The 72,089-nt window shown below is 39.9% G+C and overlaps 1 long non-coding RNA gene across 1 annotated transcript; it reads right to left on the bottom strand.

Annotated features, from left to right (window-relative positions):
* Positions 1–12,982: 12,982 nt before the first annotated feature.
* LOC139677420 (uncharacterized) lies at positions 12,983–41,190 on the bottom strand. Its single transcript, XR_011698862.1, has 4 exons — positions 41,091–41,190; positions 25,834–25,906; positions 22,654–22,751; positions 12,983–13,005 (listed from the first exon to the last, which is right to left on the bottom strand). It is a non-coding gene; the product is annotated as an uncharacterized lncRNA (long non-coding RNA).
* Between the last annotated feature and the right edge of the window lie 30,899 nt (positions 41,191–72,089).

Genomic DNA, 72,089 nt, shown 5'->3' with positions numbered 1-72,089 from the left:
AGCAAGGAAACTGGCCTGAGCCTAACTGTCCTTAACCAGGCCATGGAGGAAGGATGATGAGACTGGCACAACTGATACAGAATAAGTCAGATGAGGGAAGCAATAAGTGTGTCACAAGCTCCAAATACCATCTTGGGTTGGGGAGTCAGAAGGATGTCCCATGCATCGCTTGTTCCAGCTCTCATTGCATGCACAGAGCAAAGTTGATCCTTCATAAAGAAAAGGGAAACTGCTCCTTTGAATAAAAAAACACCAACACAAAACAAGTTATCTAGCAGATACTGATTTATACACACACACACGTTTATATATATACTTTATTGGCAAATAAAGAAAGATCATATCTTTAATCAAATCAGGATGGGGTTTGGAGGTGAACTTGAGCTGAACTCCCCAGATTTTCATGGAACTTCAATTAAAAGGGTTTCAGAGGAGTTGCTGAAAGCCAAGCATTTGCCATTGAAAGCCTAATTTAAAATGAGAAGCATTTTTACACCACATTTCTCAGTGAAACTCCGTCCCTGATCCTCATTATATATTTTTTCTAGAACAATAATTTTGTTTTCTTTTTCAGATAAGCCATGTAACAGCATACATAAATTTTATCCCAGGGTGTTATGACCAGTGCACACATACTGGCTACAGTAACAGAAGAGACCATCATTATTGTGCAGAAAATTACTCTACCCTCTCCACTCTAAAACTAGTAGTGAAATTTCAGTCAGTTCTTCTTATCATGTACAACATATAAGTATTTAGATATCTGATAAATGCTGGAACTTGCAAAAAATGTGGTTTCAGGCAAAGGAGTGAAATTTAGCTTCAGAAAACAGAACAAAATAGTTAAAAATAAAGATGGTTGTTTAATTTCTGCTTACTAGCCTACTCTCCTTCAACCCCAGGAATACAAGGTTAATACAAAGCCTCACTGTCAGACTCTTTTGAATACCAGGGGAGTCATGCAACTCAATCTTTGAGCTTTGCTTTCAAAATGTATCCCTTGCTTAATCAGATGCCTGACAATTCACTCTGAATGTCAGCCTCCGGGTGAGGAAAGGGGGCACTAACAGTGTTTGAAGACTGAGTGGGGCTGGACAGTGGATTCAAGAGTATCAGTGGCCTGAGAGCATTAAGGGAAATGATCGTGTTTTAACCAGGTACCAGGAAATATATTACTTTGAAAACCATTTAAATAAATAATACTTTACTGTATAATGAAACATGATGGAATAGAAATTATTGTGAAACAGTTTTAAGTAATGATGGGGGGAGGTGTGCCTGAAATAACAAAATCCAGCACAGTGTCAGAGACTCAGTTACCAAGACAAACTTTATTTCCTGTGGGGTGGAACCTTTCTGCCCAAGATCTCTGCAGTGCAATTGAATAATAATAGATCTGCAAACCGTAGCTGAGCTCTTGGAACTGACATGTAAGGAGCAAGCAGTGTAGTTTCATGGTCTTACATGCAAATGGCAACAATAAATAGACTGAAAGGCCTTGTTCCAATTAAAACATTAATTTCACATATTTGTTTCATTTTTCATTTTAGTCTGATCATTTCTGCTGTCTTCGCTGTAGGCCAAAGACTTTTGACTCACTTAAGAAAAGGCAAAACCAAATTATCCTCAAAAGCTCTCCAGTATCCTTCCCTTTCCAGAGGCTTTGTGAGGAGGCTCAAGAGTAGGTCTTCCTTCTTTCACTCTTCTGGGATATCAGCTTTGCCCTAGTAGCTTTTTTGTCCTCATAGCATTCAGAGCTGTGGAGTAAATTCAAAAACTGCATTTTTGCTGTCCAGAAGATGAACTGAAAGTTCAAATTGCCAAACATGGATGCTAGGAAAGTTAGAGTGTTAAATTGTCTCTTATGGGATTGAAACATGATCTTAAAATTGTGCAAATACTTAGACTATTCAATTTTGTCATTGTTCATCTCCCATAAGAGCCTCTTCCTTTATTCCCTAGAGGAAGATCCTGCCCTGTGAGAGCAACGTGAGAGCACTGGGAGGTAGCCAGCCTTTTCCAGGTCAGTATTGTGTGACTTGGCTGGTCATTAATGTATAGTGCCTATCAAAGCCTAGGACTGAAAGACTTCCTGTTAATGTTCATAGCCATCTGAGCATGGCCAGATATCCAGCAGGACAAGGCCCTGGAGAGGGGTATGGCTGCAGCTTTGTTACCAATGCACTCAGTTCATGCCGGATGTCTACTGATGGAACAGTATTTGGGTAGCTGTGGCATGGACAGGTGGCATCTGATCCCACGTACAGACTGCCTAACAGCAGTGTTTACACCTGCAGAGTGGTTGCACACCAAACCTAGCAGATACTGATTTACGTACACACACATATATGTATGTAATTATATAGTATATATCATTGTATTATATATTATGTATTATATATTATATAATCAGATTAAATATTTTATAATATTTTAAATCAAGGTGTTTGGGGTTGATACCAGAGGCCACCACTGGGACTGACACACCACTGGACCATGCACTTAGACAAGCATTTAATACAGAAACAGATAACCTGGTACGAGTTAGAGGAATCAGCATGTGAGCCAGTGCCTCCCCCTCGACCTGCTATGCAGAACAGAGCTAATGTCACCTAAAGTAGGCTGCTCCCAGGATGTCCAGGATTTCACAGATATCAAGAACCTTCCAACTGACATTTTCAACCTCCTATGATACAGCAGGGAGAAAATCAAAGCAGATTTTTCTCTCTGCTCGTGCCTTCCATTCACAGTTTCCTATTTTACGCAGAGACTAATGCTATTTAAAATGCCAGATCCATTATAAATCTTTTTTTCCTCTCTCTAAATAGGGAAGAAAATGGTTGCTAGCAGTTTTATGGGAAGCCCCCAATCCTTCTGTACAGAAGAAAATAAACATTGCTGTGTATGTAAAGCAGAGCAGAAAGGCTGCAGTCATGGCCAAAGCACTGCTGTCTTTAGCAGTAGCAGATTAAAGACAAATGTAGTCCACTGAAAGTGACATAAATAAGTGGATTTCCCATCTGAAACATTGTTTTTAGCAAGAGAAGCTTTTAATCCCCTTAAGTTCATTTCTAATCTGTCTTGGAAGTGCTTGTCTAAAGAATATTACATTGATATAAGGGATTTAATTTATTAAAACTAAACAGCAGCCAGCACACTACTAAAGAGTATCTTGTATGCAGTACTCTCCCAAATGAATAAAGCTGCTACAGGTAGAAAAAAAAGTGCACAAACACTTGGCACAGCATTCATTAAAAATTCACACATTATGTTCCTGTGCTCTCCTGCTCACTGCGCTTTCCCAATAAAGCAAACACTTTGGAATTCATAATACCTCTTTATCCCATGTGCACAAATGACCTCCTCTCCTTTATGCACCTAGCAAATGAACAAGTACAAAAGGGAATAGAGTAAGCAGAAAACCAAACATGCCCTCTCCTAGCCAGGAGCATAAAGAGAGGGCAAGCAGAGGTTCTCTGAAGGGTTTAGAGCTGCCTCAACCAAGATGCCAGTGCTCCCATCAGTTTTGACCAGTTCATGCTACATACACAGCATCAATTATAAAGTTTGCCAGTCAATCAATTAATTTTAAGGTATTTTTCTTAAAATAGCAGGTAAAGAAAAGCTGCCTTCAAACTACATTTAAATCACTCATTAACCACAAATTTGAAAGACTGTTTAATACACAGCAGGAAGTCAAGAATCAAATGACTAAATGGCCTTCTTGCCTCTTCCTCAGGGTATGAAAATTTCTCTGTTTCTGTCAGCCCACCTTGAAACACCATGAGTACTTTCAGTATGGAAGGTGGTCCAAATACAATAGTTTCAAACAAGACCCCAGAGATCTTTTAATCCTACACTCTAATCATGGAAAAAATTTGCTGAAATTTAGTGAAAATGAGTAACCAACTGTTGTAAGGGAAATTTTAGTCCGTAAGGAACAGTCTACACTTTCAAAAATGTACTGTTCTGTATAAGGCCTCTTTTCTGAACCACGCAGTTCAATATAGTATAGATCTTGAGGCTTTTTTTAACATGTCTTGCCAAAAGAGATATTATTTATGGAGAAAATTCTGCTCTGCTATGGCACATTGTATGTGTTGTGACTCACATTACACCCTTCTGAAGGCACAACGGAAGCATACAGTTACCAGTGAGATCAGTATTTGGTCATATATTGTTATCACACTGGATCTTAGATGAAATTACACATGACATAGTTTCTGTTCATTTCAGTCACGGCCAGCAGCCATACTGCCTCCAGACTGAGTCCACAAAGCTTCAGTCAAATAGGGTCAAGATTGGTCAACGCTGGAAGGTCTCCAAAGAAAACCATGAGGCAGGCAGAGGTATTATTCAGGGATCAAAATTTTAAACCTGCAGAGAAATATGTTCATGAAGAGTCAGTCTATTAGTGGGCGCTTTTTGCAAGGCAGTCTTGGGTTGATGCTGATGCTGACTAAACACACCCCATGCCAGTCTGGGAGAAAAAAAGTCAGCAAGCCATGCTGGCTTTTGTCCTACTACACAGTACCAAAGTAAAGAAATTCTCATACTATTACCTCCACACAGCCAGTTCTAGCAGCATCGGCACACGGTGGTGTGAGCAGGACTGGTTTTCCTGAGCTCTTACAAAATAAAGTGTCCATGAAACTCGAGGGCAATTGTTTTTCATTGGATGTTATATATGAGCGTATTTTAATGCCATAGCAAGGGTGACGACAAAAATGCTTGTCTAAAAGGAAAAAATTAATTAGCACAGAAAGTCTTCTGCTTAATAGGAATTCCTTTTTCTTCCCTGCATTCTTCCCAGTATTTTAGATGGTGCTGTAGCACAGTCAAGTGGTATCTACTGATAATTTTATTTTGGGTAAAAGCCCATGAAAATATTAAAGCATGAACAAGTCATCAAGTCAGTTTATGAATCAATATACAGATTTCCTCCATGCCCATAGCTGATTTCCATAACCATGAGCATGCTGAAATCCTGTCTAGATGCCAAATCAATTTTTCTTATATATGAACATCACAGCTACTTGAGAAAGAGAATCTGTGCCAAAAACCTCACACTCTTAACTAATTATTTCTGTGACTCCCTCCTTGCAAAGCACAATGACTGCCACATAAATACACACAACATTTATTAGGAACAGGCACACTTCCCACAGGTTCAGCCTGAGTGCAGCAGCAGCCCTGACAAGCTCATCTTCCCAAAAGGTGCAGCCAGCCTTTATCGCAAGAAATAGTTCTGCTTTTCCCAGGACTTGTTCTGCTGTGAAGTACTTGAGCCCTTGTCGTCTCAGATAGGGCAGCAAGGAGGGCATGGAAATGCCCAGATCTCCGTGGATGCATCCTGCAGAGACAACTGTTGTCTGGCATTTGCCTTCACTGGTCATTGCTCCCAGTCTTGCCTAGTGTCACTGTGCCATTCCATGTGCCCCCTCTGTTGAACATCCAGAGAGATATATTCTCTCAAAGATGAAAAATCTGTCACATCTCCTGGACTAAATGTATTGGTAACATCAATTTGCACTAATTTTGTCTTCAAAACTTTAGCCTCTCACTTGCCTGGATTACAGAAAATAAGTGATAGTACTGCTTAGAAGCTCTGCCACAATTCCTTTGCCACTCAGCTCTCCCCTTGGGCAGGGGTATCCTGCTGTTGGACATCCTGCTGTTCCCAGCAACTATGTCACTCCATGAATTCATCCCTGTGGCTGGCACTCCCTATTACCCAGTCCAGAGCAGAGCTGCTGTCTGTGGCAGCAAGACGAGAAAAATACTTCATGTAAATAATTTTCAAGTGAAGGAACTTGTCATTAATGCAGACAGTTCTGAAAGTAAAAGCAAATGGCATTTGGCAGTGAGAACTATTAATGAGAGTGTCATTAGGGAATTCATTCTACAAACCACACTGTGATCTGCAGGACATTTCCTTGCAAGGTACCTCGGAGCAGGTGTTGCACAACTGTCACTGATGCAGAGCAGAGGAAAAGGGGAATCAAGGTTCCAAACCAGCGCAGATGACCAGATAGAGGGAAGGCAAGAGGTTGTTAGGACAGCGGGGCTGAAGAGATGTGGGCTGGTATTGATGGGCTAAAAGCATGCTGATGTAATGAACTACCATTGCACAATGGGGACAGCACCGCAGCAGGTGACGGTTGGGTCTCGACTTCTGTGGGGGTGTGCAAGTGTATGTGTGTGTGTGTGTGTAAGCATGAGACTAACCCTTCCAGGCTACTCTTGAGTCAACAAGCCTTGTTAAAAGAGCATGAGATCAGTGATGGCCTAATGACTCCTATGGGATGGCCTAGATATTTGTTTCTTGGTATTTCTTCATAATTTGGGTTTCCACCCATATGAAAAAAAGCAAAATCAAAATTATAAATGCAAAATAATATACAATAGATAATATAATGAATTAAATTATACAATAATTTAGTGGCTATATTAATTTACATAATTATATAAACATAAATAGATAACATAATAAATAAATCTTACATTAGTCAAGTTATAAATAATGTTATATAAAAACCTGCCCTAAAACAAAGGAGGAAAGGAGGGCAGAAGCTCTTTGTTCCTCTGAGAGGGTGGGAGCAGAACTCACTCAGCCCACTCTCCCTCCCCAGCAGACCCTGTAGAATCACACAAAACAGCCAGCTAAACTGGCTCAATGGCAACATTAAGGTTTCGAAGGGGAAAGGGAGTCTGTTCAAAAAATACTACTTTTGTCTTTCATAGGTGTCTTCTGTCATTGAAAAATAAATTGGATGCAGAAGAGGAAGAAAATCCCATCTGTGTGTTCCACATTAATATATATTTTTGTTGAACAAACTTCTGGCCTCTGCCATTCCATCACCCACAGCCTGAGCTCTTGGCTACCATTCCCCTTGTACTCCCCATGAGGAAGAATGAGATTTCATCATTTTAAGCACTAGCAGTAACAAGAAAAGGAAATGTCCTACTCAAATGTCTTCCAAATACGTAAGTTACAAATTAAATATATTATGTAAAAATCTGAATCACTCATATAAAGCAAAAGAACCGAGTCCATTCTGGGCTGCCTGGTCATGTGTTGGGTATCTGAAGAAGATTTGAGGGAAAACTGCTTTCCTCATTAATAAGGTCTGGGGAATATTGTGCAGTGTCCTTCAACAATGTATTTACAGGAGAGGATGCCACCCAATGGAAGGTTTGACACTGGGTGGTGTATTCACTGCTTGAGTCAGGACTGGAGTCCAAGGCTCTGGGCATTGAAGCACTATTTCTGTCATACCTTCTGGTGCTTGACGGCCTTGGACCACCACCCATGTTGGTACCCTGAGCATTGGTTGATCTACGAGGATTTGTCCAAATATGTGTCGAGGCACTCTCATGCTCTCTCCTAATTTATATTACATTTCAATTCACTGGTGACAAATCTCTGTCCCCTACACTGATCCTCACATGTCACTTCACTGATGACAAAGCTCTGTTCCCTGTGCTGATCCTTCAGCAGGCGCAGGATGTGTCCAGCCAGGTGCTGCACACTGGAAATTTACACTCTCTCTCTGCCCTGACCAAGCTAAGCTGTGGCACAGGAAATGCCACAGCCATCACACACCACAAAGCCAAGCTTCTCCTGTGGGGGAGAGAACAGGAAAAGTGAGTTTTGAGCCAGTGCTCTCTGCTACAATGAGGCTGAGCCCTTCTCTGAGATCCCATGGAAACTGTCCGTGTTAGCTGGCAGGGCAAACGGTCCACGACAACTCTAGGTTACAAAAAACAGAAAAGTGCTCCCTAAAAGTCTTTGCAAGCACTGCAAAAACTGTTAAACTCAAGGACTACAATGCTGCAAGCAGGCTGTATCTTACCTAGCAGAGACATTTTTAAACCCTTTGTTTCAGATCAAACACATATGATCCCAAGCTCTATTGCATCAACTCATGGCACCTTTGAGAAAGAAATAATCCAGTCATTGCTTCCAATACATGGGCAGTGCTTTCAATACATGTCAGTAACATCATCTTGCCATTAGCAAATACAAGCTAAATACCTAAGTAGAAACACAAGCTATAGACAGGACAAGGCATACCTATGTAACAAATCCTTTGCTTTTCTGGGTACTTGGCACATCAATATCCTGATCAGTATCCTAATTCTATTACATTCTAATGGCCAGTTCTCAATCTAATGACATTACAGCTGCAGAACTAAAATGCTTACTATGACTCAGAACATACTAAATTCTACCTCTGTCCCATAGCTTATATAAGGAGACCATAAACTCCGCTGGCACCATAAATAACCATGCCTTTGCAGCAGCAGAGCCAGGCCCAATGGACAAAATCCTCAAAATTGCTAACCAAATAAGCAAAAGGAGTTATTAAAGAGCACTTAAGCTTCCACATGTTTATTTTCAATGATTTCCACTGTAAGCAGTGCCTTGGCTTTCCCAAAGAGCCAGGACACTGATTGTGCTCTCATTAAACAATGCTCTGTCATCAAGCTGAGACGCTGGATGAAATGCATGATTATTAATCCCTTCAACGTAATTACAGATGACAAGAAATAAAGAGGGGAGACTGCACCAGAGAAATGACTTCGCTCACAAGACGAGGGAACAAACAAGTATGTTTGCAGATGTTATAAATGGTTCTAATTCAACTAAGCTGTAATTCTTTGTTTTTCCAAGTCGCATCCATTGGGTTTCACCAACAGCTATGAACAAACTCTTTGCTCAGTAAGACTGGAATTCTAGTAAGTATAGAAGGAGGCAGGGCTTTTACTAAAAAAAAAAATTAATTAGCCTTTACTTCATCAGCAAAATTAGTTTTTGTTTTGACAACATGACAAACCTTGAGTCAGAGCTTAGCTGATAATCTGGTGACCCAGCTCCAATATATGGTTTCTGTGCACATTTTGTGAAGCCGTGGTGATGGTTTTGGCTCTTTCATTACTGGTTGTGAGTGGAGGAGCCAGGCGCAGACATGGCAGTTGGTGTGTAGGTAGGAAAAGAGTTTTCAGCCAAAAAGAGAAGGAAGTAGCTTTATAAGAAACAATGTTCTCTGTCCTCTTTTCAAGAGGCTGTGGAGACCTCACATGTGAAGGGAGGCTAAACTATGGCCTTCTCAAAGGAGGAGGAGTGATGCATTGACAACCCCTGGTTTCTTATGCTGTCTACAGCAGGCAGGGAGAGGTTCAGAGATCATTTACAAAGCTTGTGTGCCTTACTGGACTGCTGAGTCCACAATGAAGTGACACAATTGTCTGGGAAAAGATATTCCTGAGTTACAAGAAGGGGTGTCAGATGGGCAGGGGAATGGGCAGAGGAGCAGGGCTACAGCAGAACTGTGATAAATGATTACAAGACAGGAGCAGGAGATGCAGGAACATGTGAGAGTTTGCAGCTATGGAGCCTTCACTCCACAAGAATTGATACCAGATGACTCAGCTTTACAAATCTGATACAGATCGCACTATGGGCATGTGACTGCTTCTACCAAATTAGATACAGCACATGATGGGAGCCTGTGCCAGTTTCACTCAGGCTGTTGGGAGACAGACAACAAGGATGAAGAGTCATAAAGACAGGGTAGAGCAGTCAACTACCACCTATTTAAATGGGGATCTTCTCCCCAGACTCCAAAACGGTGAACAAGCTTAAACCTATGGTGTTGGGATGTACTGGAGCAATGCTCTGCATTGGAGTACCATGACATTTTCCATTCAGTAGCTGGAAAAACAAAGCCAGATGAGACATGTCACCAACAGCAGTGAGTGCCACACCACACACAGGGGGAGGCAGACATGCCCATGGCAGAGGGGCTCTGTTCCAGCCACTGGGAATAGAAGGAAAGTGGGATAATTTCTACCTGAGACTGAAAATAGCAGATGGTGTTTAAAAGTTTGACTTTCTCATAGAACTGCTGGAGAAAGTATGTTTAAAACAGACTATACCACTTGCAGCATCCTGAGAACTCTGATTTGCAAAACTGTGAAGAAAACCAAAACAACAGAGACTAAACAACTCCTAAACTTGCAATTCAGATGCCAAATCCAAGCCTTCTGGCTAGTTCATTCAAGGCCATTTTTCATTCTGCTTATCACTGCCACCAACATTTTGCTTAGTCTTGAAGAAAACGTCATCATTCCACAGTCAGATGTTTTTACATATACATCCATCATTGCCTGATATATCCTGACCTTACTTAAAACTTATGTTTTCTAAATTGTACTTTTATGCTGAGTAAGCCCTTAGGCTACACCATTAAAAGTTTACATTGAAAAATCATTCATAATTAGTTTGTTTGAGTTTGCCTGCTTTGCCTGCTGCAAAGTCACCAGAAAGGGCAGTATTAATTAGTGATGGCTTACATGTAGTCTAGACAATAAAACAGTAAATGATTATACCTTTTCTTAAAAGCTATAAGTATCTTGCCAGTTCTAACAAATGAATCTGATATAAATTACATTTAAGGAAAAACAATTGCAGTATAATTTACAATGAAGCTCCTCCGCTTGAATAATTTTTTTTTCTTGAAATATTTTCATGATATACACACATTGCTCAAATAAAAATATGTTTATTGGGAAATTGAGACAGTCAACAAAAAATTTTAATTAATTCCATTTGCTATGCAATAGCTTGGTTGGAGGATGAAACAATAAATTTCAGTTTATTGCATAACATCCTAAGTTTCACTATAACAGATTTGTTTTCATTTTGGGTACATAATGATGACAATTGCACAGAATTTTTAAATAGTACACACAACGAAAAACTTTCCAGAGCTCTAGCAAACCCTTCGCTGCACATACTGTTTCAGCAAAATTAAGGAGGCAGTTCATCTGGGTTAGACACTGAGGGATTGAGCCTTTAGTTCCAAACATCCTCTCACAGTGTCTGACATAACTTTGCAAAGCCTTATTAAACATGTATTAATGAATCATTGGAGTTGATTTTATTTATTCACAATGTCACTGAGAAGAGACATGGGAGTTTTGGATCACAGCACTTTGCAGTAGATGGTGTTATTTGGTTCATAATTGGTGGTGACAAAGCCACAAAACAGTTAGAGCATTTGGTTAATGCCAAGAAAAATATAATAGCAGGCACAGAATTTATCTTACATCTACCTTCATTTGGAAACAGATTGTTTTGTCATCCTTGAGGAGATTGACAACAGATCACAATTTCTGTATCAGTTTGGATCATAACTCACTGCCTGCCCAGACCACATGTGTTGCAGTTTATCCTGCTGTCACCTGATACCCCGGAGGTCAGCGTGGCGGGGGGTGTGGAGGAAGAACTGACAATACAAAAATGACTGCGAGCTAAAGGCATTCTTTGGGGCTGATTCTGATCTCAGAGCAACCAAAGATCAGCATGTATTTAAACAGATAGGGTTACTTTAAATAAATGTACAGTAGCAAAAATTCCAGGAAACCCTAAGGCAAACTGGAAAAAATAATCTGCTCTGTTTCCTTGTAGTTCTTTTCTATTTTGTATTAAAAAAAAAAAAAAGAAAAAAAAAGAGAAAAGTGAGGGTTTTTTCCCAACACACAGAACAGCTGAAATGAGGAAAGGAGGGAGGACTAACATGCTTCTATCGCAGGGCTTCGCTCAGCCTGAAGACAACCTCTAACTCAAGAGACATTCCCTTCTTTCATCTCTCCCATTTTTCACTGACAAAGGCAACTGTAGGCAAACAAAGACAAGAAATGTAAAGCTCGATCCTTGAGCTGTTTCTTGATCCCTTCCCTATTTTTACCTCCCATCTTCTGTTTTCTCTTACAGACCCATCCTTTCCCAACAGCTCTAGGCACACATTTTTGCAGTAAATGAAGCTGATTGAGATCTTGCTGACCTAGGTTAAACACAGACTTGTGTCATGAAAGCCAGAGGAGCTGTATCAATATCAAACCAGTGTGAACAAAAGTAGAATCAGGCAAGTGGTATAAAGGTATGGAAACTTATATGTCCCAGTTGCCTTTTATTCACATCAGTTTAATGTTAATGAGGTGCCACTGGTTTCAGAGAAATGGCTCCTGACTTACAGAAGTAGAAGTAATTGGAGATGCCAACAGTGCATGTGTTGTTTGGCACTGCTCTCCTTATGTAGCACAGGAGGACAAGTGTCAGGAATGTCTTTCCCTTCCTGACCCTGCCTGAGCCCTCTGCCCTGCTCCCAACCGACATTATTCTTGCCCACCTGCTCTGGCAAAAAGCTCCTGCACACATGCTTGACATCAAGCACAGTGATGAGGTTCTCCCCATCCTTTGGCACCCCATCCCGATACGTGGCACCACATTTCAGGGTACAGTGACTAGCTCCAAGGCACAGCCCCTGTTTCCACACACAGCATATTTCCCAGTGAGTCAGTCTCAAGTGCCTATTTGTACCTAGTCTTGCTGCCAGGTTAAAGAGCAGTTACCCCAGGCAGAGGGAAAGAAATTTTTTACAGGTTTGTAATTCATTAAAGCACTGGACCTGTTCCAATATGAGTCTACTGTCAGGTAGAAGAGAAAGGAGACATGTTCAGACTGTGGTCTACAACAACACACCTGTAGTATTTGGAAACATATCTAGTGATTGAAACTATTTTCTGGGTGTTCTGCCTGTGCCAAGAGACTCAAGCACACACATTCAAGGTATGGTTCTTTTATTTCCATGATTCATGCTTGTGTCATTGCAAGTTTTAATGACAGATTTAAGAGGGTCACTTCAACCATGCACTATTAGACAAACACTCCTGAAACAAAAATATTCCAGCAAAGCACACAAAAAAAATATCACCTTAAATCTCTCGGGTGTGGTTCTTTGGTGCCTTATACTTAAGTGACTTCTGTGCATGGGAAGGAAAACATTTCAAGGATCCTTTTACTCGTACTGTAGTCACACATTTACCTGGTTGGAGAAAAGAGATCTTGTCTTTCCTCTTTTAGAAAACTTGTAAAACAGAATTGACAAGACTTCAGAGATTTTGGCCATGATCCAGAAATCAGTACATGGAAGATTCCTATTAATCAGAAATAAAAATTTTACATAGAAGACAGTAAAACTGTGTCCTCTGACAAAACTGACAACCATCTAGTAGGAGTTCACAGCATTGGCCTTCAAATGTCAACCTCAGTCGGCTGTTACTTTCCATAACAGCACTAAACAAGGTATTTCACAATAGAAATAAAATTTTTTTTGTTTATAAAATTCACAGAAAACTTTAAATTCCTCCTCTGTTTTCAAGAGGTGGCAGCATATGTGTGACACCAGAAGAAAATAAAGAAAAAAAAAAGTATGTGCAAAGTAAAGTTCACAAAATGCATGCAGATTGAAAATTATTGCATGTTTTGATTTTTCTTCTAATTCTTTATGTGCTACTGTGAAAATATCTCTCCAGTCCATCCAGTGTAAATTTGTACACACTTATTCAGAGTGATCTGTACAACGTATGACCAGTAACTATACTTGTAATATGTTCTTCAGAATAGTAGACAAAATAGTATCCTACAAGGCAGAAAGGTTGAAGCTAAAGTAAGGGGAAAGAAAAACCTTAAAATGAAAAATAGATTCTCTTGCTTCACCCAGGTTGTAGCTAAATGTACAGAGAGTAGAAGTCAGTCTCCCAGGAGTGTATCAAGTCAAGCAACATAAATGCAGCCTGAATGCACAGAGTGTCAGCAGCAATGCTGCCAATGTCCTATAATTACAAATCAGAAATGATGCCTTAGAAAACCAGTAGATGTTTAAGTTCAATTAATGTAAATGTTCTAGTATTTGTGAAGCTTGGATTTGAAATTCACACTCAGAACTTTTTTCCTACCCCTATGAAGCCTGAAAACATTTAGTAATAGCTAAGCTTCTCATATGACTCTACAAGCTAGAGAGTTTATAGAAAACATCAAACATAGAAAGCCTGAATGGGCAAAATGAGCAATTCCAAGACAAAAATTAAACAGGACGTGAAAGCCATTCTACCATGGCTGGAAAGACCCTGTGGACCTGACAAGAAATGATCCAATGGGATCAAGAGCCAGTCTGGGGCCAGCCATGCAAAATCACACAGTCGTGGGATGGCTGGTGTTCATCAGTCCTGGCCTTGGGTTGATGCATCTATTTCTGGTTCAGAAAATTTGGGCAAGTTTCTTGTGAGTAAATATAGGCCAGCTTGGAAGGAGGGCATTTCTGGATAAACATGCCCCATTTATAACTTCACCTGAGGTTAATTCTGTGTTGCTTCCTTACCAATGCAACCAGCACCACAAAAATAAAAGAAATACACTGGCAGCCCGAACATAAAGATTAGCACCCTTGGTCTCTCTGCCTTTCATTGAAAAACATAAATGCTATTTTTTTCTTTAATACACATCAGTCAATATATTTCCTTCAAATAAATTTCAGGAACCAGTGCTGTTATTACAGTCCATCTCCTAAAGAGAGACAGGAAACAACAGAAACTTGCTTCAGAAAACTAGCATGGTCAGCCCCCAGCCTTCACAGAGACATGTGTTGGACATTTTAAAATCATTTCAACAAACTTTTTTCTACACTGATCCAACACCACTGATTTCATGGGATTCCAGCACTGCAATGAATAAATCTTTCCCCAGTTACAAAATCACAACTGCTATTATTTGCCTGTAGTAGTTTACTCAAACTTCTTAAAAGTTCTTGGTATCTCAAAGAACTTTATTAACAATTTAATGGAAGAGAAAAATGAAGTCACTCTCTTTCTGAGGATGATGATCATGAAGTCAGCATTTACATGAAGAAATCATTCTCCCTGTCTCCATTCCCTCCCAGGTGCCCCCTCTCTCTGTAACACATGACAGCCTCCAGGTTGCTGCCCTGCTCATGGTTTCCATGCTCCAGCTCAGCTCCCACGCTCCCACACCCACATCAGGATACACCATTCAGTGATGAAATCTGCCATCACCAAACGCCATGGCAAAAACCCAGGCAGAAGCAAGGCAGGATTTCATTCCCATTATAGGTAGGAGGCTCTTTATGTTCCCCTTAGAATGCATTTGAACCTGCAGTCTCGATTGAAGCCTGTATCAGTGAGGCTCCTTGGTAAGATAATGCCCTAAATTTTCAGCCTACACCACAGGCAATGCACACAGTGTTGAGTTTCTCATATTACGGTCAGGTGGAAGCTCCCTGCACCCTCCCATTGCAATGCCCTGGAACAAAAGAGCTGAGAGTGGCTAATGACAGTCAGTCTTTCCTATCATCAGATTTGTAAGGTACACAGCAGGTCACTCAGCAGCTCCCAGCAGCACATTGTCAGTAAATAAATATATATATAGAACTATAAAGAATAAACCAAATTTTAATTTCTACTTTAGGAGCCAGAGCAAATGGCTCACTAACCAGGAGAGTTATGCAACAGTCGACATCTTTTTAAGTTGCAAATTACAAGACAGCACAACCACAACCATAAATATGTTCCTATCGTACTGAAAATAAGCTTTGCTTTCAATTAACTAGTTGTTAAAAGTACGTCTGTTTTTAAAGAACTGCCTTATGATTTGGGATATTTCTTCCTTGGCATTTTTAGCACATAAGAGTTTAAATTTAGGTTACAAAACAGCCAGCCTGATCTTTTCCCAGAGTTTTAAATCCTAGACAATTTCCACAGGACTCAGATGTTGCTCAGTGCTTTTGAAAACTGGACCACTTTGAATTTTAGGAACCTAACTCCCAGGTTCCAGTCCTGACAATCCTGAACTAGTAAGTTTCATAAAATAGTAGTTTTTCTTAAATACAAACAAGTATAGAAAAATCTTTCTGGAGTCAGATATATAGCCAAAAGTTTGAAATGCTTTGTGTCAGTAGTGCTTCAACGAACTCTACAGGCAAGTAGCACCAGCTATCAGAAAGAGTTTCAAAAAACACAAATCATCTGTTTTTCCATCTCTCCAAATGGAATTCTGAAATGTCATCAGTTTAAAGTTTCAGATGAGAAGATATTTTTATCCATTTAAGAAAAAAAATCCATTTCCCATGCATTAGATTCATGTGAAACTCTAATGTTAGAGGCTATGTCCATTCTGCTCACTGATATAAATTGTACCCTGACAATCCCAATGATGGGACTGGAAGTGTGTTGAAGCACCACAGCAACTCATAAGACAGCTCCTCAGTGCTATTCCTGCAGATAAGATATAATTTGTGCTCCCCTCAGGCACCAAAGGCAATGTACCAGTGCAGTAATCTTCTGAGTATCCCAACATTACAAATAATTGTAAAGACCTGCTAATATGGTTTAGTTCAGCAACTCTTCACAGTGCTGAGTGCTGACAGAAATGACAACTAAGAGAGTATTAAACAGCCTTTGGGATGTCTTGAAGGAGAAGGCTTGTGAAGCAGTTATTCCAAGGAACAAGTAGTAAGAAGCATATTGAACATTTCATAAACGTGGCCTCGCCAGCCCCATGTCCTGTTCATAGACCGTGCAAAAAATTGTGTTTTGAGTTTTTGTAAAACTCCCTAACAAATGGTTTAAGAAATACAATGGTGGAGTTACAGCACAGTCATAAATATGTTGTTTCTTTACTCCTGTTCCAATTTTGTTATTAAGCTGATATGTAGGTTGGAAAATGGAAGATTCAGTGAAATTGTGTATGCGTCTGAACAGTGACTTTTCATATTTTCTCAACCACTCATTCATGCCATCTGAACACTTTTACAGATACAACTCTGACCGAAAAAATTGCCATACTTGCCTGAAATAAGGTATTAATAACAAAGAAATATGTTACCCTTCTGCCATATTTACCTCTGTTCTTCCCATCCTCCGTAACTTACACATATTTCCCCTTGTAGCCACAAATTTAGTTGAACTAACTCTCATGAGATTAAACAATTCAACACACAGGTATGTTTTAAATGTGCTTAATCATAGAGATAGAGAAAAAAAATCACAGCAAAATTTCATCAGCATTAATAAAAACAGACTTTCTGATGCACTGTGTGAGAAGCTACAAGCTACGTGGCCTCATGGCTGTCTGGTCCTAACTGCTGGCTCTCAGCAGTTGCATGCAAAGCAGGTGGTAGCAACTTCCTTTAATAGGTTTTGTTTTAAGTCTCAAGGAGTTAAAGACTCTTGTGGGACAAACTAAGGAATTTGATAGAAGAACTAGAATAGCAGTTGATAGAAGTATTTAGAATAGCAACTAGTGCAGGGAAGACTGTTTATGCCAAGGAACAAGTGATGCTGAAGTCAGAACTGACAGAAAAACAGAAAAAAAAAACACACAGAAAAACTGACTCAGATGTCCCCTGTGTTAATTGCACTGAAATTGATGATGCAAAGTAATCAAGGGGAAAAAGCGCTTTATATTAGTTGAGGTGATATTTCATCCCTTCTCCCTCAGATCAGAGCCAGGGTGTGCTGTGCCTCCTGATTCCTCCAGCAGAGCCCTTTTGCCATGCTGAACTTTACAGTGGGGGAGTTATTTGGTACCAATTTCTGCCAGTGAAATGCACAGGAAAGCATTCCAGCATTCCAGCACTGGTACCCAGATTCACCACGAAGGCCTGGAGGATCCTGCCAGCCTTCAAGAGGTATTGAAGGCTAAATTCTCTGTGGAATGGTGACCACCTGTGGCAACACTTCCAAGATGCCTCAGCAGGGAAGCAGTTGCAATTTTTGTACTAAGGAAGCACATTTAAAGCTTCCGTTCATTTTACTTTTGAAGTTGGATAGGAGGAGTTAGGGACGAAAATAATTATTAACTTTCTGGTTTGCTACAGTTTTCTTTTAGCTTGTTCTGCCTCTGCCTCAACTATCCCATCTATTAGATGATGTTACCATCAATTTCATCCTTCCCATGAGCATCTTAAAAGTAAATCTGTACAAACTGTTAAACACTTAAACCACAATAAAGAGATATTTAAATATCAGAGAGAGGTGGGAAGCTTGTATATCACTTAAAAGAAACAACAAAAAAGAGAAATCAAAAGCTATGATTTTCAAGGGGTTTTCTAATTATCAATGTGAATACATTCATCTTTCATAAAGGTGTCACTTTATCCTTACATTAAATTTATGAGACTTTTTCATATAATGTAAATTTCTGAAAAAAAAATGCACACAGCCAGCAACAAGTGTGAGTTACCTATGAGACAGTTACCCATATTTTATCATCTGGAAGTGGAAAATCTAAGCACATAAATCAAAGTGACCCTAAAGCAGTGACCAGCATGCCCCAAGCAGATCAACAGTGGTTTCATTGACCTCCAGACTCATAGAGGGTCATATTTTCACACAGATGAACTGGTCTTGAACTGCTTTGCCATTGCATTGTGCACAAAGAGACCCCAGCCACAAAGTGTCTCTGTTTTCTGTTAGGGTAACCTGGATCACTTCCCAAAACAAAAAAATCAAAGCCACATTCCATTTTAGAAAGCGTTTCTCTGTCCTTCCTGGATCCCTTTCTTCTAGTCTTGATTTTCATAAATATTTGCATGAATTTACTGCTGATATTCATATTATAAAAAAAACAAAGACAAACAAATAAATAAAAAAACCAAACACAAAAACTAACCTCAGAATTTCTTAATACAGCTTTTTCTTTGTTTCTGAAGAATTTTTCCAGGGCACTTCTTCACATTTGTGAGACTGACGATTTAGTTAGTGTATAAAATCTGGACAGCTCATTTGAAAGCTGTAGGCTTTCCTTCTAATAAACATGCATTTGAGCATCCCTTACATTACAGCAGTATTTCATGAATGTTAATGTGAAAAATCTTGCAGTTTTCTGCCTTGGCGGAAGGGAGCACTGAGGCACTGACTACAAACAAAAGGTTCAGCCCTCTCCCTGAAGGACACCACAAAGCTTCATGCCATTATAGTTTTCAGAATATACTTGTATAATGCTCAGCCAGTGTTGGTAAGCCTTGCTTGTCTCCCAGTACCAGGCAGCATCCAAGCCTCTATCTGGCTCTTGGCATAGGGATGAATTTTGTCAAAAACAGAGCATGCCATGGCGAGCTATACAGAACATCTGTGGCATGGGCAGGGGCTGAATCCAAACCAGCTAACTCCCAGTTTAATGCTTTAATCACAAACGCAGCCTCGTTGTTATCCTGTAGCATCCCTCTACACAATTTTGGGAGTGCTCCCAGAGCAAGATGGAGAAGCAGCAAGTGAGGGCAGGAACAGACAGAAATGGGAGGCTGAGCATGCTAGGTCACCTCCTGGAGAGGTGGATTCTCATCCTTACCCTAGGAGATTTTAATGGATTTTATAGAAGGATTTTGACAGTTTGGGGAGTGACTTCTGTGGCAGAACTGTGAAAAATAAAGGCAAAATTTTGCCTGTTTCACAAACCCACATTTTGTTTCTAATTTCAGTGCCATCATTGATATTAATGACAAATGCATAATGTTTTTGTTGCCTTTTTTTTTCCAATGGAAGTGATTTCTGTCTGTCAAAATCAATCATCATATCACTTCTAATCAGATAAAGCTTTTGGCTTCTACTATCTAAATTGCCCTTCTCACAGTCCCTAAGACAAGCATCAGTGTTCCATCACAAAATAAATGTGTTGATATTTGATAGCTCATTTGAACATGATGGTATTTACATCTTAGTTGGTTAGATTTTCATTTAACACAAGTTATGGGTTCACATTGAAAATAAAAACAATACTTCTCTGTTCCTCTTGCCATTCATGTCTACTTTTGTTTCAGCCTAAAATAACACATTGCTGGAGGGTATTTTCTTAACACTGCCAAGCCTGAATGCAAGCCCTGTGGAAAATGTTTGTGTTGGGCTTGCCATGGTCCAGGCTAATAACAACGTGATGATGTATAGGTGAATTCCTGCTCCTCAAGTCCTCTGTGACATACGGATTAGGCCTGCCCTTATCTTCTAAGACATCTGGATGAGTGTCTGGGTTTTAATTTCACAACGAAATCACTGGGGACTAGAGTTATGTTATGTGCTTATGAACAAAGTGGAATATCCCTGGTAAGGGCAAGAGTGGATTACCTTAGATAACTCTACTTAAACCAGGGAACATTTGAGAATGTTGAAGAAAGGAAAGAGGTTCCACCAATAAAAACAAACACAGGCTTAAATTTGTGTTCTGTGTACTAAACATTTTAAAGCTCCTGGAGGTTGAAATATGACCACATGTAAATGGACTGATAAAGCTAAGGCAACTCTTGAAAGACCAGATCAGGCTTCCCAGGACAACTACCAGCACTAAACCCTAATGGCATGCATAAATCATTTGAAGACACATTTATTCAGAAGATGCCACTTTAAAGTCAAATACTCTGCTTTAATCACCAGAAATAGCATGTGCATGCTAACATTTGCAGAAAATGCTCTAGGGCAACATGAAATTAGTATCTTAAAATTCCTAAATATATGCTTTTCCTAAGATGATTTTTATCTACTTATGCACATAAAACTGTCAAAAAAGACCTGTGAGAGCATAAAAGGGTCAGTCCTGCTGACAGAAACCCAGCCATGGACAACATTAAAAACATCAAAGTTCATGTGATGTTCATGGTTGGGTTCTGAGTGTTGCAGAGCTGAATAATCAGCTTGCAAGACCCCAATCCTGTAATCCGGGACTATTGCAGCTTTCCAGCTTCACTGTAGCCCTGAGACTTTGCTCCTTTTTGCAGCCTTTATAGACATTTCCTTCACACTCTCAGCCCCTTGTCAGGCTATAATCCCGAGGGTCCAAGCCTACCTTGCTGACTTGTTCTCATGTTAATGTCTGTTTGAGTCTGCAAGACAACCCAGGCTTCACAACCTGGAGATGGGCTCTTCCTTTGCCCATATTCAGCAATACACAGGAGAAGCAGGAGGGGATCAGACCGAAAATCTAAAGGACCCAGGCTTATATCCCAGTATTGGCTGCAAATTCTTCCATATCTGCTTGTGCATTCAAGTTGCGGAAGTGCTGAGCACTTGCAATGAGGAAAAAATGAAGATACAAATAAAGGCATTGAGAGGAAAACAAGCAAAATCCCATTTTGCTTAGCATATTAGCTACATCTTCTAATCTGTCTATTAAGTTAAAAGCAACCTAGACATATTGGAAGCTTTTAGTAAACGACAGAGATTATTACATACTTAGGAAGGCTTCAGTTAAGACGGTATTAGTTAATAAATGTGCAACTAGATATTGCATTTTAAATAAGTAACAATATAACCTGCAAAAGTTGTTATGGTTCTTTTTCCTTAAATATCAATAGAAAATACGTTAAGTTTCACTGAAAACCATGGACAAAACTTTTATTGACTTCAGTGGGGCCAAGATTTCACCCAATAATTTTTCAAGTTTCGTAACTGCAATCAAATGAAACATTTCCTTCCTCCTTATTTATATACTCACAGTTTCTCTGCCTAGATAGGAGAATATTTTTAAAATTAAGTGTCTATGCTGTTCCCGTATAGACAAGTTGTTCTATTTAGGCTAATCTAGTCTTGAAAAGAGCTAAATGAGGTGTCGAGCTTTCTTTTTGATCTTCGGTTTAACAAGAATTTTAATCAGTAATACATCTAACATACATAGGATGCTCTGCAAGCAACACAAGAAAAGTGTATCAGTTTCTTTTCTGAGCACTTCACCTGCTTACTTTGCTTAACAAGAAATCAAAACACAGATCCTGTCGCTATTGTTCACGTGTTAGATACAAAGGGGGAAGCTCCAAGCAACTAAACTTTCTCTAAATGTGTGTGACTGCAGCCTACAGACTGCAATATTTCCAGGGGAAAACGCTGACTCTGCCCTCTGTGAGTTACCAACCCTGGAAAAATGAATGTAGGACACAAGATATTATTATCTGTCTTTTTTATGCGTTATTCACAGCTGTTTCTTAACAAAGTAAAATGTCTAATATCCCACTAAAGAGCCTCAGGCCATCCTTGTAAGCATAGATGTCCTGCTTGGCTGGAAAGCTGGTGGGGTCCTTTAGTATATGAAATTATCTATCGTTCTGATTCATTTGAAAGACACTAAAGAGATGGTTGAGATTTATTGTTCTTTTCATTTTGCATAGAGAGCCAACAGCTCTGGGCAAGGCAGACAACAGCCACTGAGAGCTGTAGTCAATCTCATTGAAGTTGTTGCCACCACCAGGTGCCTGCTGCATTCTTCCAACAGCAATATTACACCTTTGTACTGTGGGGTGGAAGGGGATGCTCTCAACATCTCAACTTTACAAACAAACATATTAGCTTAAACCACTAGTAAAATGTTGGATTAGTCTTTCCAGTCGTGCCATAAGGGCAAACAGCAGGGTGGAAGCTGCATCTCTGCATTGTGCATTTATCACTGGCAGCCGTTGTCAAATAGAAACTGAGTCAGAGCACTAAGATCAGATCAGAGGTTTTACTGTGTGGACAGGAAGCAGATCAAGTGGCTAAAGAGTCTAGACTTAACCTCACCCCTTCCATAAGACAGTAAATTGGTGAGACAGAGTTTCCTCATCTTTGACAAGCTAATAGGTATGCTTGAGGATGGAGGCAAAGCTCCAGTTTGCCAGAGGAAAGCAGGAAACCGTCCATGACCAAACTGATCTGTCTCCCATCTCCAGTGACTGTGGGTAGGCTGAGCTAATTTGTTTTCCGTGTTCACAGGAAGGCTCTGGTGTTGAGAACAGCAGCAGTACCTCACCCACAGCACAGATTCAGTCTCACCTTTCCTCTGCAAGCGTGTGTGGGCCCACCTCAGCTGCACGTCTCTCCTGCTGCTCTGCGGTCACCAGGCGTGTTCAGTCTTGCCAATGCATGTACACCTAGAAGGGCCAATCTTGCAATCGTTTGCTCAGGCAGATGGGTTGCACATAAGTAATGAGCTGCTAGCATCCCAGCATGTTAGACAATATGCTGACAATGTCATAACATTATTTCATCCTTCTTAAAAGATAAGACCCTGCCTGTTCTAACCTGCTCAGGTTATTATCTTGTTACCACAGGATCCCCTGTCACTAACCAGTTTAGAGTATGTAAAGCTATAATTTGCACTAAAATGAATTATGTATTGTTTACAGTTTACCATTAAATTACAATGAACAAAAACAAGCATCTAGGATGCCTCTTTCAAAGTCTTCCAGATGAGTTTAAATGTACACAGAAACAAGTCTTGATACAACAGCATTAGGAATAAGCTAGAGCATGGTTGGCTAATTTTCACACTAACTTACTTAAAAGCAAGAAAACAGTGAAGATCTTTATACAGGCCCATCAAAAAGCCTGACTGCAAGTGGTTCCAATTTGCTTTAGTAATTAAATCGAAAGGAGTTTAAGGGGTTTTCACCCAGGTCATTTACCACTTTGGAATTTTACTGCTTGCTTTGCAAAGAAAACAAACTGCAATGAGTCACTGGTGAGTATAAAGAGTGGATGAACACTGCTAAACAAACCAAACAGTGAGCTCAAGTGGATATAGAAAACACAAGCCAGAATTCTAAATATGGATCTGAGAATAGTGTAAAAGGATTAGACGTCTTTGTCACATGAAGAGCAAACCCGCATGCCAGCATGCCTTTCCAGTGCAAGCAGCCACTGATCAAAGTAACATCTACCAGTTTGTAAATATGCTAATCTTCATGTTTACACAAAAGTGTCAGCACTTGCTTTACATCACAAAGAGCCTCATACAGTTGAAGATTAATTACTTCCAACACTGAGATAGTGTGTAAATACTGGTTTCACCAGAACCCTACCTTTTGCTGTATTTGCACAGCTCAGCAGAGGTGTATGTTCCTAAGACAGATAATTCGGGGACTCTTAAAAAGTGTCAAATACCTCCAGACAGACACTTTTGACAGGTATTTTGCTGATTACATGGAGCTAGGATTAGGCAGGTCGAGGCTCTATATTCCAAGTGCTGGATGGAAAAATATTTATGCCTTTTTCTATGAATTTTAGCTGTGAATAGTACTATCTACCTTAAACCTGATTTGTGGCTTAAAGTTTTACAGAAACATTTGTGATTACAAAACATTTTAAACTATTTTTTCACTCACTGTGTTAGTGTTAATATCACTTTCTTGCAATTGTAATGGCTTAGATCCACCTCACAGTCCACTGAGCTCTGGTCTGCACCTGTACTTGCTTGCTAAATGCTCTGTTCTAACTTGTTTAGAGAGGGTAAGAGCTACACTAGGGACACACAAATAGTGAAATTCAGAAACTTACCACTCTACTATAAAACAGGGAGAATATTGTGAATCATGCTGTAACTGAGAGATCAGTACCTACTGCTGTGTTGTTGCAACAGGGAATGATGATAAAGAGATGAAGCCAAGGTAAGACTGGATTCCCAAGCTTCAGGTGCTTAAGTCATGGCTTGCAATATCTCTTTAAAAAGTATTTTACATTTTCATTTCCATTATCATGTACTCTCTACAAAAAACCATGGTGGCAGTTCTAACACTAAAGGGCCACCAACAATAATTTAAAAAAGGGATTACTTTCAAGTGGGAATTCTTAATTATCTTCACCTCTCCCTCACTGTTAGTGCTCAGCACAATGATTGCCACAAGAACGTCATCACTTGCCAATAAATACTATCACATTTGTTTCCTATTCTAAGCTAAGAAAAAAACCAGAGATGTTGGCAAATGCTTGCATTACAAGATTGCCAGAGTAAACAAGAGTGAATGAATGAGGATAATTTAGGGATTTAAAGAGAAGAGAGTCAAAGGCAATGTTTAGAAAGTGAGAAATGGCCTCCATGTGAAACACCACGCTGGAGTGGAAATACTTCCCTATTAAACATTCAACGATGCATTTCACAGGAGTACTTGCTGCTCAAGTCAGACAATCTTGCATTTTCTCTTTGCTGTGCATGTGACAAGGTGACAATGGCACCCCAAGGTGCTATCAAAGCACCTCGGGTACTGACAACAGCCAAGCAAGATTGACGAGGTGACACATGGCCTGCCCTGTCCCCAGTCCCTGTCCCCAGGAAGGCAGCTGGGAGCCAGCAGACCCCAGCCCAGGCAGCTGCAGGGGCAGCAAGGGGTGCAGGCAGGACTCTGCCAGGCCAGGGCACATAGCAGCAAAACGTGTGGAGCAGAGACTGAGGTTGCTGTGGTTAAATCAACATGCTCCATCTCACGTTTGCATAGGGCAACACAATCAGATTAATTACTAATTACAGTGGATTGCTCCTAAGTAGGTTCACAGCAATAATAGTAATAAAAAGACTAAAAGAAGCATTATTAGCATAGTTAATTATATGACCATTGGCGAGATTATTGATGGAGATACAAAATGCTGTTGAACAAGAAAGATATGTTTGACATTGCTTAAGAGAAGCTTGGTTATTGCTTCATATCTTTTTGGATTTTTCTAATCATCTCATCTGTGTTCTGAAAGTGCAAAAAAACAGTAATTATCTTTGTTTGATCTTTGAGTAACAATTGTTTATGAATCTAAAGCAACAATAGTGTTTCTAAAATGTAAGTAAACCCAGTAATCTTTATCAGTATAAAATCTTTAGCCACACTGGACTGGGTTATGGGAATCTGTCATGTGATGAAAGCAGACAATAGTAATTTATTGGTTTAGTCATAATCCTTTCAGTAGTTCAGATTGTTGTTGCAAATTTGTTAAAAATCTGCTACCATTCCCTGAGCAACAGTACAACACCTGAAGCAATAACATGGGTGGGGAATGTAAAGGAGCACTCAGATGTTCATGTGTAGCATGAGTTAGACAAGGCCACAGAAAAGGAGATGAGAAAGAACAATATTGCACAAACCAGAGAAAGATTCCTGTTCTCACACAGCACGTATGCAATTTAATCCTCAAATGGATATCCAGTTTAGCTTTTCAAATGTTTCAAAGGTATGAAAAATAATTACTCACTCAGCAGCTATTTCTTATCCTTTACAGAGTGGCCACATGTTCCCGTGGAGGACTCACTGCAAGGAGACACCACCTGCATAAAAATACACTCCCATTTTAAATATATTTACATTAGTACACACTATTTTCTCTTTATTTTTTCTTTATTTGGTGCACTTGGCAATACATAGCTCGCTGCTCAGTCAGCCAGTTGGCCCAATGTTTAACATGGCAACTTCAAGAATAAATATTAATATTTTTAATCATCTAGTTTGGCAAAGGAACTGAGAAGCAGCTGCTGTAAGTAAGACTGCCTTTAATTCATGTCCTGAAATAGGCTGGACTTGACTGCCCCCCTTTAAAAATATCCTAGAAGGCAAACTTCTGTTGGAGTCTGGTGGCAGGTACTATTACAGGCTCCCATTGAGAAGGAAACAGAATTGTAACTAGTAACATAGATCTGTTTTCAGAGCAACACTCAGCAAACAAACAGTCCTCCCAAGCACTTCAAGAGAGCACAGCACAGATGGCTGTGTTAGCACATGGTTTTCTCAACATTACATTTTGGTTATGTTCTGATCACTTAAAGTTAGTCATTATATTTTATGAACCTCACCTATGAAAACTAACATACAAACTGAAATTTAGGACTCCTGACCTTTAACACAAACTGGCCATAGGTGTTCCCACAGCTGTTAAATAAACCTATCTTTATGGAGTCATAAATGCAGTGCAGGTGAAGTTTCCAATGATGTAATAACAACTTCCATCGCTGTGCAGTTTGTCATTTATACAGCAGTGTACCATCACCAGTGAATATTGTTTTACAATAACAGCACAGGTTCCTTGGATTAAATCACTCTTTCTTCATTTATGAGTCATTTGACCTTTAACCTTCCAGAGGAAGATCAAACCACTTCTTAAGGCCCCACTCTTTTAACTGAGGAGCACAACAGTTGGTTAGATAACTAAGGAGGCTGGTATGTGCCCCCAGGGTTTCACAAACAACTGTCCTAGATCTTTTATAAGATAATCTTAACGTAATCATGTAGCCACAAATTGTCGTGTAAATTCCCAATTAAAAACACCAAATAGGAGCTGTAAATCATGACACAACTGCCACCTTTTCAGGACTGAAATACAGTTTGAAAAGCAGTAGAAAAGCTCTTGTTTGTGCTTGATCCAGTGCTCAACACACCAACAGCAAAACAGTCCATTTTGTTTACAAGAGAGTGACAAAGTGACAGGACAACTGAAACTGCTCAAAATTTAACCTAATCAGCAATGGAGCACACAGAACTTACAAAACTGCTCCATCCTACATTCAGCACTATGCTTGTACAAATGAGCATTTGTGTTGGCAGGGTTCCACGCCCACTCCTTGTCCCAATTTACATTAAACTGTAGCACGCTCCTGTTGGAAGGATTGATGGCAATTTGGGGGATGGGAGGAGATCTTGTTTTAAAAAATGGCAGCCTAATTATAATACAAATGTTAGAAAAATAAATAGTCATTAAAGCCCTTGATTCATGGCTGATTGGCTTCCTTCCACAAACTTTAGCAAAGTTTGAATCAGACCCGAATTGAAGAAATTATCCCAAGCCTGCACATGGAGGGAAGCATCCCATCTGCCACAGAACCTTGGCCGGGATTCAGCCAAGCTGTGGGCACCGACTCACAGTGGGTGACACGCGTTCATCAGGACACAGACCTCCAGCCTAGCTCATGGCACCACAGGTGCCTTGTTCCAAGACATCTGCTCTTCTCCTGCCACCATCAAAAGTCAATCTCTGTTTCCTTTGGGAAGATCATTCTGTAGCCTAAATTATTTCAGGATTAGGCTTCAGTGCTAAGCATCTTGGCTCCTTGTTCTTCACAGGCACACTCACTCACAGATGCACACAAACACACCCCTTCCCTGTAACATCCTTCCCCATTCTGGCAGCCAGAAGTATCATCAGAAAGGGTTTTATAGGTTGTGCATAAACAATTCCAATAATTATTTTTAAAAAATTTTAAAGCATTCTGCAAATGTCTTAGTTGTTGTCAACAAGCAGTCAACAAATGCAGATCAAGCTTTTCTCCTCCTACTTCACACTTTCCATGTTTCCCAACACTTACCAGAATGTTGTGGTGATAGATGCAGGCAATAGATGCTTTACTAAACATGTCCTTGATATCTGCATAATCTCCTCTAATATATATCATTAACTTGGGCCAGTCCCATGTTATTGCTTCCCCAACATTGCTAGCACATCATGATCTGGAAGGAGCTCCAAGAATGTGACTCTCTTGCCCAACCAGTCAGACCTCAAAATTTTACTTACTCATCCATTTTAGCTTCTGTTCTCTTCAGTCACTAATGTAGAAAAGATTAAAATGAGAAATTGCAGCCACTGACTTTCAATATAACATTCCTTTCAAACACTTTTCCACACTGTTAAAATCTGGGTATCTGCAAATCCAAGGTTATGGAAATCTCTTGTAATCACTAATGAAATCCCTCCTAATCAAACTTTTCAACTGTAAAATATAGTGAGTGTGTGTATACATACATATATATATATATGTACGTATGACCTCAGATATCTCAGGACAGAAGAGTTTTAGAACTGTACAGGGACAGTTTCCTCTGTATTATCTGGTAAAAATTTGTACTTGGGTCACATCACAGAGACAAATTGCCTTGTCAGGAATGTGGAGGAGACAATAGTAAGAGGCACAAGTTGAAGAAACAGTGTGTTGAAGCTGTGGGCAGGGCCAGATTCTCAGCCTGAGTAACCCAGACTAAAGTAGAGTTCAGGGAGCCACGGCTCTTTCTCCTACTCCAGATTTACTGAATGAGCCCCAGGACCACAATCCTCAAACAAAGAGCCTCAGAAGGGGCAGCCTGCAGTGAGGAAATGCTTGGATGTCTATCTAGGGCCCACATCTCACAAAGGAAAAACAAACCTGGCTGAAGGCTCCCTTGCTGTGATGCAGCAAGAATTTGTGGTCCCTCAAAACCAGATGGAATGATCTGGCTCCCAGTGGAGAAGCTGCCCTGACAACCTCCTGCTGTGCAGTGCTCAACAGGACACCACAGTGCTGGCCACCAAGGTATGCCCGATGCTGAGCTCATCAGGAATGCTCTCCCATATGGCATGGCCCCACCATACTGCTCTGAGCCTTCCTCTTCCCAGTGGGTCCCACATATCATTATGCCACCAGTGCCCTTCCTTCACCGTCCCAAACAGAGCACACTTCATGTTAGCCAGATAGCCTCTTTATCTCAATACTGCTACATTTCTTACCTCATATTTTGTTTTTGCTTTTTTCTTTTTTTTTAAATTAATTTTTATCTTATGAAGACAGCTGTCAGCTTTTCATAGGACAATATCAGCAGCCACTGCTTTCTTCTCTGTCTCCTCACTGTGGCCAGCAAGGGAGATCCTATAGGAACAATGTTAACACCTCACTATCTAGCACTTTCACCCAGCATAATACCATGGCCAAATGTACCAATGTTCCCAATGTTTTTATTGCCTAAGTACCTCCTCAAGGCTTTTGTCATCATTTCTTTTGAATAAATGCACTCAGATCTCAACATTTTCTATATACTTCTTCAGAGTGTCTGTTTCAGGAGTCAGTGTAGTCCCGTACTTTGTGCTCCTTAGGAGTACCTGAAGGTCATGGGGACAGCTGCACAGAGTACAGCATCTACTCTGCTTCATCTGTAAGGCACTTTGCAGATGCTAGAGTGTCAGTCCTCACACTATGCCAACAGACTATTCTGCTTTAGGCCACAGGGATCATCTAGAATCATGCCAATGAGAGCTGACAGTAGACGCCTAAAATATGAGCCCTGTTGATATAAATTACATAGATATTTGTACAGGCTCTGCAAGCCTTTCCCAAAATGCACAGAGTTCAGTCTGATGAAATGTATGAAAACTGCTCTGGGACCAATTTAGTTTTTGGTTGTTCCTAAGGTCTGGGTAGAAAGATCGTAAGTTTTGCTCCTAGGACCTTAATTTGTTACACACTGTATTCATGTTTGTTCTACAGGTACAGAAGCCAGAACACACAGGCTGTGTCCTCCCAGAGTGGGGCAGGCAGATATGGCCCCTTCCTCTTCCTTTTCCTTTTCTTTTTTGAAAATGCCACAACAGGCTCCACTGCTGCCCAGACAATCCTGAGTGAAGTCAATTCATCTTGCAAGGAAAGGCCAGCAGGTTCACCAACCTAATAGGCATGCTAAGGAACCTTGTAATATGTACAGACAACAGCCTTTTCTATTTTGGGTAAATGCACATGCCCCTCATTGGCATTTCCTACGCACTGTATTCTCCTGATAAATTCAGTGCATTGCCCTTTGCCCACCTTTGTTGAGATTTAAGTCTATATATCCTGTATCAGTGTAGCATTCTGCTGAAAGTCTGATTTTTTCCCCTGCAATCTCTGTTAAAATCATGACAGAGCTTACACAAATGTAAAATGAAGTCACACAGGATCAATTGTCTCCTTTGCTTTGAAAAGAAAGCTTCCAAGAGTTGTGATAGAAACAAAACCAGGTTCAGGAGCCAACCAAAAAAAGACCAGGAAGGACATAAAGTGTTACTCACCCTGAGTTCCACTGATATCTGTATTTTTTTAAATCTTCCACTGTCATTAAGATTCCAGTACTAAACTAGCAATATTCAGTACCTGATTTAAATTTATTACAGAGATGAACATTACTGAAAACCAGCACAGCAGGAGTGTATTGCTCTTTAGGTTTTGTTTTTTTCCATAAGCCATTGCCATCGTGAAATCTGCCCAACTGCTCATGAAACTCTGGCAAACTGAAATGGGATCCTTTTGCCCGAGCCCCATAACACAGAACCTTGTGCCAGATGACTGTATTTCTTGCATGCGTAAAATTTGCTTCAGTGGGTTGACAGAAGGTTTGGGGTTTTCCAAATGTTGTGAACCTGGTTGAGATTATTGAAATCCTCAACTATAGGAGTGTAGGGTTACTGTTCTTTTAAAGCATGCTTCCTCTGACAACAAAATGTAATTAAGGAGGCCATCGCTGTCATGTTACGGTCTCTTTTTAGAAGGTCTGGAAGAATGTAAAAAGGGCATAGCAAAAGTTGCTTAACCTCCATAGAAATAAACATCCCCAACGTTTTTATGTCTTCTCTTTGGTCCATATTGGTCACAATGATGAAACAATTTAAAGGAGAAAAGGTCATGGCAAACCAGTGAACTTTATATGCTCTTCAGTGCAATAAAAGTTTCTTAACATATTAGCATGGGAAAGGCATGCCCGACGATATGAGAAAGAGGATGGATTTCAAATTCTCAGTAAGCTGTTCAGAGAAGAAAGGCTTTGGGTATCTGTGTGAATCAAACACCAAAAAAATTAAACACTTGCAAATTTTCCATCTTCTCTATTTTCATTAGATGCAAGAAAAACGAAAAAAAAAAAAATCAGGTACCTCACTTCCAATGCATGTGATATACTGAGAGTCAGTTCAAAAACTGGCATGAATAAAATTGTCTTTAATTTATGTCAGCAGCTTCAAGCAGAAAAAGATAAATTTGAGTCAGGAAGATTATTTTAGGCTTTATCTTGAAAATTAAAATCATACCTAATTTTTTATCATATGTACTTGCTATTTTGCTTATGTGCACCTTGGGGGTGAAGGAAAATCCTTAAATCATCTCCAAGTTGTTCAAAACCCGCACTTTCTAGAAAATTCACCTTTTTCTCCTTGATCTTGTGGTGCCAACACAAATATAACTTCTTATACCACAAATGTCAAACCTTTCAAATCTTTTTTCCTTTAAATGGCAAAGATTCTGCAGAAACCAGTAAGAAGTAAAATTCACAAATTTCTTGGGTTTGGTGTTTGGGTTTTTTCTGGAGTTTTTTTTAACATTATTTTTCTTTTAAAACTGGCTGGAATTAATGATCTTCCTAAGGCAATCCTTTTTGATTCCTAAATTTAGAAACTGCACTGGGGGTAAAAGTGATTTTATTTCTATATGTAATTTCCCAGAGTATGTTTTCTTTCAAATCTCCACATAAATACCTTTTTAAAGCTTACACCGGTGTTCACCATTCTGGGGGTTCACATTTTTTTGTATTTCTGGACAGTGTCAAATGAATTTTTTTTCCCAAGCACCCAATTTTACAAAAATTTGTGAAACACATTTGCATTACATCTCACAAGTCTTCACAACATCAACTGATGAGAAAAATTGTATTGATTCAGTCAAGAAAGAAATATATTGTACTGTGTGGTCAAACAAAATCACTCCAAACTTCAGGGTCTCAATATTCAAAACCTCCATGAGTGAACTGTAACCAAGAAGAATCCATTATAAAAATTTGAAAAATGAAAATTTGAAAAAGTTGTATCTTTTTTTGATCAATTCATGAGCACAGAATGAGGCACAATTCATGGAATGAATTATTCTTTGTGAATTATTGGCCCCGTATTATCCTCGTAGCCAATGAGACACATGATTTACATTTCTTTTACAGGCAATAGTAGCTAATTGATGTCCTGGTGTGATATGGAATGAAGCACAGTCATATAAATAAATTGTTTCCTAAATTCTTCACAAAAACACATTAATATCTTTGACACCATGCAATTGTATTCAGTGAACACTGCTAAGACAGTAATCGTGTCATCAAGAGTTAATTTATTCTCAGCAAGTCCATGTAATGCAGATATTAATCTCCCGGAGCACACACTGTTGTTCAGGGTTAAAACATTCACAGTTTCTGAAATATAAACAAGTCTCACATTCACAGCTGTTCTCCAAGAGCCAAACTGAGCTGCTGCATGGTGAGGATTTGTGACTTAGCTGCCTTTTTTGAAGAACGAGTAAAGAAATTCAGAACACCAGGAGAAGTTGAGCTCGTTCACATTTCCAGAGACTTTTCTGCTACCCATAGTTTACAGCTATAAAGTTACTGATGCATACGGATTCTTAAAGAGTGAGCAATGCAGCTCCTGGTGAGTTGGAGGGCTACACACAAGACTCACAGGAAAAGCTTTTGAGAAGGGAGTTTGAATGCAAAAAGGGCTTAAACTCCCCCAAATCACTTCCTAAATCTATTTTGCTGTGTAGTTTGCCACCTTACAATTCAGACAGAACGCACCTCTGAGAGCAAAGCTAACAATTCAGCAGAGCTGTTGGCTTGCTTTCCCAGCAGCCAGGGCATGTGCAGGGCCACCACTAGACTAACACCAAATGAACTTTGCCACATCCAGCCCCCAAGAACAGAAGTAACCACCACATATCATGCCTTTAAGCCTTCAGAATAAGGCCCCATGTCCCAGGCAGCCCTAGGTCCAGCCCAGCATCCTCCATGCTGCTGCCTCCAGAGAAAGCTGGGAACAAGAAACTTTGATACATTTCCCTGAGGTGTAATTTTTTAAATTTTTTTCCTATTTTTTTCTCCAGTTGGCTGCCTTGACTATGGGCTCAGCATAACCACTGTATGATATCTTCATCAGCGATTTGAAAGCTCTGGGTCAGAAGCTCTGAGATTTGAAGGTAGAACCATGCTAATTTGCTGAATGGCCCTTTGACCATAGTCAATTTCTACTAATTAGAAAAAAGAAATAATTAGCTAATGTTGGTGAAGAGCTTTGAAGATGAATAAGCTATGGGGAAAGCACTAGGCATATTAGTGGGAAACATGTTTGATCCTTTTTTAAATTTGTATTTAAGTAGCTCAAAGTGATTATAAATGGACCAAATGTAATAGTTAACCATGGTAAGATTAATACAGTGTCTTTTGGGAAATTACAGTTTATATTCTACAATTAAGTTTTATACAATTGCTTTACTTTAAGGACTACTCCTTGGAATTTTCTACTTAGTTCCAGTCAGTATGCTTTTTATATGTCATTTAATCCTTCCTCTAATTTGTAGACATAAATTATAATTACTATATAATAATAATATTAATAATAACAATAATAATGGCAATGGTTAGACAAGCAAATTTGAGTCTGCACCTGAGAAAGATCATGTTATAAAACAGTCCAGTATAAATGACTCAAGCAGATTGTTTTGCATTCACTGGCTGCTTTGTCTACATATAACTCAGTACTGTAAACACCTTTATAGAGTGCATATGATGGGCCTGAACTGGTTGTATCAGCATAACCACATTCTTTATCACAGTCTAAAGAAATAGACGTGAAAATAACAAAGAAAAAGATGAACCCCTCCTTTCTTCTTGCTGAATTCTGGGGGTATTTGATGTGAAAACTTAAATTTTATAAAGCTTTTTACTTTGCAAAAAGAGCATAGTGCACACAGTCCAGTACTGAAACATTGCTGGGACCCCACATCAGAGTACTCTGTTTGGACGAAAACATCATCTTCATTTCTAGCTGCTATAAAAAGGTCCATCTTCTGTATTACCACGAGATCAGAGCCTGTTCCCCACTGGGTATGCATCCAGGTACTTTAGCTCCAACAGCATGACCAGAATTCCAGCATGACTAACGCACTGTACTCCTCCTGCAGGAAGGACTATACTTTAGCTTACCAAACCAGCCACTCCTCAGAGACACTTCTGCAGCATGAGGTACGTGTTTGCAAGTATTAGTGTATGCTTTTCTCCCCTCCCTTTTCAAAGTGCCATTCAGAAATAATTTGGCCCCTGTTAGCTGGGATGATAAATGGAAGATATATTTGGCAACCTTCATACCTGCTTTCCTTCTTGGCCCCTCCTCTTGCTTGTAAAACTCTAAATGAAATTACCACCCTACTGTCATTAGTATTACACTGCCACAAACCATGAGGACAATTTATATATGGCATAGAGGAAAGAAAGGAGTAAAATAAGCTTTTGATTTCTATGTTGGTTCATACTCTGTTTTGCAGACACATGATGCAAAGCCCTCCGGTCCAATAACATAGCATTTTGTGCAGGAGAAAACTAAATGAGGTGTCATGACATGAAGACTCAAGGCTTAAGCATCTTTTGGCATCTCAAGTTCAAATAAAAGAGGAATGTAGTTCTTTTCTGAGATGCGTCTGCTAGATTGACCTAATGCATTGTGTGGGCTTCAGAAACGTAAACCCACAGACCCTGCCTTCTGCATGTGGCCAAAAAAACCCTAATTGTATTTCTGGTAAGAAAGAAGGATTATCCAGTGTATCTGGCAGCTGTACAACCCACTGTCCATTGAACTACTGAACTGGTCTTTAAGATGCTTTCTAGAAGTGGGAAAAAGAATATGAATATATATGTGTATGAATGTATGTGGGAATATATTATATTAATACTTGTTTGTTTCTTTGTTATTTACAAAAGGAACAAGTTGTAGGTACATTCGGGAACAAATATTTTTAGCTAAAATATGCCCCAAGGCTCAAACAGGTGATCATAACTTTAGAGAAGGTTGACAGTCTGCCAGGCAAAGCAAGTCAAATCACAAGGGATCAGTACGAAGAACCTGTTGTTCTCACAAACCCAAAGTTCAGTTTCAAGGAATTGCAACCATGACAAATCATGAGTTTGTGGATGGCAGAACACAAGGGATGGGTCACTCTCATGTACTACTGATCCCTAGGGTGAGAGAAGTCCAGAGGGAAGGAACTTGAGTGACATTTTAGCTTTCATTTCACAACAGAGGACAGTGAGCAGCTTTTTGGAGTGTGGCTTTGTGACTGGAGCCCTGCATTTGCTTAGCAGTTCTGCTGTCCATCCCCACAACTTCTGGTGTGGGTCTGGGCAGTGAACTTCAAAGCAGTATGATAAGAATACTATAATGAAAAAATATCAGGGCAAAAGGCACTTATTTTTTCAAATAACCAGGGATTTCTCTTTTTCCCCCAGACATTTATTCTCATCCTACTCTGTAGTAATAGCTAGAAAATGACATATTCATAGCTCCCTACTATAAAATAGCAACAAAAGAGAGTGATACTCCAAACCAGTCTACTAGGAACAAGTCTTTCCTTAGAAGTAGGAAAAAAGCCTACAAAACAGACAAAGCATGTGAATTAACAAGTGCTGCTATTTCCAAAGCCACTGAAAACAAAGGAAGATCCAAGAAAACACTGATATTTTTGTATATATGAGTGTTCTATCAGATCTTGCAATGTGACAACAACACATGTCAGTATCAGCACAGGTCCTGCTGGCAACACCTTGAAAACTGTGTGGAGGTATAAGAAAGTAAACAGCACTAGCTGTGATTACCATGATAAAATAAGAATGTAAGGAAAGCCTCTTGGGATCCATAATCTGGAATTGTCACGGGGTACAGATTGTCTGTCTTTCTGATAAAAGATGTCAGTTCCTTTTCTGGGATTTAAACAGAAAGAAGCACTTGTGATTATTAGGCTGGCTGTATACCATGAGGTCTGTTGACAGAATCACTACAAACAGGGGATGTGTCTGCTTCAACCATCAATGTTCCTAAAATTTCTGTATCTAAAGAGCAGTGCAGTGCAGTCTCAGCCACACAAAACACAATTTCCTGACTTCAGAACTTCTAATTTGCCCTAGTACACATGGTGGAACAAATCTAAAATTTCCTGGTATCTACATAGATCAAAAAGCATCCACTAGGTTATCTCATATTAGGCATTCATAATTTAAAAAAAACAACTGATTAATTAAGCTTGGGAATGATGAGGCTGTTGCAGCCATTTTGCAGAGCTGGAAGCTCACACTGCACGTTGTTTCACTGGGGAAGGATGTCCCCATGGAGCTAACACAGGCTCACACCCTTTGTGGGAAGCAATACCTGGCTTTCAGAAGGGGAGGACAGGCTGCAATATGCTGCTTTTAAAATTAACTAAGAAATGCATACCACACTGAGAATTATTACATTCAAGTATCTTTAATACTCCAAAGGCAGCCAAACCCAGAAATATTGACCTTACTTCTGCCAGCATCAACACTGCTGCCAACTCAGCAAATGAAGAAGCAAGCCCTAAACAAAACAAGCTTGTTGCTCAACATGCATTTTAAAACACAGGACTGAAAAACGTTTCTCCAAGTGCCAGTAACAAAGCTGAACTCATATGAGCTCTCTGAAAACAAGTCTTTGGGCTGAAGCAGCATCAGGCCTCATCTTGGACATCACAGCCTGAATGGAGAAAATTTGAAGAGCAAACACCAGGACCTGTACTTTGTGCATCTGTGAATTTCTATTCAAGGTGAGGGGGAGTGGAACCTCATTGTGTTTGGAGACACCACTCCAAAGCTTGAAAAGGTTCTTCTTAGAGCACATGCTGGGAATGAATGGATCTATCACTGCAGATGACTCTGAATGGCCATGATCTCCTAATGTCAGATATCCTGCAAAAGCAAAATAAAGGTGGACAGCAATTATGCTCTTTTCTTGTCTGATGTTTGCCCAACTGCAACTGCACAGTTCTCAGCCATTCCACTCCACACATTTCCTAATGCACTCAATCCAGTATAAACCAGGGTGCTGTCCAGATTCTTACACAAAACCAGCTGCATATGCAAACAGCATCACAGTGAGTCATCCATTTCTGCACTGGTTTCAAGTATAAATCACTGCTACTGGAACGTGAGCAGTTTCCCTCCAGCATTAGTTACAACAACTAGTTACAAACTAACTGCTCAGATCAGTGGCACTACACCTGGGTATCCAAGGAAAAGAGAGCTTTTATCCCTCAATATTACAACCGTAAGCCTGAAAGCATGGATTTGTGCATTAAATTATTGCAAAACACCATTTCCACCCATATTTGCCTCACTACCAAGAGTGGGAGAAGCTCCTCAGCCCTGCCTGTTCACCTCAATGCCCCTCCTGTGGTTCTTTCTGGCACCCACGAGGTCAATGCATCATCTGCCAGGGATAATGCAGGCACCCATGAAGCCCAAACACGAGCCCTGACACACAGACCCCTTCCAGACTGCTACACGGCAACATGACCATTCAGAAAAAAATTAAAAACACCCGGTTCATAACAATGACCTATCTACTACTGCAGAGCTATGCAGTGTTTAAAAAAAATATTCCTATCATCATAAATTGATATTCACGGTATTTCTTCATCTCTGTCCTCCTCTCTCTTTCTTACACCTCCAACCACTAAAGCATACCAGCTAAATGCCCAGCATGTAATCTATGTTGATATGCAAGTAATTTTATTAATTAATCCAGGAAGCTGGATATTGTCATATTTTTCAGGCCATTTCCTTCATTGTAATCCTGGCTTTGAGTTGATTTTCTGCATGTGTATGATGTCAGTGGAGTACAGGGGAACACAGTGAAGAGACAAGTAAGCTTCATGGGAGGGTGAGTGTTTGTTGTCCAAAGCAAGCAGCTCCCAACAGCCAGATCCAAACCACTGAAATCAAAGGAAATATTCTTTCTTCATTGACTTCAGTGGGCTTTGGATAAAATCCATAAGCTTTACTAACTCTGTAATGTCATGAAACTCAGTTTTGCAGAATCAGAGTGACTGAATTACTGATGCCCACTCCCACTTCAATATTTGTCCTAGTCTGATAAAAGCGTCATGTCACCTGATTTTTTTTCCATTTAGTTTTCCCTTTTCTTCTCTTTTGCAAATACATTTTGATTATGCCAAAAGGGCAAATGGCCAGTTTAACTGACTTGAGCCTTTGATCCTCATGAGTTACTTGTCTCTTCAGCAAGGTTCTCATTTGAAGTGCTTTCAGCACCTGATTTATTAACAGTCGGGTGGAGTTAGGCTGTTTTGCAATTCCTGAGAAGCTGATAATAAATCTGATGCTCGTATCACAGGTGGTGCTGATATTTTAGCTGCATTGCAAAAAAAGTTCATAAACTAAAACAAATGTTTCTATATTGATGCTTCCATCCTGGAGTACAGAAGACGATTTGTGTTGTCCATTCTGGTGGACATTTTGCGTTTCACAGATTTCCTCTCTGAGTACTCTGCAATTCAATCTTTTAAATGTCTTCTCTTCATATTATGCTTATAAATTTTATTTTAATAAAAAAGGTGCCTAACAGGCATAAACAAAAAAATGCCAAAAAAGAAGCCCTTAATTCTTTTTCAAATCTTTTGCACATTTTGTTTAAAACAGATGTTTCCCTGACTTGTCATTGTGATGAAAGGAAACCCAATATCCCCTCTGCTTTCCAGTGCAGAGCTGCAGAAACAAGGAATGACAAGAGCAAGAACCATCTTAACTGGGAGGTGACTATTGCAGTTAGAAGAGAAAGAGCGAGGGCACGTGCTTATGGTGGGAGTTCACGCATTTGAACATTCTTGTTAGCTTTTTTCTCACAGTCTAGATTAATTTTAAAGGCTGCATCTGTGTGGTTCAATACTAGAGCTGAAACAAAGTCAAGTAAACTCCACCCACCTGTTCGGCAACATTCTGCAAATCCAGTATTAATGTCACGTTCCTAATTATATTTCACTTCTCCTGTTACATTTTTTGCCATGATTCTGTGTTCACTGAAAGCAGCTTTCATCTTAAAGTTTTTCTCTCTTCCAACTCCCCATTTACTCACCCCAACCACAATTCAATATGCGCAGCCTGGTAATAGGTCTCATTTTCATGGATAATCTTAATCCCAAATTTACAGCAAACTATTAATTGTATGTTCTCTTTCAGTCTGACTCATACTTACCTCTGTCAGGCTATGCTTAGTTTATAAAGCCATCACAAATGGTGTGATACACTTGAATAAGGGCCAAAAGCTTGGTAAAGATCCTTTGCTGCCTGGAACAACACACAAAATACATTTCTTCTCTTTCAACAAATTGCCATGTTGCCTTCAATATGAAGGCAACGTGAGGCAAGAGACAATGCACATAATCAATCAAGATTTCATTCCTTTATCCAGAAGTTATCTTCTGCCTAGTCAATGTGAAAACCAGATCCTTCACAGATCCAGCCACTCATTCAGCACATGATTCAAGCCTGTGCTTAAAATATGTAACTGCTAGATGGATCTAATAGGTAAACAAATCAGGTATTTAGATACAGTAGGTTGACAGTTCCATATGTAATTTCAAAAGAGTATTTTCCTTTTAGGGCACTGGTGATTTCCGGCTCCAATACTACTCTTCTACAATTTTGAGAGTAATTACACTGCAGATGTAGAAGCATGAGGCAAAACTGATGAGAATCATCACTTCTCTTGAGGAAGCAGAGTCCTTATTTTCAGCTTCTCCCACTCTTTTCTCCTGTCTTTCTCCCATACTGTACTAAAGGAATGAAGAAAAATAGCTGTCCTGGTTTTCCTTTCTGCATAAACAGTGCTGCATGGATATGCTTTTAATGTGAAATACAAGCTTTGTTGTGAATGCATGGGATCATTTCCTAAGCATGATTTTTAAATGGAAAATAGAGCACTTGGGAAAACCAGTCCAAATTCCCTTTCCCAGATGTAGCCTGCTGATGTAGAATTTACACTTAAACAGGGAAGGAGACCTTCTCCTGTACAGCAGACATAAATCTTTTCTCAGCGTTTCTGGAAAAGGCTCTGTGCCTTACATAGGTGAGACAGCTGTGAGCAGGATTTGCTACGGCAGAGCTTGTCCTGTTTTCTGCTTGCAAAAGGATAAGACTTCAAGCTGATGGTCATCTTACTGCACAGATGTCAGTGAAATCACTATCTTCTCCTTCCAGAAACACAGGAAGAGATAAGATCACCTGATGTATACTGCTTTATATTTCTTTCTCTTCAGTGATTTGGTTTTGTTTTGGTAGACAACTGCTCCTCCATGGATGGGTAAGATACTCAAGGCATTTTCTAACATTGAGTTCTTCTCTTCTTAGCACTAAGCCAAAGCTAAAGCTCTTCTTTCCACTTTGAAAAGCTGCATGTAGCTGAAGGTTTGAAAAATCTTAATTCGTATTCTCACTAATCACTAATGGGTTCCAGGCTGAGAATGTCAGTCTCACTGATCTGGCAAGAATTTTTCCTTACACCAGCAATTTATTTGCCAGCTCTCATCATCCTGTTACCCAGGAGCTGCATGAATTTATCATAGCTGCTCTCAGAAGTGAATAATTTGCACCTCTGTATCAACACCCAGATGCCAAAATAAGGCCAAGGAGTTCTCAATGAGTGAACTGTGCTTGCATCTGCAGATCTTGGACCAACCAGCCTTTCCAGAACAAGTCAGTGCACCCCCTGACTTGTTGCAACTGGCACCAAACCTTTATAGCTGCAAGGAACCAAGACTGCAGGCACAGATTTTTCCAGATAAGAATGTCTTGGCTGCAGCCTGAACATTGTAGTAGGGATGCGACACAGAAGTTATAGTAGCATGGATCTCCTACCTTGGGCTGTCCTATGCAGGGACAAGTCTCTGGAGATCAGCTAATCTGGTTTGAGGACAGTCTTGCACCAACAGAGCAGGAGCCATCAATTTGGAATGAAAATATGAACCTCCTTCTTAACCTGTGTGCTTATGCTGGTGTGGGTGTGGACACCAGATTATGTGTGATCTAACACTTCCCATGCACGTGTGTCAGCTGGGAACAAGAAAGCAGCTTTGAAGGAAATTGCAGCTAAATTCACCAACACCAAACAGTCCTGCTTTTTTTTTCTAGAAGGGAGTTTTAGCTACGTGATTTTCACTATTTTGTTAACAGTTGTAAAGAGAAGCAGGAATGTTGGAAGTGTTTGAGAGCTGACACAACAGAATGCAACAGCCTTTCAGTGTCTCAGTGGTCGGCTGTGTAAATTAGTAACTAGACCATTTTACAAATGTATATTATTTACCCAGCAGATGCTGTTATGGTCTCTTGTGTAAATTCATAATTAGACTATGTACTGCTTTGTGAAAATCCTTTAATAACAAAGGTGCCACTGGGTGCTGAAATAATTAAATCAGCCCATTCAAAACAACACTAGTTCACCACTTCCACTTGGGTGATATAATATTACACATTCCTGTAAAAAAAAAAAAGCTAGAGAAATTGAGAATGATCAGCTACAAAGCATCAGATAGAAGGGATAATGTTACCCATTCAGTAGCTTTGGGTTTGGCATGAGTCTAGTGTCACAGTTGAAAAAGTTGCAGCCAACATACCAACAGCACAGACAAAGAACAGATGATCCATCTCCTCTGCCATCTATCATGCACAGCATTGCCAACTCTAGGGCTTTACCAGCACTGACATTTAAAACAAAGTATGTGTCAACCATATTAAATAATATACCAAGCTGTGGGTTATTAAGTGTGGGGTAATTTGACCACAGCAATTAAACTGAGATTAAAGAATGATAAAGGCAATGTTATATGCACTGTTCAGTGGGGTTTTGGGAACATATGGAGTCCTGAATATTTCCAAGTGTGAAAGCCACATTAGATATTAAGGCGCACGTCAGTTGCAATCAACATACTCGTCCTGTGCCCTCCCTCCTCTTCTTCACCCACGAAATGATGCTTTCAAATGGCAATAGTTTTCATACCACATGTATTCAGCCAAGGAAATATCTTCCGACTTCTGTCTGCAGACTGCAGCCCAAGGGACATGTTAGCAATGTAATGGTTTAACACAGTAGCACTCTAAAAACACATGATTTGTCAGACTCTCCTGTAAGGCATCAGGGAGTGGACAGTCCATGGGCAGTCACTGTGCATACAGGCCACAGACTCATAGACAAACTATTAATTTTTAGACCATTTTAGAACACCTAGTCTTTCCTCCTCAAAGGATTTTGTGTTTAGAGTCTAATGGGGAGCTTGAACCTAACAATCTTGTCTGCACACATGAGAGGAACTACAGCCAGTCCAGGCAAGTTAAATCCACAGAAAACTAAGACTAAAAGGCACAAGGCAGCTCATCAACAATCTGCTTTCACATCATGTTTACAGTCATTTCCTCTTCCAACAGGGTGGCCAGACAAGAGAAGCAGTCAAGAATACAGGTCTACAACAGCCAACAAAGGCGCTTTGGAAAATCAGGGTTGGAATTTCCTATGTATGGCCATATTCCTAGAAGTATTTTATTATTTAGAAGAAAAGACAAACTATAATTGAAAGTGAACTCACATTCTCAAATTACACGGTTACCAAGCGTGCTGTGAAACTGTCCTCAGGTATCTGGAGAACAGACTTGCTCAGCAATTGCAGCAACTGCGTGGGTCAAATATAACACACCTAGTTTTAATGTGCACAAATAAAAATCCTAATAAAACTATTGAAGCTCATAACCCATTTATAAACTATGTCTCTTAGGATGATCCTGATGGAGAGATACATCACAGTGCTTCTCATAAATACCTCAGCCTTCCAGGTGGCTGCTTTTGGGATATCTTTTAAAATTTTAAGTAAACAAAATTTCTCTAGCATTTGCTCACCTTGGACCAGAATAATGTCAGGTATAGTAAATGAAGACTTTTTTCATTTCTATCTATATTTTAAAAGCCACCTTTTCAATGGATGGGGGAAAAAAGGGAAAAGAGTGCCCAACAAAATGGTAAAGAAAATGAAAAAATAGCTACAGTATGAAAGAAAAATAAGGCAATATTCAAGCAAAATATAAATGTAGAGAGAAATGCATACAATGAGATAAGAAAACCTCCATTCAGAAATGTCAAAAGAAGTCTTAAAATATACCCAGGACTCAATGAAGCATAAATAGAAAAAAAATTAAAATCCCTTGGAAATAACTGTGCTATAAAACAGTCTACAATTGTTAACACAAAAACAACATAACCAGACCTAAGAGAATATTGACATTACTAAAAATTCTAACAGCTTACCTCTTAGTTGAAGGTCTTTATACACATTAAAAAGAAGGGAATTCTTGCATGCCTTTCCCTACCTTCTTATCTGTAAGCATATAAGTAGTTATGTTGCAATAATTGAGGCTGTTCATATTCTCAAAGCTGAACACATATTTCATTCAAAAAGAAAGGAGAAAGAGGAGAAAAAAGAAAAGGTTATAGTAACATTGAAGATAGCTCCATTACAGTGATCCCAAAGGAAGAAACTGTCAACACAAGTCTCTGCACTAAAAGCAATTTCAGAAAGTTACTAAAATTGTAAAAATTTTAGATTTGTATGTATGACACAAAATGTATGCCTTCTGCATTCCATCTCTCCTGTTATTTTATCATCCTTCAATGTAACATTGATATAATTACTTTTCTAATGATATACATTTAATCTACTGAATTTTATTTGTGTCCTCTGTACCCTGAATACATCACACCATTCCATTACCCCCAAATGGAATTTCCAACAACCTGTAAATTTGCTTTAAAAGAGATGATCTTGGTATGAAATAAACTGTTTTTAGCCCTACTGAAGAAAAAAATTCATTCTAAGAGAAGAGCACAGAAACCAGAACACAGTGTCCAAAAATACTTTGGCAGTCTGAAGCAGGAAACCAGGGGACATCTTCCTCTTCTGAAAGTTTACTCTGGGTTAGGAATTAATCTACCATGATGCAATCAGAGTATAATTGATAATGCATCAACCATGAGTTAGATCTTCTCAAAGGAAAAAACAAACAGAAGAAATGGTCTCAGAAGTGAAGTTGACCCATCATGACAAGAATTTCTGAGGCCTGCAAAGATGTCCAAGCTATACTGTTAGTCCTAGACCTCAGGCTCTATAACACCCAGTCCATCTCAGGCTAGAACAGCCAAACCAACTAGGACATATTGTGTGGTACTGGCTTTCTGCCTGTCTGCTGTGTGATGGGCTTAGAGTTGCCTAAGTGAAGCTCTTTGGCCAGCAATTTTTATTCTACTCTGCTGTAAACTATTTGTCCACCTGTGCTGTTTGCCGCTAGTATGGATACATGGGGTTTTTTTCTCATTGTTTATTGTTTCCATGCCCATATACCATTAGAGTGAAATAGAAATTGGTAAAATAAACCAGACTTTTAAATACTAGACTCAGAAAAACTTCTCTCTACTGTAATAACAATTTCTGTGGCACCTTCTTTTTAATAGCTAAGCTATAAACCTCTCAATAATGAGTCTTGTAATGGAAATGCTAAGTCTGTCTTTACTGCTGTGGCGTGAACTTGCAGCTATAATCAGCTATTTTTATCAGTTAGTTGATTATACCTTTAGAAAAATGACTGCTGGCAGCACAAGTCCTGTTTCATTAGAGACACTCTTAAATACTCCAGAGGGATAATATAGAATCATAGAATCATAGAATCGATTGGGTTGGAAAAGACCTCCAAGATCATCGAGTCCAACCCTTGGTCCAACTCTAGTCCATTTACTAGATCATGGCACTCAGCGCCACGTCCAATCGTCCAATCTGCATTTAAAAATCTCTAGGGATGGTGAATCCACCACCTCTCTGGGCAGCCCATTCCAATGCCTGATTACTCTCTCTGGAAAGAATATTTTTCTGATATCCAACTTAAATTTCCCCTGGCAGAGCTTAAGCCTGTGCCCCCTTGTCCTATTGCTGAGTGCCTGAGAGAAGAGACCAGCCCCCACCTGGCTAGAACTTCCCTTCAGGTAGTTATAGACAGTGATGAGGTCACCTCTGAGCCTCCTCTTCTCCAGGCTAAACAACCCCAGCTCCCTCAGCCTCTCCCCATAGGACTTGTGCTCCAGTCCCTTCACCAGCCTTGTTGCTCTTCTCTGGACTCGCTCCAGCACCTCAATATCCTTTCTGAACTGAGGGGCCCAGAACTGAACACAGTACTCAAGGTGTGGCCTCACCAATGCAGAGTACAGGCGAAGGATCACTTCCCTGATCCTGCTGGCCACGCTATTTTTGATACAGGACAGGATCCCACTGGCCTTCTTGGCCACCTGGGCACACTGTTGGCTCATATTGAGCTTCCTGTCAATTAGTACTCCAAGGTCCCTTTCTGCCTGGCTGCTCTCCAGCCACTCTGTGCCCAGCCTGTAGCGCTGCAGGGGGTTGTTGTGACCAAAGTGCAGGACCCGGCACTTGGCCTTATTGAACTTCATCCCACTGGAATCAGCCCATCTCTCAAGTCTATCCAGATCCCTCTGCAGAGCCCTCCTGCCTTCCAGCAGGTCGACACTCCCGCCCAGCTTGGTGTCATCAGCAAATTTGCTGATGATGGACTCAATCCCCTCATCTAAATCATCAATAAAGATGTTAAACAGGACTGGACCCAACACAGACCCCTGGGGAGCACCACTAGTGACTGGCCACCAGCTGGATGCAGCTCCATTCACCAGCACTCTCTGGGCACGACCCTCCAGCCAGCTCTTAATCCAGGAGAGGGTACACTTGTCCAGGCCATGGGCAACCAGCTTTTTCAGGAGTATATTATGGGAGACAGTGTCAAAGGCCTTGCTGAAGTCCAGATAGACCCCATCCACAGCCTTCCCCTCATCCACCAGGTGGGTCACCTGATAGTAAAAAGAGATCAGGTTGGTCAGACAGGACCTGCCCCTCCTAAACCCATGCTGGCTGGGTCTAATCCCTTGTCCACCTGAAGGTGCTGTGTGATTGCACTCAGGATGAACTGCTCCATAACCCTGCCAGGCACGGAGGTCAGGCTGACAGGCCTGTAGTTGCCAGGGTCCTTCTTGCAGCCCTTTTTGTGGATTGGGGTGACATTGGCCAACCTCCAATCATCTGGGACCTCCCCAGAGAGCCAGGACTGTTGGAAGATGATGGAGAGTGGTTTGGCAAGCTCTTCTGCCAGCTCCCTCATCATCCTGGGATGGATCCCATCTGGTCCCATAGACTTGTTAGGATCCAGCTGGCTCAGTAAGTCAGTAACTATTTCCTCCTGGAATACAGGAGGGCTATTCAGCTCCCTCTCCCTGTCTACCAGCTCCAGAGGCCAGTTGTCTTGAGTGCCACCTGTCTTACTGGTGAAAACTGAGGCAAAATAGGTGTTAAGTACCTCAGCCTTCTCCTCATCTTCCTTAACTATATTTCCCTCCAAGTCCAACAGAGAATGGAGGTTTTCCTTGCCCCTCCTTTTGTTATTAATGTATTTATAAAAGGACTTTTTGTTATCCCTAACTGAAATAGCCAAATTTACTTCAAATTCCACATTTCTTTCCCTAATTTTTTTCCTGCATGACCTAGCTCTATCTGTAAATTCTTCGTAAGTAGCCAGCCCTTTTTTCCCTAGTCTGTAAACTTTCTTTTTATCCCTGATTTCTTTCAGAATCTCCCTATTTAACCAAGCTGGCTGTCTTCCCCTCCGGCTGGCCTTTCAGCACACTGGTATAGCCTGTTGCTGTGCACTCAAAATTTCCTTCTTAAAACATGTCCATCCCTCCTGGACCCCCTTGCCTTTAAGGGTTGTTTCCCAGGGTATGCTCTGAATCAGTTTTTTGAACAGGCCAAAATCTGCTCTCTGGAAGTCCAAGTAGAGGTTTTAATGGTGGCTCTCCTTACATATAATTGAGAACTAAGAGAAAGAAGAGTGAAAGAAATAGTTAAAGAAAGAAGGAGGTGAAGGGGGGAAGTATAAAACTAAGGAGACAAGGAGGAAGGAAGAGAGAAATACGTGGAATGGGTGACAATCTCCTGACTTGTCATTTCCAGCTCTCACTACCAACACAAAGGTTCAGGTTGGTTTTTGCCTTGGGCTCTCTGTGCCACCCTGGAAACGTCAGCAGCTTCTGGGCTCTTCCTGGGTTCCTGCCTCTCCAGGTAGTCTTGGCATCCTGAGCTCTGTGGATAGAAGTCTACCACCACCATTACAGGCATTGTCAGTTTTCCTTCTTGTTCAAGAAAACTTGTGGATTCCTGGTCATTTATAAGGGTTTTTTCTTCTCCCAAGTTTCCCTGAAGATTTCAACAGGCATATGTTCACTCACAGTAATGAACCTACAGGTTCCTAAGCTTTCTGTGACCCAGTTTGAGATAAGTAGTATCTATTATATATCAGTTTAGACTATATAGTTTACTCCCTTTCCTAAGCAAGTCCTGTTCCTGAAAGAACTTTGAGAAATACAAGATGCAATGCAAACCAGAAATATTCTATTTTCTTCCCTTTAAACAGTAAACCTAAAACTTTTAAAACTTCATATTAAAATTACATTAAAAGTATTATCTGTGCAGGTGCAGCTACATATGGAGTGTCCCAAGGAGACAGTGGCATTCTCATTCTTACATTAGTCAGTGGGAGATGTGGGGTCATTTCTACAAAAATCCTGCATTTCCACAAGCACTTTCACTTAAGAGCTATGTTATGATGTTGCTCAATATTGAGATATGATGATCCATAAGACACTTACGATACACTGCATGACTAATTATTGAAATGTGCAGATGTAATCCTCTGACCTTGAAAAAACTACAAGTAAAGTATTTGTAAATATAATTATGAAGGGCACATGGTTGCAACATGATGACAAACAGTATTAAACATGCAAAAGTAAGGACATTCAAAGAGGTTTGCTGCATGTACAGAAATTGTACACTGTTTTCCTTGCTAGCTTCCCAGGCAGCATTGTGCATATGCTGTTCATCATGTCTTTGTTTATACAGACATATCACAATTACATTCAAGTTTTCCTAACTCTTCCACATTAAATGAAAACCATAATGCTGACCATTAGACAGAGCCAAATGATGTACTGCAAAGAGAGAAAACACAAACCCCATGGATCTTGTCTCAGTGACAAGATGAGGAGGCATTAATTACATGACTTTATAACCTAATCTCTCAAAAATACTTTTTAGGCCTATTTCCTCAGAAACTTCAGAATTTAGCCCATTTGCCCCTCAAACTGCCTAAATTCTTTTGTGATCCTGCACTTTTGCAGAACTTCCTCCTGACTTGGACAGAGCCAAAACTAGAGCCAAAGCAAACTCTATCCTCAGTCTTTGTTCACAGATTGCACTGCATTTCTTCCAGCCTTCAGGGACCAAAACCCAGCAGGAGCCATACCCTTTATAGACAAGCACCTATCTTTCCTGAAGAACTCCTTGCTCTTCTTTTGTAGTCCAAAGATGCTCGGAAAGTAGAAACGAATATTAAAGAGACAAGAAGTAGAAAGAAGACGGCCATTTTATATATTCCATCTCTACCAAATTCCCTGCCCTAGGTCTCTAATCCTCCAGATAAGACTTCAAAAATATTTCTGCCACAGAATGTCTACACACTCCCACACTGACAGAATGTATAGTTTTGTGTACTAATTTGGCACAGGTTTTTTAAAAAGGAAGAAAAGAAAATAAAAAAAAATCTTTCCAAAAAAATAGAGTGAATTAATCAATTATATAAGAAAATCTATGCAAAAATGCTTTCAGCAAGATGCATATTGCAACCCTCAGTCTGGCAACCCCATTAATATGAGTGAAGGTGAGCCATCTGCAAAGGTGAAGCATTGCCTCAGAGTTTCACAGTAAGTATGAGTATCACATCCTCAGCCATGAGGCAAGTATATCACAGGTGTATTCTAGGGCAAGAACACTGAAGTAGAGAATAGAATAACATCCCTCTTAAAGCTTTTGGTTACAGAACAATTAAAAGAACTTTCACAAAACTGTTCTGTTTTATTAAGCAGAAAAGGTCTCCTCCACAATGTTCTGTAACAGCAATTCCCACAAGTGGATGAAGTATGGCCACTATCTCTTTTTCCTTCTTTTTTTTTTGATAGCTTTAATTTGCTTGTTCTTTATGTTCATTGGCAGCCCTGCTAAAATGTATCTTTACAACCTATTGTCTTAAGTAAGATTATATCAACAGCTCCAGAAGGACCACTTTTAAAAATAAATTCTGCTTTCTCTTATCATTGACAGGAATCACATTTACATATTCTCCTGGTGGAACTGATAATGCACCAGATGATTAATGTGCCTCGATGTACTGATACCTGTAGACTGTTTGATCAATGTCTCGCAAAGAAAGTGTCTTTCATTCAGTATGCTCAGAGTCCAAAAACGCCCTGTGATTAATGTAACTAAATGTTTGGGGTCAACTGAAGCTACAGTTCTTGTTCCTGATTCAATATCAAACTAAAGATAGGTCACAGGAGAGTGGATTAGTCATGTGAAGAAAAAGTCTGAGTGTGCAACTTCAAACTATATCCTTAAGGGAATATACGAAAGAATTCTAGCAATTTTTCAGTTACTACTACAGTCATCTGCACCAGTTTTTTCAACTCATTGTTAAACAAAACAGGCCAACACACTAAGCCTTTTAATGCCTGGATATTTTGAGTATAAAGATAAGTGGGTTTGATTCAGTCCTTGGCATTGAAGTTTGGATTTATTCAGATTTATTTATTACAGTTAGCGAACCATGAAAATCCAAGTCTCTGAAGTTATTCCCCAAAGAAAATACTTCATACAGTTGGAAGATAACAAAATGTCTAAGAACACTAGACCTTTTCCTGGTTTTACTTGATCAGCTGGGGTAACACTGACTATTTCTGCTTGTTCTTACAACAGCTGTGTGGTGTCTTGTTAAAAAAAGATGTGAGATATAGGAAATACAGGGACCTCCTGAGGGATGACTTTCACTTCCACCTGTTCTCCTTTACTCTTATCCTCAAATGTGTAGGAGGTGAAAGAATCATTCATCCAACTGGAGGAAATGTCTCCTCTTGCCACTCTGCCGGCTCTTTCCCCAGACTGCCAGCCCTTTTCCCACCCTGCCAGTTCTTTTCCCACCTTTGTCTCATTACAACCACATCTGTGACTAGGAGGTAAGAAAATAAGCTAAGGAAAGAGCTTAGATATACACTGTAAGCTAACTCCCTGCATGGGAAACTTGGTTGGCTTAAGTTATAGTCACAGAAAGTCCTTGAAATTAAGTGAGGTAAATCCAGGCCAAAAAATAGCATGCTGGGAATAGATAAAGACATCTTGTATAACATACAGAGGTTGGAGATGGAATGGCTGCTGGTTCCAAGACAACAAAGGTGATGTGCAGCTCCCTTAGTCCCACTTGCTGTTCCAGTGCATTTCCCTCTCTTTAGCTCAGCACTGGCTTTCCAGTCTGTAAACTCAAAGGAATAAATATAATTTATGCTGATGCTGTGCTCTTTTGGTGCATCATGTTCTCATGCTTTGAAGTATGACCTCTATAACATCAGCCATGGACTGCTTCTTGAGACTGACTCACCTATGGCTACTGAGATGACCAAAACCTCTGTGCTATCAGACCAGGTAAAAGTCAAGTGCTGAGCTCTTGCAGAGAAGACAGCATAGGAAAAAACAAAACACATGCTGTACTAGAAATTATGCAAAGAAAAAGGAAGAAATCTTCATATTTTCTAATCCAAACACAATAATTTATCTCTTAATTAAACAATAAGCTATGTTGAAGCACATATCTAGGGCTAAACAGGACTCTATGTGAATGTGCTTGGGAAGAGAAGCAATAGAGCGAGCCTTTCCTTTCCTCTCACATGGGTCACAGAGGGATCTGGTTCAGCTGCCACTGCTTCCTCCACCCTCCCTGCACCAGGTTCAGTCTGCATCTGCAGGGCAGGGATGACCTTGGGAACCATTCCTTCCAGCCCACCAAATTTTCTGACCTCGGTACAGCATCAGTGAGAGTGGAAACGACAGTAAATGTCACCATAGCACCATAAAAGCCCAACAAATGAGTCATCTGACTCCCCTTCAGACACCACAGAAACAATGTGGTATCAACATACAGGGCATATCCACTGATAGAGAAACCTTCTCCTATGCTATGCTGCCTCTTATGCTATTGAGTCACCTCTTTTGCAACCAGGCTCCATAAGGCCAAGTGACAAAGAGGATGACATCATCTCATCTGCAACATCTGTCTAAAAAGAAAGAGAGGAGTGAAAATTGCTAGTTCGCAATGTAGTCAACCACAATGACCTCAAGAGTAAGGCAATAAAAGAGTAGGTAAGAAAATATATTACTGATGAATTTTCACTCCTCTCCACACGTCCTCAGAACTCACCAGCAGAAGTATAGCCCAGGCCTCAAATTTCTGCATTGCAAATGAGCATCTCTGGTAGCAAACCCAGTTTGCAACTTGCTGAAATTCCCAGCTGACAAGGGCTTCAGCTGCTGACTCTTCTGACCAGCTGATACTTTCGCATATTGCATCAAGGAGGATGACAAACCCAGTAAAAAGTTTACACTTATGAAATGTAATCAGTTCCAGCAGCATCATTTCTTATTTTCCTTACAGTTAACAAAGGTTTCTGGGCCATGTCTTGAGCTGCAATGGTGAATGGGACATTCATTACCCTCTTCCTAATGTTTTTCTCAAGTGCAGCTTAATACGCCACTTTGCAATTGCACTGTGGCCTTACAGCATTAAAACTGATGAGAGCTTTCAACTTTAAGAAACTATAAGGGCTCTGAGATTGTATTTATTATTCAAAAAATACTCAAGACCAAAAAAAAGTCAATACTAATATAGCTGCAAAAGTTAATGCATAAAAAATAACTATTACAAAAAGTATTATCAATCATTTTAGGGATAATGTAGATGCATAATGAATGAATTTTGCCCAGGGGTAATAACTTGCATCTTGGCCTGATTTAGTATGGAGAAACTGCATCATAATGAAAGGCAGAATTATCACATAGTATAACTGCTAGCTTTATCACTGCTTGGTAGGATCCTAAAACTGTCATCAAAATGTTAAAATTACACTCACTTAAATGATCTCCATAATACAAAACTATGTGCATGTGGATTTATTGCCCTCAGAATAATGTGAACAACTTCACCATCACTGATTTGTAAAATGCTAATTATTCTGCTATAAAGATATAAATCAGAATAAAACAAGATCGCACTTTTAAAGGGGGTAGACTTGAGGAAGAAACTTCACTGAATATGCTGTCTTGATTTTAAATATGGATAAAATTATTTATTTGCCATTTGAAATGTTGGGGGGTTTCCTATTTAAATTCTTCAGTAATTTTGAAAATGTCATTGACTTAGGCTACTAAAGCATAAAGGATTTTTCATTTATGAGAAATATATTTGATATGTTTTATTTAAACACAAGAGTAAGAAGTTAAGAATGCCATCCTTGCTTTGGGAAGAAGTTCGAGTTAGACAATGCAATCAATGCCTCTTAAGAGACTAACTCTGTCTGCACATACACAAATCAAATGGAATAATAAAATGGAGTTACTTTATAGACAGAATAAATGTATAGGGGAAATAAGTATATGTTATTTACATACTCTTATACTTAGGTTTAGTGGAGACATTATATGCTCAGCATAAAACCATTACATCTCCAGCAAAGTTCTGTTACTATATTAGAGGTTTTATTGCACCTTGCCAGTAAACCTGCTTTTTATCACCAAATACCATCTCATTGCATACAGTGAGTCTACTTAATGCATGCTATAGTGATGTTTTTAAATTATATTGGCTCATAATGGATTACAAACAATACAAACACTGTGTTGTTCATCACAACTTTTTTCCTTTTACTTCACACTTATCAAAATTATTTGATCAAAACTATTTGTTAGAAAGAATAGATCTAATCTAGCTTTATCTCTGGAGAGACTTGGATGTAGCCTTTAAGATCCTGCTTCTGCAAGGATGCTTCTGCGCTTTCAAACTTCATTTCAAGGCCTTTGGTTTGTAAGATTTTTACACTCATAATACAGCAGACACAAACATTTGCAGATATGAAGACCAGACCAGAAATAATAACTCATACACAAAGTGTCTTCCTCAATCTTATGTGTTAACGAATTTATTAAAGTAATTTTGTAATGTTGACAAACCTATAATGCAATATATATATAGTTATATATATAAAAACCTGGGAAACTGGGGAAGGAGGCACAAGAATGTATGTAGGGTTTGCTTGTTTGGTGGCAACAAAATAACATTAAAATAACAGTCAACAGGAGAATTCTAACAGTACCAATATCAGTAAAATCCTGGAAGAAAAGTCAATCTGATAGAATATCACTATTTATTGGTTGTTACGATTATAACTTTGTGGAAGCCTCATCTATATTTGCAGGGTGCCTGCATGAAGTTCTCTCATTTTTTTCACCAACCGCAAAGGGTTTTCACCTTTTTGCCTTATTTTTATAGGACTAGACCTACTGTGAATCCATGAATAGGTTGGAAACTACTCCTCAACTTCCTCTTTGTCCAAGTAGGATTTACCTAATATCCTCTAAAAGGAAATATTTAAGTCCCAAAATTGACTCAGTTTTGCTGCAGTTCACTAGAAATGCTATCCTTTTTCACAAAATATGCAACTCTATAAAATCCAACTACATTCCTCTAAACAAAAAAAAAAAGCATCTCTGCTGTATTCATCTCAGGCAAATTAGTTTCTTCAAAAGCACATGAGCATATTGGGAGAAACACTTGGAAATGATTGCTAAAGAGGGAGGTTGCATGGGGTACATCTTATAAGACATTGAAGAATGGAAGCAAATGGGAGTGAATGAACAAATTAATGATTAAGGAAGATTTTTTTATTTATTTATTCTGGAAGCTCTGTCCAGCTTGGCCTCCCAGGTTCGAGCAATCTTTCACTGTCAACATATGCCATGAGATTGATTCAATTAAGATTAGCGGCACTAGGGGAAAAAAGTGGCATGGTTTACTTTTGATTAGTATTGTCTTTCCTCCCATCTCACAGGGGCTGTGACCCCTACAACCAAGAAAGTTTAAATATATTAGATGATGAAAGTAAACCATTTTTCCAGTACATATAAGCACAAGAGGAAACAAGCTTAATCACGACTTATATTTTAGATGCTTTTATATCTCTGTAAGGATTCTCCTTTCCATTTCACATTTTGAATTTAATTGACTTATGATTAACTTTTACTCATATCTAAAATAGTGGCAATGGTGCAGTGCTGGAAAAAAAGGGCAGGGTACTGAATACAGTTTACTGCATGAAGTAGTGTAATTCCCAATATAATTACCTTTGAAGGTGGATTAGTTTCTATCCCTCTTGCATCTGAAGTGCTTTAAGAGTATATAAAGGACACTTAGTTCCCATATCACACATTAGCACGTAGATTACATTTGAAAATTAGCTAGATATTCAGAGTGTTCATCTCCCTACTGTCACTAGCATGGCCTACATTTTCTGCTGTACAAATGGGATAAACTGTCTGGAAAACAATAGAACCAGTCATACTTACAGTACATGAGAATTTGACTGAAAGCATGGGGTTTCTTTTCTTTACATCAGAATGAAGGAAGCTAATTCCCATATTATCCATTCTGGACAAAGTATTATGGCATTTTTTCTATTTTCCACAGTCTCCTAGACACAGAAAAATGAAATAACTTAAATCAGACAGGTACCCTAGCTCAATGCTAACACTAGATAATAATAGGTAAAAGAGCACCATTCACTAGTGTGGTTATGCTTCTGCCATTGTATAAAAAAGTTTTATTCTGTTCAACAGAATAGATCATAAATCTAGTACACTGTGTAAATACATACAGTGACTTTACATTTCTAGAGCTATCTACAAATTAAAGGCTTACTAATAGATCTATTTTAATTAAAAACAACAGAAAGGACAAAATCTCACCTCTAACTCTGCAGACCAGTGTTAATCAACAGCTTTTAGGAACATTGCCTCGGCCAGCCAAGGCCTGATTCTGACATAGCAGGAAAGTTTCTCCTGACTTATACTAAGATTTCAATCATGACACAAAGGTTTACTTAATAAAAATTACTTACTAGCACTCCCAGTGTTTTATAGAAACATACATAAATCACAAATATTATTTTCCTGAGACACTTGGGGCAGGATCCTTGGCTAGATCCATGCCAAATAATACTGGTTGAGGGCTGATAGGTACAGGACATGATCATAGCCTTTATCTCTGCCCCAAATTCATATTCCAAACCAGTCTCAGCATTGAGTGTAATGAAATCAGAAGTCTCAGTTCAGTCCCTAGTGGCATTAGTTCACATTATAAAATCATTACACATCATTTGACAATGTTGTGCACTGTTAGCATAGAGAAGAACTTGTTCTGTGTCTCTGGGGGGGACAGTCCCCACAGAAAAGATCAGGTTTATGTGTGATGAGGAGGTGCAGGGGGGAGTGCAGCTGGCTGGTTGATAATGAGCACTTTGATGTTTAGCGTTTTTACTCCCTTAACACTCATCAAGACCAATATTTGTCAGAATACAAAGAGGGGAAAAAAGTCAAATTGTTGTTTTCTAAAAGGGCAACTGAGTAACATTTACCTAGTACAAGTTTAAAGGGAAATTCAGTTGTTGGGAAATACAGGGAATCTATTAAAACACCTTTGTCTATTGCTATTCAAAAAATCTTTGACTATTGCTGTGCTGGAACTTCAATGTAAAAACATGGATGTTTTCCTATTTCTTTTCTTTTCCCCCTTTTAAAGACAGATTTACAGCATAACATCTGATCTCATACACTTGTCACCATGATACTCTCCAAAGGCCCTGAAAGACAATGGATCCTTCCAAGTCAAGCAAAAGAGCAATGTTTGCAAACTGGATGTCTAACTACCCATCTGGGGGAAACTGGAAAACACAGGAAGCCTCAGCTCACAGTCTCCCCAGCAGACAGTGGGCTGCTTATAGCCTGCTTGCACATCTTGCAACAGCACATCTTTAATTACTAGGAAAGAATCCTATCCTTCATCATAGTTAAATAAATAAGTCTCTTTTGCAGGCAACAGAATATGTTTTCTCATGTGGCATGAGCTGCAATTGTAATTGGAATATAAAGAAGCAAGGACAAATCACTAAGCAGTTCATTAGCTCTCCAGTTTTAGTTAAAAGCTATGTTCGTTTTTCAGTCATGGAAATATTATAATTCCCAAGAGCATGGGTGAAACTATCTGGACAGCTGCTAGAAAACCCAGTCCCCTGGAGTCAGCTGAGCATCATAACTGCCAAAGTTAAGTATGGTGAAGTCAGGTAAAGCTGCCTGGAAGCCATCAATTAGCTACATTATGAGTACTTTCTTATGTTGATCTCATGACAACTTAAATGACACAAGTCAAAAGCAGACAGTTGTCCTGCCTAAGCCTAAGTCCTGCTCCTATCCTGTGCCTCCAATAGGATGAAATAGATCAGCTGGAGGTCAGACAGGAGCCATGGCCAGGACCACGTCGGGGAGAGAGGAGCACAGGACCCCTACTTGGACGGGTCTAACCACAGCAGAACCAGTGCCTTACTAATCTATATATCGAAAAATCTTAGGTCCAGCCTACCATAAGCATTACAGCAATTCAAGTGATTTACAGTAAACTGAAAAGCCTGTTGTCACCTTCCCTTGACAGAAAATTTAGGGTTGGTGTCGGGGATCTGAATGGTTGCCATCAGCCTAGAGCCCACAAAAGCCATGCTTCAGGCCTCTGACACCATTAACATTAGGGGTTTGAGACAACTTCATTAAGCAAGTTGCACTTCCTTCTTTGTCATCCAGTTCTCAGGTTCTTTGATTTAGGCTTTTGTCTCATTTTCATAATTTCTCTGAAACTTAGCATACCATGGTTTGCTTTTATTTGTACCACTGATGTTCTGGTACAGTCTCAGTACTCAAGCAGATTGGGTTTTAAAGAGAGTAACTCTGCTCATGCTTACCCTGATACAAAAAAATCAGGAGACTTGACAATACTGAATACACTTTGGGTAACTGTAAGAAGGCTTATCTACGGTTCACTTCAGTGTACATATTTTCAAAATAAAATTAGGGAATAAATGACTGTTCCAAATTGTTCCAAGCCTCTAAACGCTTCTGCTTTAAATTGCTTCTCCAGCAGCTGTCGTCTGGGGGTGGGGGGACGACAGGTCTTGGGGATATCTGGCTTCATTCACCATTCACTCTTAAAAGGTGTAACAGTTTTATGGCCTTCCCCTAATGATCACCCATTGTATAGTGAATTGCCAATCAAGGCCCACTTAATGACAAAACAGAATAATTTAACCCCTATTCAAATGACAATACGCAGAATTGCCCACGTAAATGTCTTGACACAACAGAAAGTTTTTCAGCTGAATGAGGTAAATAACATTAACAAGCTATTATCCCATAGCTCTTCCTCGCCAGTTACAAAAGACCGACCTTTGAACTTTGAACTCCTTCTTTGACTGCCCGTGACCATTATAACATTTGTGTTAGTCATTTAAAACTGCAGGTGTAGCTACTTACAATACCTAATAAAACGTGTAGGCTTCATGGGAGGAGAAACTCTGGCTCACAGGAACCCAACTGCAAGAATTAGCAAGTGCATTTCAAAAGGAGTAATGTCCCGTAATTCTCCCGCAGCAATGAGAGGCCTTACAAAGCCGCGTCCCACTGGGGACAGCTCCCGCAGCAGTGGCCGGAGCTGCCCGGAGTGCCCCGCACTGCCCGCCGAGCCTCCTCCGCCTCGGGCGTGGGTGCTTCGGGTGATGACACTCACCCACCAGCATCTAAGGTTACTTCGGGTTACTTTGCTAAATCACACAGATAGCCTTAAAAAATACATCGTTGGCACTGCACTAGGGTACATACCAGCAATAAAAACGTGTGTAGCGTGCACAGGACACTGGTAACTTTTTACAGTCGGGGAGAGTTAGAGGTATCACTTCGTGCATGTGACTGGCCATAAACTTGTGAAAAAGATGAAACAAAGAGTAAGAGCTGATGGGCAGGAATTCTGTTTTACAAGTACCTGCTCTTTCAGTGGAACTTCTTGGAAGAAACTTAGGAAGACAAAGAAGGTATTTTCAGATCGGATACAACTCCTAAGAATCTGCAATAGGCCAATGGGCATTTTAGGAGCCCTGCAGAAACTAGAATTAGTGAATACATTGCTTTCTTTAAACCACAGCCTGGGGGTTAGTAAGATAACAATATAGGAGGCAACTAGTCTACGCCTCATTCCCTGACTGATTTGAAAGCGAAGGAAAAGACAACTTGCGTAGCAAAACACATGACAAGCAGTTCCAGGACAGTAAGGTAAGCACCTTACCGTTTCATTGTGATCTTTACACTTTTTTAATAAAACTGAAACCAAACAAAAGGGAGTGCAAAAAATAAGTAGATGTTCACAGGTTTTCACAGAAGGTGAATTTAAAAGGCAAACACAACCCCTTATTGGAACCAGATTTTAAATTTGCACAGTACTTATAAGACTTGCCACACTATATTCTGATTTATTTGGACAGTCCAAAATAAGCCACCTGCATTCAAGACCAAAGTTTCAACATTATGATCAATTCTGTGAGAAAAATATGCACAGTGTATTTGTCTAGTAATAAATTTAAAGAAATTTGAACACAGTTGCGGATATACTGTAATTACAGCAGTAAGGCAAGTTGATGAAATAAAGTGCTCACTTCGAATCAGTCATGCAGCTCTATTTTAAATAATTGAAATAATAACTTTATTACAGTTTTAAGTTGAAAATAATAGCTAATGATGTAATAACATTTTAGGTGATTAGTATATAACAGGATCTAATCTAATGTAAGAAAAAATGTAAAAGGAATCAAATATTATTATGAATGGCCACTTGATCATCACCAGCCTCTAGGGGAACTTGGGAATTCTACACCTACACTACTTTAAAAAACCCCAATTTTTATGCCATCTTTTCCAGTGACGCCTCACAAAAACAGACTACACCCTGACCCCATCAGAAAGGGCACACAGATCTGCTCTCTTGAGTAGCTACTATAATCATAAGTTGTTAAGTATTATGAAAAAAACCCAACCAACCACAACAAATAAAACACAAAAACAAACAAAAAAGAGACCCCACAAGACTTCAACCTAATAACCAACCAGGTAAGTCCTAAAGACCTGGCCATGGAACTCGAAGTCAGAATTGGAGGTGAAGTTCCTGTCTTGGTGCATAAATACTCAGAAATTCAAATTAAATCATCTCTCTGTAATGTCAGAATGGATAGCCCACAGATCCAGATGGGGATCTGCAGACCTGCACTTTTCAGTCATTACTTTAAATAAAGGACAAGTCAGGAATGTCCAAAAAGCTACAAATTCTCAGCAGCCTAGCTGAACGAAATGGTCTTTATCATTAAGAAAAGCCACAAATCCGTCTCCATGATAAACTCATTTCTGGCAACTTCTGTAGAGATGATAAAGGAAGAAGGAAAGATACAATATTTTTTTTCTGTCAAGAAAACAGATGCATGGGTTCCTAGGCAGGTATGTGTCTTTCTCTGTGTTTTCTCTGCAAGGAGAAAATATTGCAACATTAGAGCTCTCAGGGCAGCTGGGGCAGAAACAATTCCCACTCAGAATTCCCCAGCTGCAATCCAGTTAGTAAACCTGGACCTTACTATTATATTGCATAATGATGAAGAGAACAGGGAAAAACCCCGCTACAATACAATTGCAGTGTTGACTGATTCAAGACCAGGCACTTCCCACACCTCCTGGTGTAAATGTATCCAATCTTCAGCAAGGAATGGAACCCCACTGCCAACTGTTTTATTCCCAATTTTCATTAACTTTCTTGTGTTTAACATAAACCACACCCACACACTGTACCAGAAATAATTATGTACCGCACATGATAGGTTAGGAATGCCTCACATAATTGCCTACAGTGTCCCTAATACGACTAGCAAAGAGCTGAGGAAGAACAAAGAAGATTTTTAAAGAAATCTTCATGTGTTCTAAAGATTTGCATCGCTTCAGATGTCAGGTTTGGAATAGGTATGTTGGACACATCAATATATACAGCCTGTACATTGAAGTACTTACTTTAAGGCAAAAGAATCGAAAGAGAAGTTTAGGTAAAATACCAAATGCTTAAAATCACTTACAGCCCCCACCGTCGAGAGACGCACAAACCACTCTCTCTTGTAACTGGCTCTCTCAGTTTCCTCGGGATTTCTGTTGAACTGTCTGATGTCAGCCTCAAAAACCGACAACGATGTGACCAGGGTGTGATGCTCCAACTTGTTGGGGGTGAAGATACATATTGTCGAATATGGATCTGACATTGTCTTATCTCGGGCCTTTTGCTGTTGACATTTGTCACCAGTTCAAAACTCATTATAGCCACCATCTCAGCTTAAATTTACAGATACGTTTTAATTAATGGAAGGAAATGCGTTTATCTCCTTGGAGCAGCGCCTGGGTTCCAAGCGTTTGTTATCTCCGGTGTGAAATTTGGGCTGACAAGAATCAACGCTTCCCACGCCGCAGCTCCGCGCCCGCGGCCGGGCAGGGACGGGACGGGAAGGGAAAGGTTGCGGGAACGGGAGCGGCTGCGGGAGCCGACGGGGCCTCCGGGAGCTACCAATGCCTATCCGAACCCTGCTTACACCAGTGTGCAGAGCACAGCTGCCCGGGCTCTAGCAGCTGGGGCTGTGTGACCAATTCAGCGTCTGAGAGTGAAGTTAACGGTAAAGAGTTTAATTGTGAGTAAATAATACCGCATTAAGGAGCGGTAAACACAGCAGCAGGAATTGAACGGCTGAACATTCAATCACAGACGTGGCCACTTCGGTGCTCTCGCTACGATCTCCCCCGTCTGTACCGTGGGAGGTGCTTTGGGCGCTGCTGGTCATCTACATGCGCCGCGTCCTCTCCCTCCTGCCCCGCAAACGCCCCCGCCCCGGGGGATGCGGGTGCCCCTGTCGGGTATGCGGGAAAGCCTTGGCCCCACTCCCCACCGAGGCACTGCGGCTGCGGGGACAGAAATACCGCCCACGCCACACGCCTAGAGAGGGACAAACAATGTGATTAGATCGCACCAAGAGCGTGCCAAACACCTCTAATGTTTTTCTTAAATAAGAACGCGTTTCTTTCTTTAAAATTGTTGACTGACTAAATATGTGCGTCATGCACCTACAAGCACATAGGCCTGGGCAGCCTGGGCACAGACAATTTGGGAACAGAGATGTGCTAGGCATGAATACTGACGCAGAATCTGACTGCCCTTGAGCAGGTTACCTCAACTTTCTGGGGGTAAGTCTGAGGAGCTGGAGCAGTTGCCGCCATGGCCAGTGTGCCTTAGTTGCCTTCTTCATAAAATGGGAAGAGTTCCAATTCATGTGAGCAGGAGACTGTGGGGATGATCTGCAGGTCCTGTGAAAAGGTAAAACAATACACACCAGCTAAATAAAGTTTATGAGGGAAGATACCTAATTCTTCATTACTTTGTTTCTTTGTTTTCCCTCTACTCACATTCTCATTGCTTATTGATTTTTGTTTATAGCTGACATATGAATGACAGTCTATATTAAGACAACAGCAGCTGAAGCATCAGGAACGTCAACATCACTATATACTATTAAGAAATCTGCTATTTGATAATGCACATTTACTACTCTAGGAAGTGCCTTAGGGAAATACAACCACTTCTGAAGGGGGACTAGTACTAGGTGGGTGGGCTTCAAAAATGCTGCTCTGAGTGGTGTCCAGTAGGAGAATCCCTTTCAAAAACAGTGAGATGGATGAGCTGTCATCGACCCACTTCATTCCCTGCTTTGCGGAACACTCTTAAAATGGGCAAAGGACAGTTCTGGCTTGTTCAACACGTGATAAAAATGCATAAAAGGTGATTGACATGAAGAAACTGCAACTGTGGTAAACTAAACATCTGCTTCCGGAAGTACCAATCTACTGGAATAACTTAGTCGTGTGTATCCTTTGGTTGCTGAAAGATTAACCACCACTGTAAAACAATTGAAATCCCTATATATTGTAAGTATAAGCTTTTAATTAATTTGCCATATTACATGTATCAACAGCTAGACAGAAATGGAGCTTAACAGCAATTTATCTTCAATCTGGTTTTGAAGCCAACACAAATATTTCTTCATTTCACCCTGCTTTTGACTCACTATAAGTAGAAGCAAAAGGGCACAAACCACTTCTGACGTTAATGTCATAAAAGGTGTATCCTGGCTGAAGTGCCATTGACTCTTCTTGTGCCAGCAATGAACTGGGATCCCTGCCTTCATTTGTGGCACTCTGCAATTAAAAGAATTTGATGTAAGAATAATTATGAATGAACTTGTGAGATTTTCATATGAAGTGTCACAGGCAACAGGCTTGGAGGGTCCCAAGGCTGCATTTTGATTGCTAGGCAGAGACCTTTTCCCTTCCCTGTTACAGAAAATCAACTGTTCTCTCTCACCAAACCTTACATGCACTCTACAAATCCAGCATAAAGGTTCCCACCGAGGTGCTCCCACTTCTGAACCCACAGTGGAACAGGAACCCCTGCTCCATGCTGACAGCAGGTCCTTCCCTTAACACAAGCCATGGAGGGAGCAAATCTCCAGCTGGGATTCTACATGCATAGGACACACTGGTCAATGCTACCAGTTGTGCAACTGAACAGAGAGGATTAAAAACTAAACAAAAACATAAGAAACCACAATACGACCCCCTTCACATACACACACACACACACACACACACACAAGAGGCTAAAAAAAAGTAAAAAGGAGGAGCATGTGCAGGAATAAAGGACTTCCTTGGTTATTCTGTCCAGGCTTTTCACCAAGATTTTTGAGATTTTCACCAAGACCATTACTGGGGTTTTGTGCTGATGAACACAGGCACCACATACTTTGACTTGACCATTCATTAGCATTATATTACCAGAGCACTTGGCCTAAGCTTGACGTGAGTGGGTAAACGAGGAATGTCCTCTATTTTTCACTATTCAGGTCCATACAGCTATTAATAAGGCAACTCTCCAAAATCGAGATGCTCATACCTGACGAATGGATACAGAAGGACAGAAATCTTCAAGAGAGACTCAAGTGGAAAGAAAAAGAAAATTCCTGAGACAGCTTGCCCGTATTTGTATTCTCCAGTTTATTGACTCTTCCTCTGATTATTTCATTAGCTCTTCACTTTTTTAATGAGTGTAATCCCACAACTCCCCAAGCATGCACACTGCACAACCTGTCCCTGGAAATTATCTCCCTCTGCCTTTTATAAAAGCTCCCTCACAAACAAACAGACTGCTCCATGCTGTACACATATATCCATGTAACTAATACAATTTGCCAATTTGCCAAAGGGTAAAAAAACTCTAAGCTTCCTTTATTTGCCTTGCTGCTGAGTGATCTCAGCCCCAGTGACTAAGAGTCAAGCAGCGAGCTGTGGGGAGATGCCATGCTGCAGCTAAACTCACCTCAGCTGCAAGCAGCAGAGCTGCCATCTTGCTAATCAGCTTTAATTTAGCTGTCTCACAGCTTCATAAGTAAATAAAGACTTACTTAGTGTCAGAAATATCAGTATTTAACGGTAGAGTTTAAAAAGTATGGTAATTAAAAGAGTGCCACAAGTCACAGCTCGGTGCAATCCTAACAGATTGTAGGGTTTGCCTTTTTGAACCTCTCAGCACGTTTAGAAACTTGAGTAAAACAACAAAAGGTGTTAATAGCTTTAAGGAGAGCACCATGCTGATAGATTACCCATTATGGTTATCCACTCACAGCGAAATGGCAAATAGGTTTGATCAATTCGATTTTAATGTAAAGTGGAACTTGAAAAAAAAACAGCAATGAGCAAAGAGAAGACCTTTTGTTGCTAATGTGTCTGAAAAAAAGCACTTAATTGAGGTCATAATAATATTAGCAGTTATCACCATCAATAATTCAGCCTTATTTATTACTACATGGTAAAGTTCTGTCAAACAGGAATTGTTCAGGCTTTGTTATACATGTTAACATGAGGCTAGCTGTTGGATGATTGGTATATATTTCACCAGCTGCTCAAAACGGCGGGATAGCAAGAACTAATGATATTCTTTCTAGGTCCTTGCATTACACAATAGTTAATTTGCTGCATGCAGAAATATACGTTACAAATATAATAGTCCCACATAAAGTATGCGTAATAAAAAAAGCATTATATCTGAAACAGTGACTGACTAATCTTGCCTGAGCTATCTGTCATATGGAAAACAATTTCAATTCCTGCATGATTTAGTACTCCTACATCAGAAGAAACATAAATTCTGCCTCTTCACACAGTTCTAGTCACCTGTGATTAGTTATCTCTAAAAAATCTAAACGAAAGTATAATTTTACAATTATAGATGCAAACTCCAGTGTTAAAATTTAAAATGTATTAGTCTTGTAAAATGGCTCATTAATCTCTGGGCCTTAAAGGACATACTTGTTCGGTAATGAGCCAAATGCAGGAAATATGTGTGTGATGGTGGATGGGGGAATTTTACCTCGTGAGTACCTCTTTTTTTCAACCTTAGAATCATTTTATTCCTACAAAATCTGTTTACCAAACACGAAGTAGTTGTCAGTGACAAAGTCAGTTGTAGTTCTCTGGTCATTAACTATGGAAATAAGCTGTTTTGAAGAGATTATTTTTTCCTTATACATGATATTCATGGATTTATAACAGCTATATAATTACTGACTGGAACTGCAACCAGAAAGGTTGGGCAGGAATATTGATCTTTTCCTGTCTGCTAATGACTGCTTCTCCTCTGCGCTGATGGCAGGAAGCCTTCTACTAGGTTTTTACCACCTTCCTTAAGGAGAAAAAAAAATTAAATAAAAAAAAAGAAAAAGAAAATGAAGATCAGAGAGGCATCTGTGAAAAACAAAGCTTATCCCACTTAGAGACTGCCAGGCAGGGACATTAGCCGTGCAGCGTTTGATGCGGACAGGTCGGGAGCCCAAATTCAGGGGCGGAGCGAGGAGCAGGGCCCGGGGGCAGCAGCGAGCGAGCGCCGGGGGGTGATGGATGCAATCCCTGAGCGGGAGGGCGCCGGCCGCCCCTCGGAGAGCTAATCCACTTGGCAGCAGTGAGATGGCTCCTTGAAGGAGCTAAAGTAGACTGACACAATGGCCTGCGAGGCATTAAAATGTAGGAATTAAAAACTGTTAAATTGCACAGAGGGATTCTTAACCTCAGCCCTTTGGCAACACAGTGATGTTTCTTCCTTTTTCTTCTCTATCGCCTCTTCTTGAAAGTGCCATACACAGTAGATTTATTCGTTTTCCAGATGCCTCACTGATCAGACCACACTAATTCTGGATGCCAGTTGCCTGCCGTACACAAACCCCGTTAATGACGGCTAGAAAGCGTCTGAAAGAGTGCCTCGAAAAATAACTTTGCCTTCTGCTCCTGACCCTCTCCCTCCCCTATTCCACAGCAAAGCTCAAAGCAGCCGTCACTCAAAAACACATCTGGATTCACAGATCTGGACCTTTTGATCCTGCAAATGTAAGAGCTCCAGACAAATCTTCCTCTGCAACTGGGGCTGTGCAGATCCCCCAAACCATTTCAATGCAAAAGGTGAGGTTCTGTGTTGTTTAAATGGACAAGCAAATGTTCAAAACAATTTTAAACTGGAGACCAACCATTATTGTTTGCCCTGGAGCTTAAATGGATGTGGCCTTTTTTTTTTTTTTAAGCTTTTTCTCTCCATGAAACACAAGTTGTCCTCAGGCTCAACAAACTGACATGTGATTCCTGACAATAATAGGGTATCACTCAGCCACTTTGTAGAGAGCTGCCAAAAGAGACTCTTCCTCTTCCCTAGCTGGTGGGTTGGTTTGGGGTTTTTGTTTTTTTTAAACACCGTGACATTTTAAAAGTTATTAGAGCATTAATGCTGCTTTTTAATGAATAAAGCTTTGTAAAACTACTGATATGGAATTAACATAAGTTTACCTCTCAATGCAAGTCTCTTTTTTTTTCTATTTTACTATCCATTACTTCATTAAATCAACACTGAAAAAGACTAGCCTTGCCAAATTTTTCACTGCACATTCCACTGTTTGCCTATGACAGTATTTGAATGTGCTTATTATTTCTAGTAAAGCCCTTATCATTTTCACTGTGAAATTTAAATCACCCTGATCCAACTCTTCTTAGCTAAAGTCAGCTTTATCAACCACAAGAGATGTGGGATTTTAAAAAGATCTGAGTAAATTCACATTGTTTGGATAAACTTATTCAGGGGGTTCAGCAGAAAGCTGAAATAGATATGTATTCCAAGGAGGTTATGGACTGCTCAAAAGCAAGGAAGCTAAAGCATAATTAAAAAAAAAAAAAAGAAAGTTAATAGTATCAGTATCTTTTTAATGAGGGCATTCACCACCCAGATTTTGAATTGGAATTTTTGTGTCTCCACAATAATTCAAGTGAAAAGTGAAAAAAAAAACAAAACAAACCACAAAAAACCCCAAAACAAAACCCCAAACATTAAACTGTGTACACAAAGATATTTTTTTCTCTGCAATCCACTCTGCTATGTTATCTGGTCAATGTTGTGCTATCAAAAAATGTTAAGGCCTGCATTTATGCATTATCCCACAATTTAAGTAACTGTGTATCATGTATATTTAAAACCATCTCTCTGTAGTTTTAATTATCTCAGTCTGCAGGGACAAAACTCAGCTCCCATGCCTGAGACTGAAATGAAAGTGCTGCATGCTGACAGCTAAGATGTCTGTCCTAGCTTGTTGAGATTTCCTGTAAAATTTGCATTGAAAAGGCAGCTTTAAAATACTTAAAATAAAAAGAGCATTTGCATCTAATTTGCTACACTTGCAGTATTAAAGTTTTATCTGAATAAAGACATGTCAAATGGATTTATATAGTTAAGCTGATAGCTTTTAAAGTCAACACAGTAACATCAGCTAAATTCAACAAAGTAATGGCAGCAGCTAATGGCATTTATTAGTTTATCATCATTTACTTAAAAACCATAACGCAGATCATTTTATTTTCACATTACTGTTTGTGATTCTTTGACTCAGTTTGTATTGATTCCACAAATTATGGCAGAAACTGACATTTATCTAACAGAGTTTTCCAAGCTAAAATGTTGGCTTTAGTGGGAAGCAATTGAATACTTGCCATACAATGGTTTGAGCCATGCTAGAAACAACCATCTTCAAATAAACACATTTGGCAACCATTTTAAAATACGATTGTTGCTTGTCTGATAATGACAGAAAGGTTTTTGTTACTGATAAGGCTCTTATTACAAACCACAGCCTATGTAATCTACAGCTTGATCACACAAAGTGCTAAGCACACTCACCCCAACCCAGCAAAGAGCTGAAGCATTAAGCATTGTTTTGAAGATATGCATAATAGCAAGCAAGTCTTTTTACAGTACTTCTCTTCTACAGATGTCAAAGAACTTCACAAAAGAGATCATCACTGTTTATGTTAGAAGGAAACTGAAGCTGAGGGAATCCAAATCATACCCACTGTTGCAATGGGACTTGATGCTGTGAGTCCCATTTTAGTGTTCTGCACATTATGCTTTAATGCCACTGTATACTCCTGTTGAATTCAGTGTCCTCATCACTTGCCCAGACTTTTCTGGTGCTCACTGCCAAAAGCACATGGTTATGATAAGGACTGTTGAAGGGGTCTAAATGTTTACAAAACAGTCTTTTGACTCTAAATCCGTGGTAAAAACCAGGCCTTATGCATTATGCTCTCAATTCTGCCATAGCTGCGACTGTTTACTCCTCTTTTTAATAATAATTGCTAAAACCTGGATTAACCATGAAACACATAGCAATATTTTATTGCCACCATGAAAACTAGGCTCACACATAGCTTCATTCGTAAATATTTTGGGTGTGGACACCTACATGTCAACACTCAGTTTTACAACTGCATTTGAAAATTACATCAAAAGTTTCCAATCATGAGATCTACTCTCCTCCTCAGTGACATCTATGCTTGTTCTTCGGTGGAAGAAAAAAACCAGCTGAGCTAGAGATAGGGTTTATTTTCAGAACTATGCACGGAGGTCAACATTCTTTCTAGCAGGAGGCCCATGTCTAATTCTCCATGTCATATCCTAAACCTTTAATTCCAAAGAATCACCAGCTTCTCTCTTTTTTTTTTTTTTTGGTAGCAGACCATATTCCCAAGAAAAGTGACAATCCCAAGTGACATTTGGCAAGAATTTGAAATGATCATGCTTTGTTCACGCCATTTATTCTAATTCTCCCATAGTAATGGGCTTTGTTCTACTGTGTCCTCACCCTGAACTCTGGCTTCTATTTCAGCACACATTTGTAATTCTCTATCCCTGGACTGAAGAGCACAAACCTCTGGCACCCAAGAACAGCCTGAGACAGCTGGAGCAATGGATTGAGGCATACGCATCCTTCTTGAATCCCCATCTCACAGCTGGCCAACTTTCTTATGTGTTAATTCTGGATCAGGCAAGAAGGAGTGAGAAGGAACTAAAAACTGGATTGACCTTTAGTTGGAGCCCCAGTCTGACCTCATTCAATTCAACAGGAATTTTGTTGTGATTTAAACAGTGGCTGGATCAAGTATTTATAAGGTTTTATTGAAGATTACTAAAGAAAAACTACTGCAAAAAAAGGTTTTGGAGAAAAAAAAATTACTTTTCCTGTATAGGGTTTCTTCCTTCAGCTCAAGGAACACAGTTGTAACCTACTAAAAATGCACACCATATTTTACAGCTGTTTCAGTCATGCTGGACAGGATGACAACCCCAGAAGTTGCCGTCGTGCCACAGAGACACGATGTGTTCTCCTTGGGACTGGAGGGGAGACAGGTGTCTAGCAAGACATCTCCAGTGGGAAATATTATGGCACAAGGGTTCTGAAACAAAAGCCCAGAACCAGGTAGCTGCAGCACTGCAAACAACGTCACTGCTTAAGAAATAGGGCAGCTTAAAGGAGGAGAGAGAGTTATATTCAAAGTCTGAGAGAAAAAAAAAAGAAACACAGCCTCTTGGTTTTCATCCAAATGCAAACAGAAAGCCAACCCTACAGCTGAAGAACTGGTTCCTGCCAGCTACACCTGAGAAACAGGGCATTTTGCACAGTAGTAGTTAGAGCCTCCGTATGGGTCTGAGGCACAGCCTCGAAGGAGTTTAGTTTGACCTGAACACCCCAAGGCATGGGAGAAGTTTCCCATCCCTGATCGCAGTCACAAGCTGGACGAATTTTTCTGAGCACTGAAGCCTCTAGAGTAACATGAAGCAGAGCACCTTCACAAAGTTCAAGTCATTTCAGTTGCATCTCACTATGTTATGGTGAGTTCATTCCTAAGTTGTGCTAGCAATGACCATTCTCTACTTTCATTCTCCCCCACTGAGGCCCTTCCTATCCCACACAGGAATGAAACAGCAGCACCCCAGCTGGTGTCTATACTGTAGCAGGCACGATAATGTCAACCAGATACAGGACCACATCCTCAACTGATGAAAATTATCCTAACTTCATTTACTTCAGTGAGGCTCTTGGTGTTTTCTGTCAGATAAGGATGTGGACTTTAGCATTAGCCATGTTCAAAGCAAAACCTCACCATTTCAAGCTCCTTTATGAAACAAGTGCTACATTAGCACTGAGCATGGAAAATCTCAGAATTTCCCTTTAATGATCATGAAGATTATGTGCAGCAGGAAAGAAGTGGAAAATTTGTCATAAATATCACTGAATATTTTTAATAGCTAAAAGCTAGGCTTTCTTTAACACTCTTGCCTGAAATTAATAACCTAGAGACTATTCATTAACTATGAAGCAAGGGGATTGCTTTGTCATTATACTATGCCTGTGATACAGAATTCAATGGAAAGACAAAGTTCTCAAGCCTAGAGACAGCATAAGCTATGAAAAAGAGTAGATGGGCAAGAAGGGCCATTTTAAAATAGTGTGTATAAATATGGGAATAACTCTGAAAAAATCTCAGGATGCACTTAAGTATTGTCTGTTGCAACCTGTTCTTTTCTCAGCCTTGGCAATCCTTTTAGTCACTATACCTCATCTGATGGCAGCAGGAAATACCTGTGATGCTGACTTGCTTATCAGTATCCCTATGACAGCTGGAGACTGCTCACATGAGTGGCGTCTGCAGTGGACTCCCCTGCTCCCTAATCATGTGTAGTAGGTGCATGGAACACCATAATTCTAAGCAGGCATCAGAGGCTGCTGCTTGAATTGACTGTAGCTTCAACTTTACAGTGAAAGAAAACATTCCACAGTCAACCTTTTCCAAGTCCTGGTCTTTGCTCACGCCCTACCCCAGTCTGCTCCAGTGCAGATGCATCTTCTAACAACACCTGATGTTGGTTTAGGCTTGAAGAAAGCCCTCTAACACCATGCTGATCTCAGAACAAAAGTAGAACCCCATTTCCTATCAAAGCAGCCACGGAGATGGAAGATGCTACATCTTTGTGCACTGTCTCAGCATGCTCTTAGGAGTCTAAGGCATACTGACACAAAACCTTGAGAAGTGTCCATGTAATGAGAATAATCTTGACAGGGAGACATAAAGAACTAGTCAAGAAAGTTGTAGCTGTCATATTGTTTCTACAAGGAGATAAACTTACTTCCTTAGATGGTTGTGTGAAGTAAAAACATCATCTCTCTTTCACAGGAAATGGAAGTCTACGTATGTAGTGTTGCATTTCACTGAAGTTTTTAACAGAATAAATACCCCAAAAAGCTTCACTTGAAAAAAGGAATTATTAAGTACTCCAGCCTTTAAAAAAATTATGAGGTTACTTTGAATGCTTTTGGGTGACAGAAGAGTTTTTTCTTGGCTAAATTTTATTACACTTCCAAATTTTGCTGCCAAACATAATTTCATTTGCACTTGTCTACAAAAAATCTCTGTATCTTTATTTCCACAAAACTGTACCCACCTTGTATCCTTACCCCACAGAAATCTTCGAATTTAGGGAAAACGGGCTTTTTTTCTTTCTTTTCCCTACGGCCTGTTAATGACTAGTTTGCCCTCTTTTTGGAGTCGAATTTTTGCTAAACAAAAAAAACACTACAACAAAACCTCCTTGAGAATGAAAGGAATGAATATGCAAGCTACATAACTACAGACAAATAGGAAGAATAACAATAGAATTGTAATTAAAACATTACCATTTAGTTCATGGATGGATTTCATGCTCCCCTTTTCCTCTCCAGTCTTTCATTTAGAGTTCCAGGGAGCAACAGAAATGTCTCAGTCTCAGCTGCTAACCAGTAAGGCCTAAGACTTAGAAAGGAAGTTGGTTCTATCCGTACACGGCCCGTGAGCTCCCATGTATGTGTTTACTGAAGGATGGTTCCTACACGGCCATTACATCGCATTTTTAATACCAAAGATCCAGGTCTTGAGAAACTGTTTTACTCACTTATCACCAAATAATGTGCCAAGTTGAAAACTATCTTCAGTGATCTGCTAATCAGTCTGCCCTACTAAGATCTACTCTATTGTCTACATTTGAGATAATGGATATTAAAGTTGCTCAATTCATCCCACAGAGTGTTTTTCAAATTATACAGAACACAATAAAATCCCTTTTCTTGCTGTTGAAGTGCCGCCTTTTTCAGGGTGGAAATAGAGGAGATATGGATGAGTGGAACATAACACTGCAGCAAAGAGGGGAGGAGAAACCTACACCATCTATAGCAGGGCAATCCTTTAATCCTACTGAAAAATGAAAAGGTTC

This window comes from Pithys albifrons, chromosome 12, assembly GCF_047495875.1.
Source record: "Pithys albifrons albifrons isolate INPA30051 chromosome 12, PitAlb_v1, whole genome shotgun sequence".
Lineage (NCBI taxonomy): Eukaryota > Metazoa > Chordata > Aves > Passeriformes > Thamnophilidae > Pithys > Pithys albifrons.
Note: the sequence above shows the minus strand (reverse complement) of the source record. Positions and strands in the feature narration are given on the sequence as shown.